Below are 72089 nucleotides of genomic sequence, written 5' to 3' on the forward strand. Positions count from 1 at the left end.
TGGCACTTTTTTTTTTTTTTTTTTTTTTTTTTTTTTTTTTTTTTTTTTTTTTTTTTGGATGAGCGGTATGGTATGGTATGATGCACATACCTACTAATATTATTATTACACCAGGCCTATTTCCTTATGTTCTGTCTGCCTCGTTGGCGAGTTGTTACAATCTTGAGCTATCAACAATTAATCGGACTGGTGGGTCTGGAAACGTTCTGAACCTGTGTATAAATTATGCCCACGGGGGTTCGCACGTTCTCCTGCCCCTTTGTCAACCCCTTTCATTAGCACGGCACGACAACAAGGAGAAAATTCCAGAACGATTCGCAAAAGGGTGGAATTAAAAAAATATTCCTCTCGTGCTGGGGTGATTTGTCGGCGTCAAGGGCGCCTATGTGAAATAAAACTCAATGTTATTCATTGAAAGGACATAAAAATGTTGACAAAACACCGTTCTTGTTAAAAAAATCAAATTTGACAACGTCCCCTCATCCCTACATAAAATGTACATATATAAAAGAAAGCAAACTTCTTATCACTTAAATCGTCTCGGAAAATTCCTATCAATCGTAAATTTATAAAAACTCCCCCTCGCCCAGTTGCAGATTATTCGACGCTTGTTAATTATTGATAAGCTGTACTGGGTCACGTAGAGGAAATGTTTCAGGGAAGAGAGAACCCCAAGACCCTGGAAATGGACGTTTATTATTCTCCTTGACTGCTTAAATAATATATCGGCTGACCATCTAAGCGAAAATTGTAAACATCTCAATTGTCTGAATAATAAAAACAATAAATAGGTTTTTAATAGTGACAAAAGTAAAATAAAATCATTCGTCAGGGGAAAAAATATCAAGGAAAGAGAAGAGAAACAAATATATTATTACTCCGAGACAAAAAATTGTAATCAAAATAAATGACATTTTTTGAAGAGAGTTTTTCAAACATATTTATTTTTAATTATGTTTTTCTCCTAAATTCCCTTAAATGTTTTTTTAATTAATTAACAATAATTAATTCCACCCTAGCTGTTTTTTTCAAGCTCAAACTGGATATCAAAATAATTTAAAATCTCAGTGGATATGTTTAAATTGACAAAAAACATTGTTTCCAAAACTGTTAAAAAATTTCATTCTTTATGATAAATACTCGTGTTTTGGACGAATTATGAAAATCAATTTGGTTTAAAAGCTCCGGCCCGTTTCCTCATGTGTGCAATAAAGCCTTCAGGATAAGATAAACCAGAGCACCGCATGTTTCCCTCACTAAGTTATGACAATAATTACCCTAAAACATGACTAGTAACAAAAAACGATCAATTACAAAACAAATTCTCAGTGAAAAATTTAAATTTGTCCATTCCGATATACGTATATCAAAATGGAAAGCGTATTTAAGAAAAAAAAATTAGAAATGATGATTAGGAAATGATATGATAGGGAGATAGAGAGATAGATAGATACAGAGAGAGAGAGAGAGAGAGAGAGAGAGAGAGAGAGAGTGAGAGAGAGGGAGAGAGAGAGACATACAGACCGACAAACAGATAGAGTAAGGAGGGAAGTATTACACAACAAATTAAAAACATATTTCAAAAAAAGAAAAAAACAGGCAGCAATGAAACGACAATAAATATGACTAAAATAGAAAGGCACGTTAATGTAAATAAATAACAGGAGAAATGCAAGAAGAATTGAATCGAAGAAAGAAAGAGATACATAGATAATACATACATGCATACATATATATATATATATATATATAGGGAGAGAGAGAGAGAGAGAGAGAGAGAGAGAGAGAGAGAGAGAGACACGGACAGACAGACAGACAGATTGAGAAAATAGAGAAGGGAAGTATTAAAATAGTTAACAAATTAATAAAAAAATATAAATAAAAAAGAGAGAGTAAAAAGTGACAATAGATATCAAAAATAGAAAGGTATGTATGTTAATAGACGTAAATAATAGGAGAAAAGCAAGAAAATGAAAAACAGAGAGATTGATAGATAGACAGGTAAATAAATAGATTGATAGATAAAAAGGGAGAGAGAGGAAGAGAAAGAAAGGGAAAGATATAATAGGTAGGTAGATAGAGAGAGAGAGAGAGAGAGAAAGATAAATTGATACGGAAAGAGAGAAAAAGGGATAAATTCTTCTCACTTTCTCTCTCTCTCTCTCTCTATTTATCTCTCTCAGTCTCTCATACTCTTCTACTCTCCTTCTCACTAGGGAAATATAATGAGAGAGAGGCAGAGAGAGAAAGGGAAAGAAAGAGGGAGAGAGTGAGAGAGAGATTAAGAGAAAAAGAGGAGCGAAGTATTATAAAATTTAAACAATTATTTTAAAAAATATAAATGAAAAAGAGGGGTAAAGAAGAGACAATAAGTATGAAAAATTGAAAGGTATGTTAATAGAGATAAATAATAGGAGAAATGTAAGAAAATGAAAAACAGTGAGGTTGATAGATAGATAAATAGATTGATAGATAGAAAAGAAGAGAGAGGAAGAAAAAGAGAGAGAAAGGGATAATAGATAGATAGATATAGAGAAAGGGATAATAGATNGTGAGAAAGGGATAATAGATAGAGAGAGAGAGAGAGAGAGAGAGAGAGAGAGAGAGAGAGAGAGAGAGAGAGAGAGGTAAATAGATAGGTAAAGAGAGAAAAAGGGTTTCTTTTCTTCTCACTTCTTCTCTCTCTCTCTCTCTCTCTCTCTCTCTATCTATCTATCTATCTATCTATCTATATATCTCTGTCAGTCTCTCAAGTTCTTCTGCTCCCCTGCTCACTAGGGATACATAATGAGAGATAGAGAAAGAGATTGTGAGAAAGAGAGAAGGGTCTTACCATCTTACTACAAATTAACAAATCAATGTACTAATAAATATGCCGATATTAAAAAAAGGAAGACAAATGAACAGAGAATAGTGAATATATGTGATATATATCAATGGCAACATCATAAAATTTAGTTCACATGATTTTTCTGTAAAAGAGAGTAAACAACCCAAGTTGATTTTCTACACAAACTTTGATGTGTTGTATGCATTACATAATGAATTCTTTACATTTTATGATTTGCAAATAAAATGTAATAACTCTGAGTGGGTAGAATTTGTAGAGGTTTTTCGTTGCTCTCGACCTATTTTTTTATACTTTTAACTATGTTTATTTATTGTGTTTAATCAAAAGTTTTCTAAAGTGTAATGAAGACAAACGTTTCATGGACAAAACTAATAAATTGATTTTGATTAATATATAGCGTGTTTTTTTGAATAAGGGCCAATTATTGACACGCCAGCCTCTTTTTTATTCGGTGACCTGAACTTGTCCATCACAACTGCTTATCTTTTCAATGTAAACGATGATAATTTGTAATAAATTAGTTGTAATTTTAAATAATTACTTTATTATTATTTAGAATTTAATTATAGTTGGAGAATTTTAATTGGTACATTCTAATAAACTAGAGAGTAATAAATTGGGTAGGGATAAAATTGCATTTTTTACTTTTGATTTTTAATTTATTAAGTCTAGTTTTGTCCTAAACTTAATCGAAAACGAATGCGAAATTTAGGCTAATAAATGATAAATACGATTAACTATTCTAAAAGGAACATTCGGTTTTGTCGATCAATACAATTATCCTTTTGTGACGTAATCAATTCTTCAACGTGACGTTGCAAAGGACCATGTTACTCACCCTCCTTCATATTTATACACGGATGACTACTCACGCGAACGAAATTATGTATCACATACATGACGACTGGCCTTTCAAAACAGCAAAGTTCGATTCGAATCGATTATCCTTTCGTGACGTTACGACACGCCCGTTTGACGTCAAGACAAAGCCTTGGGAATCTTTTTTAAACATTGGCGAATCTGTGGTATGTCGTGTACAGAGTTTATACTCAAATTATGCATACATTTAAGACCTTAAGGCCAAAGTTGGGCTTCAAGGGCTTTCAACAGAGAGGTCATTTCAACTCCCAACGCATGAAGTTTGTACAGCTAGATACACTCACAATCTCATTTATTTTTAAGTAGATTCTTTCATTTTTACATATTTTTTACTAAACTAGCTTCGTTAAATACTCAATATTCTAGGTTTAACACTACACTTTCACTCTAATAAATATATTCAATCTCAAAACGAGATATCTTTTAAGTGCCACATACAATAAAAACAGCCATGTTTTTCCAAAATTCGTAAGGCGCAGTATACCTCCTGCGAGACATGTTTTACCATAATTGCCATATCAGTTAGCATTCCTACACGCTCTTTGCGTAGAGCTAATGATATATCCTTCAATTACGTGGGAAGCAGCAAGCAACAGTTTCACATGTCGGGAAAATACGCTTTGGTCCGAAAAAAGAGTGTCAGCCTCGTACGACCAATTCTTACGACGGTCCTTTTCTTGATTCAGATCCTCCATTACCCATTATACATAATAGCTAATCTATTGAGTGTCACTAGAGTTTTTAATAATCCACCATATGCATTCACTCTAATAAATACATTCAGCCTTACTATAAAAACAAGAAACACGAAACTATATGTACGATATTTACTGTCTCCTACAAAAATCGGAAACTGGCATTCAAAAACTAGCTGTTGTGCTCAAGCACAATTTTCATAAAGGTGGCTGCTCGCTCTCTATATAGAACATAGAAAAATTCCGTGCAATTAAGTGGGACACAACGAAGCACCGATACTTTGCAAGGCGGACACATATTTCGTACATCGGGTTTGATCTAAAATAAAAGTACCATTCCTTGGCTCCTCGTAGAAGCGTATAGACAAGGCACTCGAAGCAAGAAGAGCTAATGCACTACAGTGATTACTGGGTCCTAGATCGAAACAGACCTGTTTTATTGTAAATAGTAGTATAGATATTACATTTTTATTTCCTTTTGTCTTTATGGAAAATAAATGAATTTATTAGCGTGAATGTGAGTGGGACGCTGCATAATTGCCGAGAGCAACAGGGGAGATCCTCGAGAGACTAAGGTCATGGTGATGCTGAGACTGTGTTATAAAATCCGGTAATGGGAATAGAGCGAGAATAAGATAGGAGAATGTATTTATTAGCGAAAATACCTTTTGCACAAACTAACATATTTGAAGGTCGATAAGGTACTCAATATTTCACCATCGTCCCACTCACATTCACGCTAATAAATTCATTTCTGCCCAATAAAGACGAAAGGAAACAAAAATGTAATATCTATATCTACAGATCGGTTTCGATAAATCTAGAACCCAGTAATCACTGTAGTTAGTAAGCACTTTTCGTTTCGAGTGAATCAAGTGTCTATAAGCATTCGCGCTAATAAATACATTTACTCTATACGCACTACAGTATACGCAAACTATATTTGTATCAACTAATGGGAAAATAAAGAAAAAATCGGAACAAGACACTCAAATGCCGTTAGCCGTGATCTAAGCATAATTCACATATCGGGTAGCATTCCTACACGCTCTCTATGTAGATCAGGAAATGTTACCATTCAATTCAATGGGTCACTTTGAGCAAGTTTTTCTACGTACGTCGTCTTTGATCCAAAAATAAGCGTCCGTGTGTCAACCTTGTATGACTTATTCTTAGTCGGATGAGTATGAAACCGCTTCATTGTTTACAAATGTTCACCAACCTAATTGAGGGTCGATGAGATACTCAATAATCCACTATCGGTTCAATAACATTCACTCTAAAAAATATATTCAATCGCAATGTACACAAAAGAAAAAAGACAAAACCGGATATCGATCAAATACCATATACAATAAAGCAGTCCTGTTTTTCCAGAAATCGCAACACCTTTTGCTAGAGCGAGAATAAGAGAGGAGAATGTATTTATTAGCGTTAATACCTTTTGCACAAACTAACCTATTTGAAGGTCAATAAGGTACTCAATATTTCACCATGGTCCCACTCACATTCACGCTATTACTTTCATTTCTTCCCAATAAAGTCGAAAGGAAACAAATATGTAATATCTATACCTACAATGTACAACAACAAACAGATCTGTTTTGATAAATCTAGGACTCAGTAATCACTATAGTGCACAAGCAGTTCTCGCTTCGATTGCCTACACGCTCTCTACGTGGAGCCAAGGAATGGCACATTTCAATTAAGAAGGACATATCGAGTAATCTTTCCGTATTCAATTATTTGTTAGTGTTTTTTTTTTGACATTTTAAAAAATATTATTAAATTTTCAATTTGCCGATTTTTTTAAAGGTGTTTATTGAAAAAGTGTAACCGCAAAAGCAGCTTTTCCATACCGCCGGCCCGGCTGGAAAGTTTTTCCGAGCCCGATGAAATTGGCGAAACTTTACGCGGCCCCGGAGCCAAACCGTGGACGGACCGTATTAAAGCAACAAGGGCGAACTGTGCCTCGTCTCTCTCCAGTTTCCACCTGGAAAATCGATTTTCCTTCCTTTTCAAACCCGACTTGAATCAAATAATGAAACACTCGTCGACGGCGAATTTTGCAATGGGCAATTTAAATGTGCCTCCACCCTGGGAGACGGATTATCGTCCGAAAATAAAAACAAGCCCGGGGCGTAATTATACCAACATAAAACTTGGAGTGGAGTTTTCTAAAAACAAAATTTAAAAAAGTATATAGTAGGCAATTTCATTTGTCGCCAAGAATCAGATAGATTACACGACATTTGAAAAATGGCAAAAAGGAGGGAAAATTCCAAAAGGTTTGGTCGAGATGGGTAGTGTCCGAGCGGATCGAAGTCACGATAGCTCAAGTGGTAGAGAAGCGGCGTATCTAGCCGAAGGTCGTGGGTTCGAATCCCGCTCGTGACACTGGCTTTTTTATCTCAACTAAAAAACCTTAATTAATTGAAAGATGTTAATTGGTCAAGCGGACCACGAAAACTAGTGAATTTAATAAAAATAGTTTTACTATTGCAATATATACTTTAAACGTAGGGAAAAACTTTTTTCACACTTTCACGGATTTATGAAGGAATTCCGTCGCATTTCCACGGAGGGGGTGGTGATCAAAAATGCATTAAAACCTCTAGAGGCAAACCGGAGATGAGTCGCATCGGAAAATTGCCCTAAAAGTTTGCCTATTACGCCTTATTTCCGGCTTATGATGAAATTTAGTATTAAGTGAGAACTTTAGGTGGAAAAAAATCTGAGTCACCTTTAAAATATGAAAGAAGACAGCGCAAAGCTCCTTTCGGTACCAATGGTTTATTTATCTAAAAAATAAAACAAAAATGAATTTTTTAACGTTTAAACGTTTCCAGTTTAACCATGAATCAATAAATTTATATATATTTTTTTTTTAGAATATAATTTTGAAATTTACCATTTACCTTCTCCGACCGTGTCATCAATATTTCCCTGTGAGCTTCCACCGGCAATTATGGACAATTCTTAACGACGCAACTTTGCCTCGGCTTCGAGTTCATAAAGTTCGTAGACATGACGTTCACAAATAGACGAGCATTTGAACCCCTCTCGCCTTGGATAATTTACGAGCAAAGTTATCGGATGATCTGTCAGGAAAATTTGTCCTAATTTCCCACTGAGAAAACTGACTAATCATTTCGACAATTATACACATAATCGACTGTTGATATGTAACGCTTACCTTGGCGTTTTTGCAAACCTAAAAGAAAAAAACCGAAGCAAATTTTAGTTGAAAGAAAAAATTTCGATAGTTATGATCTGACAAGTTGATGGGGTATAAAAATAAAATATTTTTCGGAAAGGTCATCAAAAAGCTGTTATGACCCCTGTGGTGACTTCTTTGAATCGATTTAGGCTATAATGTCACGGTGATTAGGGCACTGTTCAATAATTACAGAGCCATTTATCCAGTCGATTTGTTGAACAATATACGAAAAGGAATTCATACATTTTGTATAAACCCTCTTGAATTTATGTTTTGCTATGTTATTCACTGTGAAAAAAACCTTTATCGCAAATCAAACGATTTAAACAAGATAAACTTAAACAACAGGCGTCAGAGCTTTCTTGATGTTGCTTAAAGACGTAATTACAATCCCGTAGATTGGGTCCGCTACGCCTCGTTGGTGGCTAGGCTGTTAGTCCGGGTTTCCCTCGGCATACCTGGATCCGATGCGGTTTTGTTTTAAGTGCTTGTTCAGTAGGGTTATTGGCGTCCTGTTTAGCAATAAACCTTGTTCCAAGGGGTATCAGGTTGATCCCCTACTCACCTCCAAGTTACAAGTAGGCAAAATTGACATGTGCTTTAAATTCAAATTACCATAAAATACAATTAGTTAAAATTTAAAACAATTGGTGGGTGTAAAAATAATATTTCGTTAATTTTGTTAATGGCTGACTGTGAAATTATATCTCAGCTTTTGGTTTTAAATTTACATCGTAGTTCAAAGAAGTACAAATTGAATTTTAAAAAAACACAAAAACGAACTCAGATTAATTCAATTGTGAATTAATGTAATTAAAAGCCTTTTTCATTGAGGGACAGGCACTCTTGTTTTTATGAGAAAAGCCAAATTAATAATTTAAAATCAACTTTGTTTGTCAAATAAATTCAAACTTTCCTGGATTTAAAAATCGTAAAAATCTGTATTCAATTTTTAGTACTTTTTTTTCTGACTTTAATGATTCATTATTGTTTTTTAACTCTGGTTCGCAACAGCAGAGGTCGTATAAACCCTCAGGGTGCCGGTGTTTTTGAAAAAAAAAACCATTTATAATTTATTGAATGCAGGGCCGCTGGATTCGAACCCGGGACCTTTACCTCACGGCCACCGACGCCCTCTACTAAATCATTATTGTTAAACAATTTGGGTAAAATTGTAAAAAATGTATTATTTACAAAATACAATTATAAAAGTTTTCTATAATTGACACATGACAATTTCAATTGAAGTGAAAATGCGAGTCAGTTTCATTTGCAAATCATGTTAGAATTAAAAAGATCTTTGTGTCTGTGAAAAATTAATTATTAATTTTAATTAATTATTCTTTTTATGTAAGATTTTGGTTGAGATAAAAAAGTCATTGTCACGAGCGGGATTCGAACCCACGACCTTCGGCTAAATCGCTGCTCTACCACTTGAGCTATCGTGAGGTCGTGGGTTCGACTCCTGCTCGTGACATTGACTTTTTTATCTCAACCAAAACCTTACATAAAAAGTATAATTAATTGAAAGAAATAACTTGGTCAATTGACCACTAAAACAAATAGATTAACATTAATTATTATTATGGTGTTAAATACTTTTCGCTCCCAGAATAATTAATACAAGGCTAATTGATATGCTACAATTTTCTAACGAATAATTAAAATTGGTATAATTACACGTCGGTTTTTGTTTTATCAATGTTTTTTATTTAATTATTTTTAGTTACACTTTGTCTCACTGATATTAACATTGGGATAAGCGTAATTTTCTAGATAGTCTGAGACGTCACTACTTAAAGTGATAACATTTGCATTTCGTTTTCTCCGATGCCCCTGGATTTGAACAGGGTCCGAATCGTCCCAGGGCGAATTAATAATAGCGTTTATTTATGTGTAGAACGGTTTGGCCGGGTAATAAAACAACTCTGGGGAGCCCGCCGGGGGCAGGTCCAATTACCAAGAACACGTTCTGTCGCGCGCGGTACACTGTAAAACAAGATACTGTGTCTTTCCCGAAGAATATGGAAAACGCTGCGTGCATCGGGGAAAAGGGCGAAATGTAGAGTGGAGTTTGTTTATTAAATAAATCTTTATCATCAAAACCTAATTTAACAAAAATCATACACAAATTATCTCAGATGCTATGCCAAAGATTGTATACAAATATCCAATGACGATTATTAAACAACTTTTATTTATCGAAACACTGACAGTTTTTTTGTACAGTTTTTCATGGAACAACATTGATCACAGAGCATAATTGCATACGCAGGTTCGTAAAATTCGTGCATTCAACTATCTACCAATAAATTATATTTTTATCAATCTGTATATTTGATTGTATCTGTATGTTACTTGCTAAATCATTTGTTCAATCTATCCATCTTGTTGGATCTTATTTATTCAGGTTCTCTCACGCTCCCTCCTCGGTCTGTTTCTCTTTCTGTATCTTTTCCTTTTTCTTTCTCTCCCTCTTTCTCTCTGGTTTTACTCTCATATTTACTTACTCTTTCTACCTCACATTGTCTTTGTTTCTTCAAAATCTCTTATTTCATCTATCACCCCCTTTGTCTCTTCTTTCTATTTTTTATTTATTAATGTACATGACAATAAATCAAATATATATTTCTCTCTCTTTCTTTCTTTCTTTCTGGTTTTACTCTCATATTTCTTTCACTTACTCTTTCTCCCTCACACTGTCTTTCTTTATTTCTTGAATATCTCTTATTTCATTTATCATTCTTCTTATAATCATTCCATATTGATTATAAATAAAATTAGTCCTATATTAGCTGATATATTTAACAAGTTTATCTACAATGGTATATCTCGTTGACTGGTAAAAGTCCTACATTGTCCCTCTTTCTAAAACATATCTTACAGTTTGTTCTGATTTCCGGCCAAGTTATTTTATCTTGCCTTAAGCTAGTATTTAATCAAGTCTATCAATTTGCTGAAAGTAATAATATTATTCACACGTTTTAAGCCGGATGCTGGACGACCAGCAGCACTGAATTTTTTAAAATAAAATAGTTAAATGACATAAAAACTCGTATTGATGATAAGCAAATTACTATTTTAGTTTCCATTGCCTATAGTAGGGCTAAATATAACTTATGGCCTTGCAGTAATTTCTAATCTTTCTAGTGAAAATCTTCATAAGTAACATGTTACTATATGTTTATTACCTATATCTGTAATCTACGCTATCGTTCTAAAACTTATGACAAATACTATTGTATAATTCATCCATTTTTAAAAATTGGCGACTTATTAAAATACAAAATTTTGATTATTTTCCATGACTTAATAACAACACAAAAACCACTCTACCTACCGTATTATATTTACCCAATGTTATAAAATAATGTAAATCTAAAAATGTTTAAAAGAAACATTAAAAACCTTTTCTCTCATAAGATTTTCTTCAATCATAATCTGTATAATATTAATAATATTTAAAAATATATGCAGACAGAAAAAAATATAATAGTATTAGTGGAATTTTATATTTTGAATTATGTAAACTTTTGTATCTACGAATATTCGTTAAATTTAAGAAAGGTCCATGAGACCTAATATCGTGAGCTTTTATAAATATAATGTTCAATTCAGTTCACTTATGTCTCTCTCTCTCTCCCTCTCTTTCTCTTTCTCTTTCTCTTTCTCTTTCTCTCTCTCTCTCTCTCTCTCTCTCTCTCTCTCTCTCTCTCTCTGACTGTCTGTTTGTTTGTTTCTGTCTCTCTCTCTCGTTTTTTATCTTTCACTCTTCTCCCATACATCTTTCTTTGTCTCTCTCTCTTTCGCGCTCACCCTGTATCTCTCACTCATTCTCTCTTTCTTTTTTCTATTAAATCTCTCCCCCTTCTATTTCTCTCTTCCCTCGCTTTTTTTTCTGTTCACTCTCTATCGTATCTCTATCTTATTTTGTATTTTCAATAAGATAAAAAAATTGAATTATGTAAACTTTATTTGTATCTACGAATGCTCGTTAAATGTAAAGAACGGTTCATGATACCCAAATTTATAAAAAAATGAATGTTCAATTCGCTCTCTCTCTCTCTCTCTCTCTCTCTCTCTCTCTCTCTCTCTCTCTCTCCCTTTTTCTCTTTCTCATACTTCTTTCTTTGTCTCTCTCTCTCTCTTTCGCGCTCGCCCTGTATCTCTCACTCATTCTCTCTTTCTTTTTTCTATTAAATCTCTCCCCTTCTATTTCTCTCTTTCACTGATTTCTGATCACTCTCTGTTTCTTTCTTAATTTCTCTCCGTCTTTCTTAAATCTATCTTTATATTTTATTTTGTATTTTGAATAAGATAAAAAAATTGAATTATGTAAACTTTATTTGTATCTACGAATGCTCGTTAAATGTCAAGAACGGTCCATGATACCTAAATTTATAAAAAAATAAATGTTCAATTCGCTCTCTCTCTCTCTCTCTCTTTCTCTCTCTCTCCCTTTTTCTCTTTCTATCTTTCTCTCCTTCTCTCTTTCTCATACTTCTTTCTTTGTCACTTTCTCTCTCTCTCTTTCGCGCTCGCCCTGTATCTCTTACTCATTCTCTCTTTCCTTTTTATATTAAATCTCTCCCCTTCTATTTCTCTCTTTCCCTCGCTTTTTCCTTTCTGATCACTCTCTATTTCTTTCTTAATTTCTCTCCGTCTCTCTTAAATCTATCTTTTTAGCTCTACCACTCATTCTCCTTCATTTTGCTTTACTCTCTCTCTCTCTCTCTCTCTCTCTCTCTCTCTCTATCTATCTATCTATCTATCTATCTATCTATCTATCTATCTATCTATCTCTCTCTCTCTCTCTCTATCTATCTATCTATCTATCTATCTATCTATCTATCTATCTATCTATCTATCTATCTCTATCTCTATCTATCGATCTTCCTTTCGCTGTCTTATTCACGTACATTATCAAGCGAATTTTTTTGTTTTTCTTTTTATTGTCAACCCAGTAAGCGAAAAATGACTATGGATGAAAAAAATAAATAGGACGTCGTAATACACTGACGAACGAAGAGACTTGGCAATGAAAAAGGCCCGATACAAGTACACAGGAAACCTTTTAGGTCATTTAATAAGGTTTCTATTCAAGGCGGCCTCTTTTCAGACATTTTTCCTTCTCTTTTTTGACAAAACGGCATTTTTTCGCTTGCTTGCTTAAACCATCGAAGAAAGATGGATGGAAATAAAAAAAGATACTCTAGGTGATATATTAAGAGATAAAATAAAGAGGAAATCGCTAAACCTATTGGAAGAATTCAGGCAGATGTATTTCACTGTTTTATTCTATTTCAATTTGAAAAATGGTGCAATCCTTTAAAGAAAATTGTAAAATATATCTATTCAACTTTAATCTAAATCTAAAGCTCAAGGCTTTATTGAAATTTATTTTTTGGTTCTAAACATATTGCAATGGTATATTGGCTATTTGTTGATGGTCAAAGTTGATAGAAAGATGTAAATTGGTCATTGTGTTAAAATAGATGTTTCTTGAAAGCGCACTCACAAAGGGACAACTCGTTATTTTTAACCATATTTCTCACATTTGTGAACGTTGTTTGCGATTCGAATGAATTTTCACGAAATCCTGTACACCAGGAAGCGTGACATTAAAGTAAACACGTCTTGGAAAGGACAGAAAAAACGATAGTGTTGACGTGGCCGAGGCAAATTATTCTCGACTTGAATTATAAATATGATGAGGCATGACGTGATGATTGTGCAATAATTGTTCTCTTCGATCCAGTTTGGCTTAAAGATTTTTTTAAGTTGGGAGGGAGATTGAATAAGGATTTTAAAAGTGATTTCCTGCGACCTATAATATTGTTGAACCCTTATAAATTATAACCGATAAATGGAAAGTGCAGTTAGTTCTATAAGGCTAAGCACTTTCATTGTTACTTTGTCGCGCACTTATTTTTTTACTGAAGAGGCTGTAACTGTGCTAATGGTTCATATTCACAGACATGTGCCAATGTCTCTGGTTCCTCCTGACAGCATGTTTCTGTTTCTGTTTTGCCCATCTTCTTTATGCGGTACTTAAGAGGGCTGTGTATAGAAGCTTATAATTTTTCTCAAATCCTGCATGCTTAGCGAATTTTCCTTTAGATTCCTTCGCCTTTTGTTGCCTTATAACCACTTAGTTCCACCCAGGGCAGCCATAGCCCACTTAATGTGGAACTACGGCGACAATGGGTGGTACAGTTTGGACAATGCGGGGGTGTAGCCTGAAAAGGCGACACACATTCTTCGTTCACTGCTCTTTCTCAATCAAGCTGGATTCGTGTCGGTCTGCGGGTCGGCAGGGGACGGCGGGTGCTTTATCAGAGGCACGTGAGGGTTAGGGTACCAGATCCTTTCTGCATAGACGGGGGAGGGTGCGTAACCATCTTTACTACGGGGTAACAGGAATGGTAGCAGAAATGCGTAAGTAAGCGGTTGGAAGCGGGTAGTGAGTCGGCGTCTTTGACTCGAGTATGCTTTGCATTGTTGTGCGTATGACCGGCGTGGTACCCTTGGGGAAGCGAAGGATCGGACCACCTAGGCTAGACCTATGGCGTCCCTTGAATGCGTGGATCTATCCATGAGGTGTAGGCTGAGCTCGATAAGAGACTTTTACCGTTGACAGTGCTCATCTAGGGGGTGGGTAGCAATTCCACTTTAAACTAAAACCGCTGCCGGGGCGTTCCCGGAAGTTTCTACGCTAGGGGAGCCTCTATACTCAGAGAGATAGAGTGGCCTTTTCTATCTAGGGAGTACGCGAGGGGGGGAAGGGCTGATGTACTTCGGCCCGTTAGCCCCTCGCGTGCGGCGTACGACTCGACGCACAATCCGGGCCCGACCATTCGGAGTGGACAAGGGGAGAGCGTGGGTTACCGGCCCTTAGGGGCCGGGAAACCACTACACCAATGCTGCGGCGGTAACACCATTCCGTCGTATGCAGAAGTGCGTCAGCTCTCATCTTGAGAATCAAAACGTCCGATATGGCCGAAAAGACTAGGTGGGGACGTTAAAGATCCTCTTGTCTTGTTGACGATGAATAATCGGGGTAGCAGAAATGCTCCAATGTCTAGCACCGGCTACAATGGGAATGGACTCGTAGTGGTTAGTGGTGATGCTCTTGGCGGGAACTTAGATAAGAAGCTGTTCTTCTAACTGTGACCTCCGCCCAAGCACGTAAGTACGACCTTCGTTGAAACCCCGGCCTCACGGGAGACGAAGGATCGGACCATCGAAGCGTATAGCGTTGAGGACGCTCAGACTACGCTGACGGAGTCCCTCTAATGCGTGAACGTGGATGGGTACGGATAATGGTCGGTGGTGCCTACACGAATGGCGTCCTTTACCGAAAGCAGTCTTCACTAGGGGGTTGTTAGCAGTTCCACTTAACAAAACCGCGTCCGGAGCGGATCCGGAAATTCTTACGCTGGATGACCCCAATACCCTGGGAGATAGAATGGCCTTCTCTATCTAGGGAGTCGGTGAGAGACTAGGATGATGCATATCAGCCATCTTGGGTAGCGCTTTACGAGCGGCATACGGTCTGATGCTTAATGCAGACCCGACCACTCGGAATGGGCAAGTGGGGAGTGTAGTTCGTCTTGGACCTTCGGGCTGGGACAGCTTCTCCACCAACGCTTGCCACTGTAACACACATTCAGTCGTGAGAATCAAAACGTCCGGTAAGGCCATAAGCCAGGTACGGACGTTGAAGATCCTCATTGTCCTTTTAAGGACGATCGAGTATTTGGAAATGCACTACCTCATAACTGCGCTTTTGCCCAGTGTTTTAATTTTTCTTTCTCAGCTCATTTTTCCAGTTTTAACTTAAGCACAAACTCTCGTGCACCTAGTTGTGGTTCTCGTCCCATGGGTGAGAGGGCCCATTTGCTAGTTGGTCAGTGTGTTCATTTTCTTTTATACTTCCATGTCCCGGAGCTCACATAAGGTAATCTAAAGGGTTTTTCTAGAGCAATTAGGCAATTTCGGCTTTCCCAGACAAGTTTGGAGTAGAAAACGTACGCATTTCCTTAATTGACTGTCTGAGAATATTTAAATTTGTTCAATTTTCATATTTATCTTTATTAATTCCTAAGCGTAGTGTCGTATAGCATGGACCTCAGTCTGGAAAATTGTTGGGATTAAATAAAAGGTACATAGTTTGGCCGTTTTACCCCTGTCTACTCCGTTCTTTGATCTATATTTGCACCATATTAAATTCACTTCCTGAAACTTGGAGCAACCTTTCTTTCTAAGTTCTTTATTAACAAAACTTTTTATGTAAGGTTTTTGGTTGAAATGAAAAAGTTATTGCCACGGGAGGGATTCGAACCCAGACCTTCGCCTAAATACGCGGCTGCTCTACCACTTGAGCTATCGCGACTTCGATCTTCTCGGACACCAACTACCCATCTCCACCAGAACCTTTCGAACTTTCTCTCCTTTTTACCATTTTTCAAATGTTAAAGGTTATAAAAGAAAGTTTGAAAGGTTGACCTTCGTCTAGATACGCTCGACCACTTGAGCTATCGTGACTTCGATCCACTCAGACGAAGAATTCAAAAGGTAGGGTCGAGATGGGAAGTTGGTGTCCGAGTGGATCGAAGTCACGATAGCTCAAGTGGTCGAGCAGCGGCGTATGTAGCCGAAGGTCTGAGTTCGAATCCCTCCCGTGGCACTAACTGTTTCATTTCAAACAAAAACCTTGCATAAAAAGATTAATTAATTGAATGAAGTAATTTGGTCAATAGACCACTGAATATAATGGATTCTTTATTAACTATGAACGCTTGAAAGGGTCTGTTTTAGTTTAATTTTCCTCTAAATTTGTTATTGAACCGTTATAGGCATCTCATTTATTTTAATTCTTTCCAAAATTTTGTGATGGCTCCTGTTAGATGTGGTTTTATTTTCTTCTTTGACTTTGTTGGTATTCTCTAAAGACACTTTTTGTACATAATTATGTAAGGGTGAAAAGTCGATTTCGGTTTCCATTGCTGCAGGGCGGCAGGTTAGCATTATCACTGTTATATTAAGAGGTGGGTTATTCTAATTCTCCTGGTTCAGTGTTTTTTGCCACCGTACTAGAGTTTACAGTTACAGTTTTCCAGTCTGAAATCATAGCGATTGAGCAATGTGACAGAGAAATAAAAAGGCAGTAGTAAATTCCAGGAAGATAGCCATTTTCTCTGACAGCCAAGCAGCTCTCGAGCATGCGAGGCGAAGGCAAAGAGTGTTTGGAATTCATGGAGGCCCTGACGGAAGTCAACGACGCTAACGACCCGACCCTTTCATGGGACAGTCGGGGCATAGAGGCAACGAAAAGGTTGACATGTTGGCCAAAAAGAGAGCCAACGTGGACTCTATGGGACCAGAATTCTATTGAGGTCTAGCAGCCTGCCGCAAAAGAGGATACATCTTAAAATGGATCCTTAATGAGGTGAAAACCAGGTAGAACAATAACGCAGGTATGAGGCACGCGAAGAGATTCATGGAAGGACCATCCGCAAAACTTACAAAAGAATTACTGAAAGCAACCGCAACTAAGATTCGGGTTGGACTCCTGACGGAGCACTGCCACTTAAGAAAATACATGCACCGGATAGGAGAACAGACAGAAGATCCATTGAGCAGATACTGCCAAGAAGAGGAGGAGACCGCAGAACACATTTTATGTTTCTGTGAAGGTCTACGTAAGTGCACGTTCTTGCAACTAGAACAAGAAAAACCACAAGCAAGATCCTTCTCCAAGGAACCGCTTGCAAAGCTGATGAGGCTAGTTGATAGCTTGAAGCTGGCCAGTAAGTTTTAATTAACAGAGGAGCACAATAGATCTAATTAGGTCGAGGTACAATAGACCTAGTGGCCTCCTCTCTTATCCTTACCCCTATCCCTATGCTTGAGTTTCATATGCAACCAGGGGTTTAACCTTTGTCATTTTCATGTGACCTGGGGTTTAACCCCAGCATTGTTTTCCAAAGAAAAAATTAGACTGTGAAAGCATACCTAGACTAGATTGTGATAAAAGTATACTCATTTACTGCCTTTTCAGCCGCCTGACTGAGGGTACCCGTAATCTATGCACGTTTCATATTTTTCTTTATATACTCCTGTTTAATTTCACGGACCCAAATTGTAAAATTGTTTGAGAAGTTCGCCCTCTTTATCTATACCTACTCTTCATTAAATCTTCGATCCATATCTGTACCATATTACCTCCATTTTGGCTAAATGTTTAGAAATATTCTAATATATTTAGAAATACAGTTGAACACTTTTGATAATTTTGAACAAAACTTGCAAACTTTATTTAAATTTATTATTCATTCGATGTAATAGTGACACGTTAAAGGAAAGGTAAACTTATCCGTGGAAAATGCAAATATCCTACTACTTCTCAATCGATGGAACAGAAAAGCTTTTCCAGACTTTAAGACCATTTTATTCTACTGCATTGTAGATATCAAATTGAGAACATTTGACACTGCGGATGTAATTTTTTTCTTTACCTTACCGACTGCGTCAGCTGTCGAGCAACAGCAGGATCTCCTAAGCCAAGATTCTACTTGTATTAGAACTAACTCGTTTAATAAAATAGTATAATGTTTTAAAATTAAATTTTACAGTATGTTATATTGAGATTTTAATTATTATAAATGTCGTGATGTCTAGGATTATTTTTTGGTTAAAAACATAATTAGCTAAAAGGTACAATAATGATAATAGGTAACCTGGAAAGGAAGTTATTAAGAAAAACAAAGGATATAATTGAGTAATCAATTATTTATATTAAATTTATACTGTATTAAAATAGTAAAAGCAGAATCTAATTAAGAAATTGTTAGTATTTCCTATAAAAGTAGATTAATTAAGATTAAGATCGGTAGTTTTTTTAAGTTTATATTTACATTTTTATTATATACAGGGCATGAAATTATTAGGGAAATTTATAAAAAAACCGCTGCTATGAAGTTTTTCCAATTTATATCATAATAATTGTTTAATGAGTTTCGAACAGTAGCATTTCATTGTCAACATTTATGTTACTCTCCGAACATTCACATTAACTTTGACTAATTTTGCCGAAAGTTAAATTTAACTTGATATAAGTTTTGTACAATTGCGATTATGGTGATGTAATGAGCGGTAAAAACCACGATCAAGGAAAATTCTGATTTTTAACGCCCTTTGGCGACCACTTTGAAACATGCCATGATACGTTATTATATAATAAATTGGATTTTACCATCACCCTTTTTTTAATGTACATAGTTATTATAGAGGTGGATCGTATAAATTAATAAAAAATCAAGGATCAATGTACATGTATTGTAATGTATGTTCGTACGGGTGATTAATTTTTTTCACAAAAATCTGTTGAAAACATTAATATAAAACTTCAGAGCTACGATAGCTTGAACAAGTCACATTAGGATTTTAAAAAATAAAAATCCGTCTATTCAAAGAAGTGTCAAGTTAAATCTACTCAATTTTGAACTTGAAGTGTCGTTTGATTTATTTTTACTAAAAAAAAAAATTAAAATACTGAAGTTATTTAATAAAATATTCATGAATAACAAATTAGGTAAATTATTTGTTTATTACTTATTCTTAGTTTTTTTTAAATGGTATATATGAAGTTACGAACACTCTAGATCAATTGTATTGAAAAAAGCAAATTCAGTTGCTACTGCCACGCTTTCGGCCTATTTTAAGGCCATCAGGGCCTATATCAATTTCACATTATGTAAAAAGTTATTTGTACATTTATTAGGTGTCGTGGTCCGCATCACCAAATAAGTTCTTTTTAATTTATTAAAATTTTGGTTAAGATAAAAAAGTCAGTGTCACAAGCGGGATTCGAACTCAAGGCCTTCGGCTAAATACGCCGCTGCTCTACCACTTGAGCTATTCGATCCACTCGGACACTAACTTAAAGTATACTTCTCTACGTGGCCAGTTCATTTGTGGCCCAGAATTAGATAGATTACACGACATTTGAAAAATGGCAAAAAGGAGGGAAAATTCAAAAGGTGGGGTTGAGATGGGAAGTTAGTTATTACCAGCACCTCGGGTTTTTTATTGAGTTTTCTTGAGAATGAAAAGAATTGGCTCTCCCGTAGGAGGCCAGATCTTTCTGATGGAACTTCTGAGACTTGTTTTCTACTCGTTTGCCCCTCCAGACGTGGTGAAAAGGCTGTGTAATTGTTGCATAATTAAGCATTCAAACTTAGGCGTGATTCGGGTACTGGATATTCCGCTGATGGCCAGCCCTCACGCTAATAAATACAGTCGTAATAATTATAACCTTTCATACCATATGTACGGGTAAAAATTCGGGGTGCCAGTGGGTTTTAATAATTATTATAAAAGCTTAAGGATTATTATAGTTTCAATTCCTTTGATTAAACGAACAAAAGAGGCTTAGGTTGAACAAAAAGAAGGATTTGCCAACATCTTGCTTTTATCCTTTGCCCTTGGAGAATATTTTCGGTAATGCTCTTGAAAAGTGACAGTACCCTTCTTCGTTTGCGGCCGTGTGTCATTTATCGGCGGTTCTGCGGTGCCGGCGTCCTCGGTGTAGATGAAAGGCAGTGGCCCACTTTCCAGTCTTTGGGATGTGGCGACTGTAAGGGGTCCGGGAAGAATACAAAGTCCCTCCCATCGACTCGAGAACACATCCGGTCGGTTATTTACTTTCAAGAGGAGTCTCGCCGGGAATATCAACCGGATTTCGTCCGACCGACGATTTGTCTTTCGCCTTTTCTATCGGCGTTTCGACAAAACGTGCAGTCGGCAGTGGTGCTTTCCGGAGGAAATCCCTTATTGTTAGAGTCATATGGGAAAAACTGTCCACAATTGAATAAATTACCAGTTAGGAGCCCAACGTTACGGGGAAATATCGAAAAATATATTTCCCAAGACCTTTGATGATGTAATTCGCATTGCTGCTGAAATGCCGCCCCTGCCGAATCCGCAAACGTCGAAAAGTTTCTCCTCCCAATCTGGAAGTTACATAATTGGTTGGAAGTGGATTGGTTGTAAAGTTTTCATCGTTATTCTCATTTTACTTTAAATTTCGAATTAATTTATAGTGTCCATATTTGTATAATAAAAAACATTTTTACCTCCTCAATATGTAATGACATAAACAAACTGGCACACACTGTAATGAAACACAGACACAAAATAAGTTCGTAACGTATTTTGATGAGATATTCAATAACAATGTCAACTTACTACCATTTTACCATTTTCTATGTAATTCTGTAATTTTCTTCACGCAAAACGTATATCGTTTTTGCTCGATGAACTACTCGATGTGGGATCTGTAGACCTTGAGTGAAGTAAATTTTTTTCCATTAACAGATTTGCAGACCATTGAAATGTCAGGCGGTGTATGCTCAAGCAATTACCACGTTTGGAAAGCACATGGTGTAAACGGTAACCTGTTGGATAATCCCACGTTTTTGGACCATAGACATTAAAATTACCAGTTCTGTTGGAAGGATAAAGTTCCTACTCAACCATGAATGTCCTATTCTGACGCTACTTGAAGAAAATGGTGTAGTTTTATGAACAAATCCATGTAATAAATTGTTAGTTATATTTTATGAGCAAAACCATGTTATAACTTGTTAGTTAAATTCTATGAACAAAACCATGTAATAAATTGTTAGTTAAATGTCATGAACAAAACCATTTAATAAATTGTTAGTTAAATGTCATGAACAAAACCATTTAATAAATTGTTAGTTAAATTTTATGAACAAAGCCATGTAATAAATTGTTAATTAAATTTTATGAAAAAAACAACGTAATAAATTGTTAGTTAAATTTTTTGAGCAAATCCATATAATAAATGGTGAGTTAAATACATTCTATTAATAAATGGTGTTAAGTTGTTTTGATAAATTCTCTGCCAAACTATTAAAATTATTTTTTTAAATAAAACTCATGAATTTTTGAATTCGCTTAATTAGGTTTACATTAAAATAAGTATGTTGTAATTAATATAACGACAATAAAACAAATATCAGGATCTTTCGAGTTCTTTTGTCTTCAACTGCACTCGACGCTACTCGACAAAAATCTGTCTAATGGGGAACTTGGTCCTGATGAAACCCTTACTACTTTGGCTAAATGTAATAGCGATGTATTATTACAGGCCAAAGAAAATGTTTAGATACTGTTTTTTTAGTTAAGAAGCTCAGAAGACAAACTGGCCGCTTGTTGGGTTATTGGAGAGAAATTAAGATATTTCTGCTCGCAGCTTGGCTTGTTGTATTTGAATCTCGGCTTTTTCCTTGAGTTAGGTGAATTTTGTTTGCCTCCTGCTCTAACAAAGTCTGTTAGTTCTTGCCATTTTTAGACGATATTTTTCCAACACCCAAAGAATGCAGTCTTTCCAATCCAAAGTCCTCAGAACAATTGTCACCACTTGCCGACACCACCCTTAACAAAGACCTCAAACCACCCTTCGTTTGAACTGACACCACAACCCATTAAGACGATTTATGACCGATATGATTCACCCTTAAAACACTGTCAGACGGTACAGATATATGTAAGCAGTACTACTCCCTTTTTCAGAAAAATTGATAATGTAAAAGTCTTGAGCTTATTACCTAATTGACTTTTAGGTTAATAATTGGCACTTACAGGGGTGAATTGTTTTACCACTATCGTGACGATAGTGATGTCCCTGAATTGTAGTAATCTCGTGTGGTTCATATTATTTTAACCTTACATATATTGATAGAAGGACTCGTAGATAAGATAAAAGTTTTCATGGCTGTAATAAAATTACAGAAAGCAAGGCCATAAAGTTGATTTTCTTTGGGTAAAACTATCCTCTCATCCTTATTATTAGCTATTAGTTTAAAACAACTATTAATGTCATTAATATTCTTGACGAGTTATTAATTTCAGTTTGTTGAAATAATATTGTTGTTTTAGTTTAATTGCTGTTTGGTAGTTAGTTTTGCTTTTTAATGATGCCTTGTTGGTAACTTCCTCGGCACTCGTTCTCCCTACAAATGGAGACGCGTACACTAAATTAAAAGTGTGTCAATTAATTAAAAATTAAATTAATCAACTGTTTTAATTTTGTAACGCTCTCGCTGTTAAGAGGGTGTGTGTATGTGTAAAAAAGGGAAAAAAGAGGGTCCGAGTTATAATTACACACTCGGTGATTAACACGACACTAGTTCTGTTCTCTCTCTTCGTTTAAATTAACATCTCGTCCTCTTTATTACGAAATTGTTGATATTTTTAACAAAGTTCAAATTAGTGTTTTAGACAGATTTTAATTTAATAGAATAATAATTCAAACTCAGTGCTAAATCTCATTAATAAAGGGTCAGAAATTTCCAAAAGACCGACCTCAAAACCCCTACTTATTTAAGATTTTTACTATATAAATTTCTCCGAGGAATATCTACTACTCTAGGAAAGTGAATGTGACCACGTCTTTATGCTTGTATCGGGCAGTATGTTTATGTTAATTTACTGGAATGGTTGTAATTTATTAGCGTGAAAGTAAATGGTGGATTGATCTAGGGGAGTGTGTGACGTCCGAAAAAGTGAAAGTAAGTTATTAGTCAATTAAGGTTTTTAGTTGAGATGAAAAAAAGTTAATGGCACGAGAGGGATTCGAACCCACGACCTTCGGCTAGATAGATGGGATTGAGATGGGGAGTTGATGTCCGAGTGGATCGAGGTCACGATAGCTTAGGTGGTAGAGCAGCGGCGTAGCGAAGGTCGTGGGTTCGAATCCCTCTCGTGCCATTAACTTTTTTCATCTCAACTAAAAACCTTAATTGACATGTATTAATTGGTCAAGCGGACCACGAAAGTAATGAAATAAGTTATTAGGGTGAATGGAGTGGCTTCGACCAGGCTACAAGGAATATCGAGTATTCTGAGAAAGTACACAGATTTCTGTTTTGTATCAGATGGTGATGTACATGTATGCATTTTATGTTTTGTGTCTATTGGGCAGTTGACCACCTGAAGTACAAACGAGAGGGTACTATTTTAAGATAATGAAGTAGTATACATAAAAAATCAGAGAATCGGTATCGAAATGCTCAAATCATGTTTAAAACATAATACAAATGAAAGACCACAGAAAGAATAAGGTAAGGTATGGTGAGCAGGATGCTAGGAAGTGGGGTTTGTCTCCCCAGGCACCGCAGCCTTCTGGACATTAGTACATTCCTAGTTCCTTAGTTGCTATAGACTCTATCCGCCTCCTTAGAAGTATTAGGCTAATGACTTTCTCTGCTAGAATTTTATCCCCTAAGTTTTTTCCGTATGTTAGGTTGAATCTCCATTGAGCTGTGGCTTCTCTTTCGAAGATGATGGGTGGCTGTTTCCTCCTCCTCATTGCATAATTTGCAGATGGTATCATAGTTTTATATGCCCATGTTGTGTAGATGTTTTCTTAGATGCCAGTGACCGGTTAGTAGTCATATCACTCCTGTGAGTTTAGCCTTCCCCAGTTGTAGCATTGATTTTGCCAGTCTTGGTGAAGATTGTTCCGTCATAAGTTTACTATGTCTAGCACCGCTAGAGTTTATCCACTTCTACTTTTGTTTTGCTTGGATCCATTCTGCGATGATTCTATTCTATAATTGTTTTTGTTTTCCAAAGTATAGGTTCGGGGCCTATGTATGGTCTTGCAGATCCTCCTCTGGACAGACGGTCTTCTTTCTCATTACCCAAAATTCCTCTGTGCGCTGGCACCCAAGATATCATCTGTTGTGTTTCCCCAGGTTTTGGAGATTTTGGGTGCATTCACGGACTAATTTTAATGTGATTCTTTTACATGCTAATGCTTTAATGGCCGCTTGGCTATCAGATCGTATGAGGATTATTTGTCAGTGTAACTTCTTTTAAGATTTTCCAGGGCACAAGAATTGTTGGTATGTATTTCTGCTTGAAAGACCGTAGTGTACTGCCCAATGGGTTTGAGTGCTCATGTTTTGGGCTTGTGTAGAAAACGTCCGATCCGGTTCCATCGTTTGTTTTGGATCCATCTCTATACCATATCATTGTATCTGATATACACTCTCCTCTGTTCTTTCTTTCCTTTATGGTCCGTTGAGACTTTATAGGAAGTTGTGAAGAATCATTTCACGAGTTTCGTGGTCCGCTTGACCAATTAATATATTCCAATTAATTAAGGTTTTCAGTTGAGATAAAAAAGTCAATGGCACGAGCGGGATTCGAACCCACGATCTTCGGCTTGATACGCCGCTGCTCTACCACTTTGAGCTATCGTGACCTCGATCCACGCGGACATCAACTTCTCATCTCAACCACACTTTTTGAATTTTCCCTTCTTTTTGCCATTTTTCAAATGTCCGGGCATTTTTCGCCGAGAATCAAATTGATTACACGACATTTGAAAATTGGAAAAAAGGAGGGAAAATTCAAAAGGTGTGGTTGAGATGGGAAGTTGATGTCCGAGTGGATCGAGGTCACGATAGCTCAAAGTGGTAGAGCAGCGGCGTATCAAGCCGAAGATCGTGGGTTCGAATCCCTCTCGTGCCATACTTTTTTAACTGAACTGAAAACCTTAATTAGTTGTGAAGAATGTTTCCGGGATCATATAGTCAGTCCCCATTTTTAAGAAAGGGTGTCTGATTTTCTTAATTATAGTTGTATGCCCGAATTGTTTAGTTCCTACCCAATTTAATTGTTTTTGGCGCCTAGATGAGCTTTTCCTAGCCCAAGTAGCGAAGTAACAGAGTAAAAGAAGTGCACCACGCAAACTCAAATTAATAACCCATCGAGAATATTAATATCATTAACAATTCTTTGATGTAATAGCTAATAATTATGAAAGGATCGTTTTACCAAAAGTGAATCAACTTTACAGCCTTCCTGCTGGGTATTTTATTGCAGCCATGAAAACCTTTACCTTAGCTACGCGTCTTTTAATAAATATGTATACTATAATACATAAAATTATGTAAAAATAAATTCATATTTTTATGTGTGGTGTTCAGTGAGCGTTAGTGAAGATGTGACATTCTTGTGTGTCGTGTTGAGAATGCCCCACGGACACAAGAATGACATAATTACGCAGAAAACAAACACTTTGAGGCCGGAAGATGATCTCAATAATGATCGAAACGTTAGCACGATAAAAAAAATGTTTTTCTAAAACCTACGTCACACCATACTGCATCTCACGATCTGCGAATAATCATATTTTCATCTTCATGCATAGTTTTTCTTGATGGTTTTGTTTACATTTTGCCAATTAATTTTGAGTTGGAAACAGTTAAGTTGGATTATTTACGAATTGTTTTCATCGTGGGATTACAATTAGCTGGGACGAGCACCCCAGGGTTTAAAATGGTTGCAAATTTCACTGCCCGTTCATTAGCTTTAATATTTTACTTCCTACTTGGAGTTGGTTTTCTAAAAGTGTCAATTATCTACCAAAACTCGTTTCAATTCTTAATTGGTTGCCAACTTTTGACCTTTGTTACGACAATATTTGAACCTCTTGGGGTACTTATTATTGCAATAACACACACACACACACACACACACACACACACACAGAGAGAGAGAGAGAGAGAGAGAGAGAGAGAGAGAGAGAGAGAGAGAGAGAGAGAGATGACAAAAACTATATTGGTACAACAGTAAATGAATATTTATGGAGTTAGGATTTCATGAATTTTTGTTTGTTTGGTTGTGAGTTCGGTAACAATAACCGCTTTTTTTGCCAGTTCCAAAAATACACAAAATCAAAACATTTCAACTTAAAAAAAATTAAAACAGTAAAAAACAAAAACAAAGAGATCATGGTACAAAACGATTAGTTAAATTGTATTTGGATGGATGAAAATAACCAAAATATTTTACCAATTTGCGGAAACAGAACTGAAAAGAATAAAAAAACCCACTTAACTTGTGATCAAAGAAAAAGTCACGAATTCGTCGTATACTAAGAAATAAAGTGGTTATGGACTCAAAACATTTTGAGAAAACGGTAACGAAAATAGTAAATTTTTGGCCCTCCCATAAACTATAATAAAATCACTTTGAAAAATAGATAAAATCCAGTAGATTTTAAGATTTTAACGGTGAAACAGAAGTTAAAATTCCGCTTCAGTAGAAATGCATATGAAATTTATCGAGTGGAGTTAAACAAAAAAGAAAATTGTTCTAGTACAAACAATGAGAGATGGTACAAGGAAAAATAGAAATTCACATGAAAACATTTCTAAGAAGAAAATTTCTTTCAACATAAATCTATGCATTCTACCTATATAGATTATAAAATACAAGACAATAAAAAAAATAATATAAGACCAATCAGCTCAGCACTGAAAGCCAAATTTAAAAAAAAAATGGTAACGAAAATTATCGCGTGGAGTTAAACAAAAAAGAAAATTGTTGTACTCAAATAATATGGGATAGTACAAGGACAAATAGAAATTCACATGAAAACATTTCTAAGAAGAAAATTTCTTTCAACATAAATCTATACATTCTACCTATATAGATTATAAAATACAAGACAATAAAAAAATAATATAAGATCAATCAGCTCAGCACTGAAAGCCAAATTTTAAAAAAATGGTGAAAAAGAAATTAAAATTCATCTTCAGTAGAAATACATACGAAAATTATTGCGTGGAGTTAAACAAAAAAGAAAATTGTTGTTCTACAAATAATATGGGATAGTACAAGGACAAATAGAAATTCACATGAAAACATTTCTAAGAAAAAAATTACTTTCAACATAAATCTGTACATTCTACCTATATAGAATATAAAATACAAGACAATAAAAAAATAATAAAACCATCTGTTTTCGTGAAACGTTTTTATTAATATCGTCACGAGCATCGTTTCAACTTGAAAATTTGCATTTTCTCTATCATTGCTCGGTAATAAAAGTCTGCTGACGGTTCGCGTGATGCACGTGAAACCGGGTTTGAACCTGTGCGAATTTATCGAATCTGGACGAACGATGTACACCGTTGTACAACGTGTGATATCTTCAGACCCCTCGGGACAGAAATCTACATTTCCATTCTCATGTTCATCACTGCATGAACATTGTGCTTTGTGTGTTGTGTTTAGTGACCGTTAGTTAATGATTATTTGGAGATTTATTTGGATGCGGTCTGGTGTGTTTAAGTGTTTCTTGAAGGATTTTCGTTGTCTGTTTGATGAGAGAAGAGGTATGGTCTGATTTGATTGTTCTGTATGTGTTTGGGTCGATAACTTTTTTAAATTTTTCCTTGTACTCCTTTTTTCTTATTGCTAATGTTTGTTTTGTTTTATCAGCAGAAAGAATGAGTATGTCAGGAAGAGAATTTTTTTTGGTGTATATTTTTTGAGATATGTTGAGTTGATTTGTAGTGAGGTTGTGTTAATGCATTTTGATCGTGTTATGTCTTTTTCTTTTTCTGTTTTTGTTATTTTTGGATTGCATAGCCTACATCAGTAATTAATTTAGCTGTTGGGAAATCTGTTTTGTCGTAAGGAATGGGATCTTTGGAACTAAGTGATAGGAAGTTTTGGAATTCTGGAGGATGTTTGTTTTTGCTAGGTTTAGAAACCAATTGTTTATGTTATCAGGTGTATTGTTACGCCCTGACTGTTCGCCTCCCCGATTTTGGGACTTCCGGTCAAAATTTACGACGTTAGGGGGGGTCGAAAAAATTCCTTTTTTATTTTTGTAAGGAGTACCTCTAACGTGGCAGGGACCATTGCCGACCTAGGAGAGAAGGACGGAAGCCGAGCAGTTGGGTTGGACGCCTCCTGGATCGGCAACTGAGACGGCGGCAGACTGGTGGCGGCGGACGGCAGAAAGCAGGGGGAAGCAGGCAAGGCGAGCGAGCGGTGAGAGAGGAGACAAAAAACAGAATAACAGGGAAGAAACCCGGAGGAACGAGGGACATCCTTTTTCTTTTTGCAGTGTGGGAAACAGCCATTCTCCTCCTGGAACAGGACCCGCCTCCGGGCAGGAGCTAGGAGGACAGACGTCGACACGAGGCGCTCCGGAGAAGTCCAACGTGTGGAGACAGTTAGTTTTTTGTTTTTGTGTTTAAACCAATAGAAAGTTGTTGTTTTTTTGTTAAGTAATTCTTTTTTTTTTTTTGGAGAGGATACTCCAAGTATTGTGAATTTAATTTCGTTTGCGAGGCCTTCGCGTAATAATTTATTGTATATTCAATTGTAATTAATAGAATTTTGTTTCATTTTCTTTATTATTTATTTATTTGCAGTCTAGTTGTTTTGTGTCAATTTTTTTCCGACCCCTGGCGAACGAACAGTCGGATACTGACAAGGCAGCTCGTTCGCTTTAAAACTAGAAGGTCCGCGGTTCGAGTGCGTCTGAGGTCATTTTCAGTGCATGGATTTTTTTTTTACTTTTACTTTTTTTCTTTCTTAGGGATTCACTATTTTCCCTGAACCAAATAGTGTGGCGCCCGACTATAGTAATGGTTCCCCGAGAATCCCCTTCTCCATTGAGCGTCAGTCCGCGATTTACTACCAAAGGTAACAGTATGTTTGTTGATTAAGTTGTTAAGTTTTATGGTGTGTTTGATTTTAATTTGGTCAGTCCCCGAATCTCAAATCCCGTTGAAATGAAAAATTGCAAAAAGGAGGGAAAATTCGAAAGGCAGGTTGAGATGGGAAGTTGGTATCCGATTGGATCAAAGTCACGATATCTCAAGTGGTTAGAGCAGCGGCGTGTTGAGCCGAAAGTCGTGGGTTCGAATCCCGCTCGTCACAATAACTTTTTCATTTCAACGAAAACCTATAAACAGATTAATTAATTGAAAGAAGTAATTTGGTCAATCAGACCACTAAATATAATGGAACAAATGATAATTATATCCAGAAAAGGTTTCTCTTTTGACGAAGAACTGTTGAACAAACTTCATAACGGTGATTTTTTCGCGGCCGTTTATTACATGTGGAAATTTTGAATTTGAAAATTTATTTGCATTAGAGGTACAGTTAACAGAGAAAGAGAAAATAGAGAAAAAACAAGTTAACAAAAATAGGTATTTCTTGTGCCAACCTTCAATAATAACATTCTAGTGCAAAGGGTTGGATTTGGTTAGATTTACATTATATTAAGCAAAACAATATTTTTACGTCAGGTCATAATATGATAAGATAATAATTTATAGTTCACACTTCTACAAACTGATGATTGGCACAACAAATTTTTTTACCTATTTTAACAATATGAGAAGAACTTTTGATATTATAAATGACATCCTTTATTAAATAATTTTTATATTTATTAACGTTACTAAGATCATAAAAATTGAATTTAAATTGAAGTGGTTTTTAAACTAACAATGAAGACATGCTTGGCAACAAGTTCAGAATTAATTTTATGCAAGACAAGTTTTGATTTTTTAGATAAACGAGTAGGATGCACCTGCAAATTATAGCTATGTCTTTTAACTTTAAATAAATGCACCAAATACAAAAAGTTTTTTACATTAAAGACATCAGATTTTTTGAACAATTCTTCAGGACTAAATCTTGGATGCGCATTTAGTACAATTTTAATTATAATATTTTGGGCAACACAAACTTTATGTGATAGTTTTTTACTGGTATTGCCCCATACTATCAAACCATATTGAAGTAACGATTGACCTAGTGCAAAATATACAGTTTTTAGTGTGTGAGGATCAAGAATATTTCTCAATATTTCAAATTTATTAAATAATTTACGAATACGTTTGGTGAAAGTTTCTACACCATATGTATTCATAAATTATCTCTCCATTTTTCTTCCCCGGAGGAACAGTACTTTCAAGGTTTTCTACGTTTCCAATTGCCTTGGCGGTCAGCGTCGGTTAGATTTGCTAACTGAAAGATCCTCCGCAAGTTCTCGAACAGTTGTTCTGGGATTTTCTTCGACCAAAGATCGCAGAACATCATCATCTAGGGAAGAAAATATCCACGACCTTCTTTGCCTTCAAGGCTAAATTTTTCCTTTCGAAACATTGTAAACTATATTTTAACAGTGCTCTCTGCCATCGAACTTCATTAATGTTTTTGGCCGTTCTGGCACCGTACTCGTCCAACCAAATTCGCTAAAATCACGTGTAGTAAAGACTGAATTATTCCAAAGTAACGAAATGGTACTAAGAAAAACAAGTATTTTTATCTCGAAGAGGAATAAAACGTGTTGACATTCATACAAAAGAATAATCTATCGAACGTAAACAATTTATTATATAGGAATTTAATTGAAAGAAAACATGAAAACCTGCATTATTTTCCGAACAACCCAATAGTAATCATGAGTTCGAAAGAAATTCAAAAAGCGCAACGCATATGCATCCGTTTACTTCACCTAAAATATGATTGTACTATTTTTGTTAATAAAATGTTAAAAATTAATGATTTATAATTTTATTCCATGGCAATCTTTTTATACAGAATACTACAAACTAAAAATCCTTCATACTTGCTTGGTGATTTTATATTTCAATTCCAATTTCATCACATTAATAAAAGAAAAACAACTCATATAAATCATTTGCTAAAATAGAACAAAAACCCTTACTTATCCAGTTAAAAAAAAACTTCAAAAATCTTTACCTCAATAACAAAAAATATAAAACAAATAAAAACCATAAAATAAAACAAAGCAAAACTTAAAGAATACATATTAAGTAAATATATTTAAATACCATATTCTAAAATAACACTTATTCAATTTAGTATTTAGTTATTTAATACAAATTATATATGTACGTTTGGATTAACTTGTAAACATTACTAATGATTTTATTACTATTTTCTTTTATTTTTAATTTGAAAAATAATGTTCCTATTGTAAAAGCCTCCTAATCTAGTTTTTAAACTATTAAGAAATATCTATATCTAATTTTGTTTATATAACTTGCATTATTATAAAGCAATATAATTATTTATTTATTAACCTTTATGTAAGGTTTTGGTTGAATTGAAAAGTTAATGTCACAGTGTCACAAGCGGGATTCGAACCCAGGACTTTCGGCTCAATACGCCGCTGCTCTAACCACTTAATCAGTCACGTTAGCACAATTGGTTAGAACAGCAGCGTGTTGGGCCGAAGGTCGTGGGTTCGAATCCCACTAACTTTTTCATTTAAGCGAAAACCTTTCATAAAGATTAATTAATTGAAATAAGTTATTTGGTCAATCGGACCACGAAATATAATGGATTTAAAAAATATTTATTTTTAGAAGTACTTAGCTAAAGTCTATTTATTCTTGCGATGTTATTCAACAATATTATGCTGTGTCTAAAATCATAAATTTTACGTTTATTTTACTCTCATTTTAATAATTTAGAGTTGAATTTAACGATAATTTATTTTTATTTTTATTCTGATGCGACTGTAAACAAATATGTTTGTAATTATAGGTTAAGTATAAGAAAGGTCCCAGAGAATTAAGGTTTAGATGTACTTTTGTAATTTTTTAATCAATGTATTTCTCTTTCTCACACGCACATTTTTTTTTATTCTCGCTCACCCGCAACTCTCTTTCATTCAATATGTATTTAACTTGTCGTTTATTTATTTATCTGAAGTTTTTCTGTCTCATGATTATTCAGTCATGTACATTGGGTATATTTTAGACGTAATAAGACACAAGCGGAAATTCGTCAAATTTTCCTTTAAATAATTTAACATTCGTCCGTTAAAAATTCACGATGGTTACGGTAGTGGGCTAAATCAAACAATACTTTCGTAAATTGCTCGTGTAAATTTTTCTAAAACTTACACGGACACTGAAATTGTCGGTAATTTGAAAATACCTAGCTCAATAATTCCCCGAAGAATTCCTGCTAATTTTCATATTTGACCTGTTCCTTGTAACCCTGTGATGTCTAGATTCATCGGGCTAAAAGGAAAATCGATACACCCCTCAGGAAAAGATGCCTTTCCCCCGACCCTAGTTGAAATCGGGTTAAGTTCCGGTGTTAAAGTTCAGTTAAAATCCGCCCTTTGACCTGGTCGACCGGATGCCCCGAAGAGATGCAAATCTTCGCCCCGGTGCCAATTTTCTTTTGTGTCAATTTTTTTCTCAAAAAGAGTCCAAAAGAAGGCCCTCGCGATCCTTCATAATCGTCTGTAATTATAACCCAGGCGAAAGATGTCCTTTGGCCCATTTTCAATTTAGCACAGACGAGGAACAATCGATCACGGCTGAGATCCGACCTTCTTAATAAAAACTTTGCCCTATTCTATAAGGAATGCCATCCGACTGATAAACTTCTCGACATTTAATATCTTCTTTTCTATTTGTTCTAGGAAGCTTGCTCTTTGTACGTTATTAAAGATAATAAATATAACTTTTTAATAACAAAAGAATAAACACGACGTTGTAGAAAATTTTATTGAGGAACATACTATTTGTTTTACATTTACATGTTGTCATACATTATCAGAGTTGTTCAAATAATCTACATGTAAGCTACAACAATCCGTATTGTTACATTTATTAGGTTTCGTGGTCCGCTTGGACAAATAAATTCTTTTCAATTAGTTAATCTTTAATTAAGGTTTTGGTTGAGATAAAAAAGTCAGTGTCACAAGCGGGATTCGAACCCACGACCTTCGGCTAAATACACCGCTGCTCTACCAAAAGGGAGGGAAAATACAAAAGGTGGTGTTGAGATGGGAAGTTATTGTCCGATTGGATCGAATTCACGATAGCGCAAGTGGTAGAGCACCGCCGCATTTAGCCGAAGGTCGTGGGTTCAAATCCCGATCGTGACACTGACTGTTTTTTTTATCTCAGTCAAAACCTTAATTAATGATTAATTAATCGAAAATCCGTATTATATCAAATCGTCACTTCACAAATTTATAAATTTTCGGTTTAAGGTACCAATCGAATCGTATTTAAACAATTACAAGAGTAAGAAACATATTTAGTTTTCAATTAATTATGGTTTTTAGTTGAGATGAAAAAAAGCTAATGGCACGAGAGGGATTCGAACCCACGACCTTCGGCTCAATACGCCGCTGCTCTACCACTTGAGCTATCGTGACCTCGATCCACTCGGACATCAACTCCCCATCTCAACCCCACCTTTTGAGTTTTCCCTCCTTTTGCCATTTTTCAAATGTCGTGTAAGCGGTTTGGATTCTCGACGACAAATGAAATGGCGACGGAGAGCTTTAGTGAAGTGTACTTCATTTTAATTCATTAAATTCACTAATTTCGTGGTCCGCTTGAACAATTAATACTTTACAATTAATTAAGGTTTTTAGTTGAGATGAAAAGAAGCTAATGGCACGAGAGGGATTCGAACCCACGACCTTCGGCTAGATATGCCGCTGCTCTACCACATGAGCTGGGTTGAGATGGGGAGTTGATGTCCGAGTGGATCGAAGTCACGATAGCTCAGGTGGTAGAGCAGCGGCGTATCTAGCCGAAGGTCGTGGGTTCGAATCCCTCTCGTGCCATTAGCTTTTTTTAATCTCGACTAAAAACCTTAATTAATTGTAAAGTATTAATTGGTCAAGCGGACCACGAAATTAGTGAATTTAATAATTAGTTTTATTAGATTTTACATCTGTGTACAAACGTTAATTTTGTTTTGCAATATTATCCATTATAAAGCACCATTTCATCTGCAATGAATACCAGTCATAAAACCATACTCACTTTTTTTTTATGTTTGCTTTTTTATTGTGCATAATCCCAAGATGTGTTTTTGCTTGTACGGAACAGAAGGTAGTAATAATACTAGTTGATTTATTTGGCAACTGCCTTACGATTGAGCTTTTAAAATATAAACTTTACTTATTAACTTACTTATCATCGTGCAAATACTTTTTTTTATTCAGTTCATTTCTTTTTGTTTTTCACTCCTTCTCTCTCTCTCTCTCTCTCTTTCTTTGTTTAGTTCTATTTCTGTCTCTCTCTGATACGTACAAACACTCTCTCGCTTCTCTTTTTTTTTCTTCTCTACCTTCCTTTCTTTTCCACTCTCTCTCTCTCTCTCTCTCTACTCTCGCTCTTTCTCCGTCTTTTCTGTCTCTCCCTGAAACACTAGCACTCTTTATACAGCAACCGTCTGTGTATCTTTTGATCTATGTACTTATGAATTCACATAAATAATCTAATAATAGGTCTAATCCAATAATAGGTAGATTATTCTTCTTATTCTATTATCTGTTTATGTATCTGTTCCGGGCTATATAAGTACCTATAACGCTCTCGTTTTTCTCCTCCCACCAACCCTCAGTCTCACTCGCTCTCTCTCTCTCTCTCTCTCTCTCTCTCTCTCTCTTTCTTTCTCTTTCTACCTACTTTTCCATGTACGTAATTCCATATCTACGTCAGTACATAGATAAATACTTAGATCTATTCTAACTGTCTAATAAACTAGACTTTTCGTCCATCTCACTTTTTTTACAAACTCTTCAACCTTCCACTTAACCTCTTTCTATCTCTCTATGAACATATTTCTTTTTTCCAATTTTTTCTTTTTTACTATAACCTTTTTGTAAACATATTCTCACACCTTTTTTTCGTATTCCAGTTTATAATTTATTATATTTTCCTACCACTCTCTCACTTTTTCCCACTCTCTCCTTCTCTCTCTCTCTCTCTCTCTCTCTCTCTCTCTCTCTCTCTCTCTCTCTTTCTCTTTCTCTCTCTTTACTTTTCATCCTCACCCTTTTATTTTTGGCTAAATCGTATCAAATCTAACTAATTTTTATTTATTTTCTTAAATTATATACTTTTATACTTTTTACTCGTATGTAAGTATTTATCTATCTATGTAAGTATCTATCTATTTCTATATTATATACCTATTTTTCTATATACCTCTTACTTTCACCATAACATTATTCCTTTTGTTATTTACTTTTCCTCCTTTTCTACTTTTTATTGTATCTGTTTTTACCTTGTTATTGTACTCTATTACGATCTCCTTCGTTACACAATCTCTCTCTCGTTACCTTTTCATCCTTACCCTTTTATTTTTGACGCTAATCACTAAATCGTATCAAATCTAATAAATTTTTATTTATTTACACCTAATTTTATATACCTTTTTCTTAAAGTAAAACGAAGGATGAATCAAAGTAATAGTCAACCGTCTACTTCACGGTGCAATTTGCTTACAGAAAATCTTTAAAAATGAAATTAATGTGTTTTTTCCACAATGAAATTGCAAGGTGGTTAAATTTATGTTCTTCAGGAATTTTAGTAAAATTTTACCCGAAAATATTTTTTCAAAGATGGGAATATGTTTTTTTTAATGGAATGTGTAAGTCTTGTTAAAAAAATTGAGACAAAACAAAAAAGCAGAGTTCAAATGTCAATAATTCATTTTGTTTTTTGTGCGGGATAGACGAAGCGTCTCATACAGAAAATAAAACATTCCAGTAATTAAAGAGGCAGATCAGAAACAAAAAGATCCGGTTTATGTGGTTATTATAAAAAATAACTTCATAAATCCAGAGGCGAGATTAAAAAGTCAAGTGGCTTAAAGACAGATAAGCTTTGATATATGGAGGGACGCACACACGAGGCGGCTATTTAAAAAAAAAATTAACAGACCTTCCTCCAATTAACCCAGCGATGTCTCTCTTTCACCAAGTGTATTAGCTCCTTTTGTGTGCTTTTTAATTTTTTAAATAGAATTTTAACTTTATACTAAAAGTGACGGTCCACGTTTACTACGTTAAACGAGGACGCACGTAAATCCCATTGACACTGGTCCTCTGTCAAAGACTCCTCGCATGCTTAATTCACAAACGGATAATCGGTTTAATCGGATTAGCCGGTTCGCAACGAACAAAAGGGGATGGTACGAATCTGGTCTCGGACTTCTCTGGAAACACGCCGCCGACGACCGATTTCGGCCTCCGTCGCCCCTCGACATGGGATCCAGGCCAGCTGAAATCAAACACTTGGATGATAGTGAATAAATCGGTTCAATTTTGTGGAAGTTGTCCGTTTTAGCAGTCAACCTTTGACTCCTACACAAAACACCAAAAGTTCAATGATTGTTAGGAGGTTCAAGTAAATTGCTAAAATTAAATCATTTATCGAGACTAGTACATCTAAAACAAGAGCTGTTTGTTAATACTATTTGTTAAACATGTAAAGCATAAATAATCATTTCGAAGTCCTAATGAAAAAGTTCGAGGTTGGAACTGAGTGTTTTATTTTTAATTAGCCTCATCTATGTTATTTTTCTTTTTCATCTTTTTCTGGTTATCAGCTGGACAGATAGATCTACAATTCTCCTGTATATTCTTTAATAGGGGAAATCCATTTCTCTGTACTTTCATCCAGAAATTTAATTTTAATTTGATCTTTTTATCAAGTTTTGCCAAGATAGACTGAAAATTAGAAAAGAAATGTTGTTTCTTCCTATAATGTTATTAGTACGGGATGTATTTTAATAAATTTCCCATTCTAGATCACAATACAGTCATTCCACAATACAGCAAGGTTTCACCATTGTTGAGACCATTTCCTCAGCTTCAGAGAACAAAGAGTATTGTTTGAGCGCTTTCCTGGATGTGGCCCAGGCTTTAGAAAGGGTCTGGCACCTAGGGATCCTTTATAAACTTAAACACTTCCTACCCAACGTTTATTACCCCATCCTGGAATAATATTTAACTGACCGCTTCCTCAGAATGTGTTGCGGCTTGGAATACGCAGATACCAGACGAAAACAATTCGGGGTCTCACAAGGGAGCATTCTTTGACCTAACCTATTTACCATTTTTACTGCTGAATGTCTCATACATCCCGAAATCATCATTACTGCATATGCATATGGTACGATACAATATAACCTGTTCAAATCTCAGAAATTCATGAATCCCCTGATTTTATCAAGTACTGGTTCAAAAAGGACAAAGTTAGAAAAATATACCCGGTGTACATTTCCATTAACTTTAAAAATCGTTACAATTTAATTTTCTAAAAACTTTAAATTTTTTTATGTAAAGTATTGGTTGAGTTAAAAAAGTCAGTGTCACGAGCAGGATTTGAACCCACGACCTTCGGCTCACTACGCCGACGCTCTAATGTGCTTGAGCTATCGCGACTTCGATCCACTAACTCCCCATCTCAACCTACCTTTCGAATTTTCCCTCCTTTTTGCTTTTTCAACCAATACCTTGCATAAAAAGATTAATAAATTGGAACAAGTTATTTGGTCAATCCGAACACGAAATGTAATGGATTTAATAAGTAAAACAGGATTATACCCTAATCCTACTAGCCAAGCTCTAACCCCAATTATGTGCCTGGTTTGGCTGCTTTCTCATATATCTGTCCTCCTAGTAGTACTGACATAGAGTCAGGGTTGTGATTCGGAAAGAAAAAAAATCTGTTAGAAGACAGCTAATGTCGTTGCATGTTCTATATAAGCAATATTGCCATGCCAGCTACTACTACAAGTTCCTCATTAGTTTAAAACAGAAACTTGTACAGATGCTTGTAATTTGTATTGTTATTTAAATCTACAAATACTTAAGAGAATCCAACTTAAACTAAGACTTCAACAATTACAGCTTTAAGGAGTAACCAGTTTAACCGGTCAAAATGTAAGTTTTTATTGTGATCACTTAGATCATACAGAATGGAACTATGTTCTGTCAAACAGTCCAGTATCAGTCTGACATATTGTTCAAGCTCTTGCTACGACACTGATCTTACGATCCACAATGACCGCAACATTTCTTTTACCTGAGGTGTAACGATCCTGCTTGTAACAGTTCCAGACAAAGCTTTCAATCAATCCTAACTCAACTGCCAAAACTTTATTTGCACTTTCCCATACTTAAAACCCACCAGGTATCTATAAAAGATTATGGTATCTAGCGTGTCTTCACCAGAAAAAACGTACAGACATTTGCACTATAGATTAATTATTTATAAAAAAATCAGTATGAAAAATACTAATATTTTTTGGGCAAAACTCTACATAGATTGTGCTCGTTGAACGAGTTAATGATCAGTCAGAATGACCCATGATGATTAATTATTTATCAGCTGAAAATATAATTTAATTAAATATTAATCAAAAGGACGTTGTTATTTTAGGAAGGACTAGTTTTAACAACGTAGAATTACCAGTTAACGAACGGTCCTATTCCTTTAGACGACCTAATGGGTCGGCTGCGGCGGTTACCCCTACGTGAAAAATCCGCTGATGCCGTGGCCGCCCATTAGGTTTTTTTTTTTTTAACAAAGCCCGGCGACGTTTCTTGTTTCGAACTTACTCTTTAATCTTCTTACCTGACGTAAACGTCAACCGGATAAACGAGGAAACGGTCGGATAATCGAGGAAAACCGCCGGATAATCGTTCCGGTTCAATTATTCCTCATGGGGGAGGAAGCGGTCGTTATTGTGATTGGGGCTACTGCCTGCCACCCCCACCCCATCGGAGTTATAAAATTATCATATAAACAGACGTAAAATGGACGTCCCTTGATGGGTTCCGATATTTCAATTTGCCCGCTAACTATGAAACTATATGTTCACTTTAACGCCTCTTGGATGAACTTTCGATTTCACCATCTATCTTATGGACTATAACGATTCAATTAATTATTATGTCAGGTTTTGGTTGAAATAGAAAAGCTAGTGCCACGAGGGGGATTCGAACCCACGACCTTCAGCTCAATACGCCGCTGCTCTAACCACTTGACTTCGTGACTTCGATCCACTCGGACATCAACTCCGCACCTCAACCTACAACCTTTCGAATTTTCCCTCCTTTTTAACATTTTTCAAATGTCGTGTAATCAGGATTCGATTCTCGGGGACTTATGAAGTGGCCAAGGGTAGCTGTTAGTGAAGTTATATTTCATTTTGTTTATTAAATCTTTTAGGTTTCGTGGTCTGATTGACCAAATAAATTCTGTTCTGTTAAAAAATATTTAAGTAAGGTATTGGTTGATATAAAAAAAGTCAGTGACACAAGAAGGATTCGAACCCACGACCTCGGCTCAACACGCCGTTGCTCTAACCACCTGATCAGTCATGGTAGCTGAAGTGGTTTGAGCAGCGGCGTGTTAAGCCGAAGGTCGTGGGTTCGAATCCTTCTTGTGACATTAACTTTTTCATTTCAGCCAAGACCTTACATAAAGATTAATTAATTGAAAGTTATATTTTACAATCAATAATTGGTCTTTGATTAAGCAATCAACCCTGTATCTTTTGGGCATCTGCCTTAAGGAGGACACTAACGACACAACTGCATAACGTGGTAGGTCACCCTTGATTTATAGACCCTAGGGTCAGGACATCGGAGTGATGACCCTACGGGGTAAAATTCCAATTAAGCAATCGTAAAGAAAACGTTCTTAGATAAGGGCTAAAATCCGAAATCATTATGAACTGCTAAATTTTGCTGGAAGTAAATAAAACCTATTTCACGATTTTAACCCCTTGGTTTGTTTATAAAACGGTCCAATTTGAATAAAAAATCTCTTAAAATTTTACTCATTTAGCAAAAATGAACAGCTTGATTTATGTATTGGCTATTGAAAGTCTACAACTTTTACTTTTGCTGCAAAACCTACGGATTAGTGGAGGAAGAAATTACAGCTCAGATGAGGATTCTCAGTGAAGCTATAGACCCTGGACATCCAACGACCACCACTTCTGCCCTGGAAGTCCTACCTCCTACCATACCTACCATCCTAACTTCATCCAATGAGAAGCTAGAACAATATTGACTATATTTTGGCAAGGTTTAGACCAAGAAACAATTCTTCAACAATTATTGGCCATTTTTACAGCAAATCTTTCGACCTGGTTTTAGTTCATCTTCAGGTGTAATTAATGTAGGCTCTGAAAATAGCCTTAAGATCGAAAGCTTGGCAGTGACGAAAATAATTTTCTTTTTCACCCAGACCATAAAAAGAACTAGATTATGTGTGAGTAAAAATGTGATCGATATATCTAACAGTACAGAATCATACTTTGCAGACTAATGCAGGGTCAGGCTTCAATATACCTATATAAAAAAGCAGTAAAATTTCAGGAGGAATTTTAAACAGAAAAGTTTCTAAACAGATTGGCTGTTGACGCCACGACCTAAAAATTTAGATGTGATGAGAAATTTCATGGTAAAATAATTGATGAAGCAGATTGAACGAATTGATGACTGTCTGACGGAATATTGTATCTAAGAAAATAAACCAACGATTTGGAATCTTTTCCAGGCGGAAACTTTGGCCATTTAGAACTGTCCCAGCAATTTCATAAGGCTGGATATTATCAACAAAAAATTGACCATCTGCTCAGACACTCAGGCTCATCAGTAGTGAAGCGTCAAGGTTAGATATTGGGTACTTAAATTTAAATAATTTTTTCTTAAGAATAAATTTTTCTTTGTTTGGGTTCGTGGCTATGCAAGGAGGATAAATTTGCTAAGGAAATTTCGATCAGGACACCTACTGATCCTGAACGATTTTGTGGCATACCGAACAATACAAAACGTCAATCAGACAAAGGTTGAAAAATAAGCCCTCAGCTCAAAGGAATCGAACACAGAGAAATATAAATACTTTCATTAAAGGAACCTCTAAGAAACAGCAGAACTATAATACTTATGGAAAATTAAAATAAAGGTAGAAATCCTTGGCAGTATATTTTTCTTTTTATCTACGCAATTATTTCTGGACTAGTCTGAGAATCATTTTCAGATGCGATGAGCCATAAAAACGAGGCGAACCCGGAGAAAAGCGCGCATGTGCTTATCACAGGATGTGACATAAAACACACGAGTTTCATTTGTTAAAGCGCTCTCTTATTCAACATCCTTGGTATTAAAACAGAAAAAGAAAAAAAAATTTATTGAGCTTTATTTTAATGGACAATGCGTGTCATCGTTAACTTTAGAGAACAATCGCTTCCGAGCCGTCGGATAATGGCTTTTTATAAATGAATCTCGTCTATTTTTCCATCGGCGGGGTAATCTATCCTGACAACCCCTCTTCCATCCTCTTCATTTTTAAACAATTTTCAAATTTATAACCTTTTCGACGTTCACTGTTATTGACGCGTACGGTTTCCGATTGACGGCCCCGATTGTAAATGAAAGAGGTTTGTTTTGTTTATAAAACTCACTTTATTTTATGCAACTTTTTCCGTTTGATGAAGTTCAGAAAAGCTTTACGAATAAAACTTCTTTCGCTCTTGGAATCATTCAGATGTGGGCTTTTAAGTACCTATTTTACACAGGAGTGAAAAATTTGAACTTAAATATTCTACAAAAATATTCAGTGTGGTTAGTAATTTGTTTAATTTTTTGTGTAGGCTTAAAATAAAAACGATTTCTATAAAAACTTAAAATTTTGAAAACATTGACGAACTATTTTTATTCATGGATAACATTTTGTAAAACGACCAGAACGTCTCCCATAATGTATGAATTTACATTTTCAAAAAAGCTTTTCAGCCAAGTTGTTCATTGTTTTTTAATTCTTATTTTCTTCTAATTTTTTTGAAATGATAAAAATTCGACCTAATTATCGAGTTCAAATAAGGTGCATGAAAAGAGAAAATATAAAATAATAGAAGACATTCAAACTGATGGAGAAAACGGGTTTTTGAATCTCTCTGTACAAAACATGTGATTTTTAAAAATTTTTTAGTTATACAATCACTTTTCGTATGTAATGAAAAATTTGGGCATTATTATTAATTAAATACTACCCTTCGCTTACAACCTTGATTATCCCACGTTGAACATTTTTTTTTTATTATTCGGAGATCGTGAGATGCGGTCTGGTGTGATGTAGGTTTCAGAAAAACATTTTCTTTATCGTGCCAACGTTTCGATCTTTATTGAGATCATCTTCAGGGCTGTATTTGTCTTCGGTGTAATTGTGCCATTCTTGCGTGTCGTGTTTAGAGTGCCCGAACCCACGGAGAAAGGAGAGAAACTTCAAAAAATGGGGTTGAGATGGATGTCCGGGAGGATCGAAGTCACGATTGCTCAATTGGGAGAGCAACGGCGTGGTCGTGGGTTCGAATCCCGCTCGCGACACTGACTTTTTTATCTCAACCAAAAACCTTAATTAATTTTACGTTTAATCTTTTTATTTCTTCTATTATATGTAATGGTCCATTTGACCAAATTAATTCTTTCTAATAATTAATATTTTTATTTAAGATTTTGGTTGAAATGAAAAAGATTTTTAAAAAATGTACTTTTGGTAGTTTTTTCTCAGCTGCTATTTGTTTATTTTTAATAACCATCTGTCACCCTACAGCAATGTTTGTTAGGAAGACGAACATGATCACGAAGGATCAAATTGAAGTTGGGAAAGCTAAGCCATTCTTAAAATTTAGCAATTTATGTTTTAGTGGTCAATTGACCAAGTTACTTCTTTCAATTAATTATTATTTCTATGTAATGTCTTGGTTGGGATAAAAAAGCCATTGTGAGCGGGATTCGAACCCACGACCTTCGGCTCAATGCGCCGTTGCTCTCACCACTTGCGCTATCGTGATTTCGATCCACTCGGACACCAATTTCCCATCTCAACCTATAACTTTTTATTTACCAATTATATTTATCATTCCTATACGTTTACGTTTTGTATGTATAACAGCTAACAGTTGAGGTCAAAAGCTTCCAAAGATAACTTATTGTTTTGACAATTTAGCGTAGATTAAATTTTTTTTTTACCTTGATTTCGTTAAAAAATGCATTAGTAATTTTTTCGAAATATTTTTTAATTATCTTAGCTTCAAGACGGAGAGAGTTAAAAAACCTATTTTTGTGACATAATACTTTTTGCATTTCCTAGCGAACCATCCTGTGCATATTACAAATACTTAATTTTTATAGTATTAGATATGTTTATTTTCAAATGCAACGAGTTGCTCTTATGCATGTGCAATGCCAGGAAACCTCTATCGTTCTAAAGATGCATTCCTTTTAATGCAACATTTTCCAATTAAACTACTACCAGCTTTATCGCATAAAGGTCAAAAATTCGGCAATTGGTTTAGTTCCAATTTTGGATTTTATTATCCCTCGCACGTCTCGATTGAATAAAGTCCCGAAGTATAAAATTCTAACCGAGGCGCGTGAATAGATTAAAATCCCACATGATGGATCTGCGAGCCGGTTTAACATAACGAAGCAACGTATGGATGATTACTCCTCGTTTATTTTCACCCTGTCTTTCTGTTATTACGTTTGTCCATCACCATAATGTTCTATTTTCCACAATAATATTATCTAAACTTTAATCTTTTGTCTGTTATTACTTAATTATACATCTCTACCTCGCTCCCATTCATTCTCTCTCTCTCTCTCCCTCCCTCCCTCTCTCACTCTCTCTCTCTCTCTCTCTCTCTCTCTATCTATCTATCTATCTATCTATCTATCTATCTATCTATCTATCTATCTATCTATCTATCTATCTATTTATCTATCTATCTATCTATCTGTCTCTACATGTCTCTTTCTCTATCGATCTATCTCTCTTTTATCTATCTATCTATCCTTCTCTCTCACTCTCTTTCCCTCTCCCCCTACTCACTCTCTCTCGTTCTCTCACTTTATCTATCTACCTATCTCTTCTTACTTTTCTCCTATTATACGTTTTTATATTTCACGTTTATTGTCAATTTTTTCTTTTGTATTTTTCGAATTGATAATACTTCTCTCTCTCTCTCTCTCTCTCTCTCTATATATATATATATATATATATCTCTTATGNTATATACTATTTCTTCTTACATTTCTCCTATTATTGCTCTTTATTAACATACGTTTTTATATTTCACATTTATTGTCGCTTTTTTCTTTTGTATTTTTCAAATTGATAATACTTCTTTCCTCCTATTCCCCCTCCCTCTCTCACTCACACTCTCTATCACTTTCTCTCTCCTCTCTCTCTCTCTTTCTATTTATCTATCTATCTTTTGCTTTATCTTGCTCTTGCTCAGTAAATGTAAAAATGGTCTATGGGACCTGATTTTGCAAGCTTTAGAATGAAGAGAGCTTCAAAATATTCGACTCAATTTTTCTTGCAGTTTTCATAACATTCATTTGTATTAACGTACCTTTCTATTTTTCATATTCACTTTTGCTTTTTTCTTTCTCGTTTTTACGTGTTTTTAATTTATTGTTTAGTAATTTTTTCCTCTCTCTCTCCCGCTATTTCTCAATCTTTCTTTCCCTGTCTCTCTCTCCCTCGATCTCTGTCTTTCCCTTTACCTTTCTCTCTATTTCTCTGTTTTTCTTTTCTTTGTTCCTCATTCTTCCTTTCCTTCTTTCTTTGTGTCTACCTTTCTCTATAAATTTACCTCCAACTCTTTATGTACCTATCTATTTTAGTGTTTATCCTATTATTTTTCTTTATCGACATACTTTTCCATTTTCCATATTTACTGTCGCTTCTTTACACCTTTTGTTTTCTTTATCAACATACTTTTCCATTTTCCATATTTACTGTCGCTTCTTTACACCTTTTGTTGTCTTTTAATTTATATTAATTCCCTCTCTTATCCCTCTATCTTTGCTTTTTTTCTTCTTTTTGAGTCTACATATCTATGTCATTATCTATCCTACCTATCCGTTTTTGTATTTCTCCTATTATATTTCTAGAAACCCTTAAATGTTTCTTGTAATAACAACTTTATATCTGGTATTTTTGCTTTCTATTTCCTTACTTCTCTTCATTCTGTTGCCTTCAATTTTATTTTCTTTCTATCTCCATCTAGCTGTTTATCTATCTTCTTGTTTTACTCTTTTTTTTTTCAGTATTTTTTAAAATATTTACTATTAAATACTTATTAATATTTGATCGCTTCTTTTTCTAATGTCTGTATTTATTATATTATATTTATATATTACTAATTCTACACCTATACACTCACTTTCTCTCTATCTCAATCTATATGTGTTTCTTTTTAAACCAATTTTTCCTTAATGTGGGTGTTTCGATTTTGGCCAAATGGTTCGTAGGAATTTCTTGTTTTGAGTACCTTCTACATCAAGTTGATGTTTGGTAGACAGTCCATTTATTACGTTTTAGATAATGGTGTTCCTCACATGAAAATTGGTTATGTTAGGAATTTCTCCAGGGTTCCAATTCTCAGAAGAAAACATCAAAAACAGAGGCGAAAGTAATAAAAACCATCTTGTCGGCGGGAGCGTCCGCTAAGAAAAGTCAAAAAGAAACCAAGTCGTCCCAACGGTGGAGCTCTTTCCCCTGCCTAATTATCCTGCCGAGAAAATTTCAGATTCAACTCACTCTGGGGGTAAGTTTTTCTTTCATGGCACTATTTCTGGCACGGGGAGGTCCACCGACTTTCCATTACACGTTATGAAGTTCTGAAATACTGTAAAAAAGTATTCCTCACAGAATGCAATAGAAAAACTCTTTATATAAGCTGTGATTAACGTTTTTATCGCTACTTTCTGCGAAGAAAAGAAATAAATTTTTTTACTTTGAAAAATGAAAGGAACAATGGTGAATAAATCAATGATCAAAACCGTTCATAATATCGATAAACAAATCCCGTAAATGTTTTTTTTAAATAAAAAACGCCATATTAAAAATCATAAAAAATATTGATGTTTCTTTCTTACAAAAATCGAATAACAACCTTGCCAGCAATGTATATATGACTTTTTAAGTCCCTCGTTTCATATGTCATAAACTACTTGAAACACGATCGTTCTCCGGTAAATTGGAACAATTTGACAAATTGTGCTTATGGGGTTTTGCGTGTACAAAAGTTATGAAATGAAGGCTGTATTTTCCACTTTGATTATATGAAACGATTTTTAATATATTCAGGATATGAATCAAATCAAAATTTACGTAACCCTTTATATGCACACAAATAGATTGTCTTTCTAAACGCAACACTTTTCTTAAATTTTTTGTTAATTATTTGTTTATTCAATTACAAAATACGAATGTTAATAATAAATCAATTACGCTTTCGCTTTTATCAGTTTTTCGTGCGAATAAAATTCAATACACTTTTCTCTCTCACTCTCTCTTTCTCTCTTCTCACTCTTTCTCTCTTTCCCTCCCCATCTTTCTCTATCTCTCTTTCTCTTATGATTTTTATCATAACCCTTTTATTTTTCTTACTTACGTCACGTATGTTTTACGTTATTGTACTTCTTTTGCTGTTATTATTTTTCTTTTTTCTCGCTCTTTCTGTATCACCGTATCTTCGTCTTTTTATGCCTACTATATCTTTGGCTTTTTCTACTTTTTTATTCATTTTTTTTAATTCTCTCGCACTCATTCTGTTTCTCTCTCTGCTCTCGCTCTCTCTCTCTCCGCTCTTTCTTTTTCTTTTTTATATATTTCTCTCCCCATCACTCTTTCTCTCTCTCCCTCTCACCCTCTTTCACTGTCTTTCCTTCATGTTAAAATACGCGAATACATACAATTCTATACAAATGGAAAATAAACCTTTAGTGTCAAAATATGAAATATATCTAATATCGTAATATTTTTGTTTAAAATAAAAGTTAAATTCGATAGAGAATATTTCAAACGTACATGAAAACATAATTATACATCCCTCTCTCGCTTCCATTCTCTCTCTCTCTCCCGACAAACACTATCTCTCTCTATCTATCTATCCCTACCTCTCTCTCACATCTCTTTCTCTCTCCTTCTCTCCTTCTCCATCTGTCCGTCTATCTATCTATCCATCTATCTAGCTACCTATCTATCTATTATCTCTTCTTGCATTTCTCCTATCATTTATCTTTGTTGACACAATTTTTTATATTTCACGTTTATTGTCACTTTTTTACTCCTTTTTTTCTTTTGTATTTTTTAAATTGATAATAATTCCCTTCTCCCTTTTCCTCTCACTCTCTCTTTTTCTCTCTCTGTATCTCTCTCTGTTTCTCTGTCTCTCTCTATCCATCTATCTCTATCTATCTACCTATCTCTACCTCTCTCACACACTCTTTCTCTCTCCTTCTCTCTTTCTCCATCTGTCTGTCTATCTATCTATCCATCCATCTATCTACCTATCTATCTATTATGTCTTCTTGCATTTCTCCTATCATTTATCTTTGTTAACACAATTTTTTATATTTCACGTTTATTGTCGCTTTTTTTTAAATTAATAATACTCCCTTCTCCTTTTTCCTCTCTCTCTCTCTCTCTCTATATCTCTCTCTCTCTCTCTCTTTCTCTCTCTCTCTCTCTTTCTCTCTCTCTCTATCTATCTATCTGTTTATCTATCTATCTATCTATCTATCTATCAATCTATGTATCTATCTATTTATCTATCTATCTATGTGTCTCTACATGTCCCTTTCTCTATCGATCTATCTTTCTTTTATCTATCTATCTATCCTTCTCTCTCACTCTCTTTCCCTCTCCACCTACTCACTCTCTCTCTTTATCTATCTACCTATCTCTTCTTACTTTTCTCCTATTATACGTTTTTATATTTCACGTTCATTGTCGATTTTTTCTTTTGTATTTTTCGAACTGATAATACTTCTCTGTCTCTCTCTCTCTCTCTCTCTCTCTCTCTCTCTCTCTATATATATATATATANATATATATCAATCTATCTATGTATCTTTAGCTTTATCTTGCTTTTGCTCGGTAAATTTTGAGAGCGTTTATAAATAAATTCAATTCTTTTTACATTTCTCATATCATTTACTTCTATTAACATGCCTTTATATTTTTTTTCATATTCACCGTCGTTTTTGTACTCCCTCGTTTTTATATGTGTGTTTTATGTGTGTATAACATGAAAACAAACTTCACGACTCCACAACCACCACGACCACCCCTCCAACCCAAAAAATATAGATTTTATGTGCTAAAATCACTACACAATCCTAACAAGAGTGTTTATTAATTAAGCCCCATCCCGACGAGAGCTTGATTACTAAAATACCAACGAACTTTCATCAGGGCAACATCACTGATTATCAGAGAAGCTTTAAATTCACAATGTATTATCATTAAAAAAAATCATAGTCAATTTACGAATTATATTTGTTTAACAAGATCGATTGTTGAAACGAACACACACGGAGTTATGTTACAATAATATATTAATCTAGGTTTAAACAGATCAATATTGATAAACTATAGACAATATTAAATTCAGAATGGTACTCTGTATAGAAAATTATGCGAAAACAGCTTTGTTGAATTTCGTCGTTGTTCGTCCCACTGACATTTTGATGCTTTGTTAAAGATTAATATGCATCCGAGGGATCGCTTTATACCATTAACACTTCTATCAAATACGGTTCATTCAAATACGGCTTTGTTTCAAGCACTCAATAACTCAGAGGTCGTCGATCCAACGGAAAAACGTTCACACGATACACGAGATATTTCAGCATGAAAATTTACTTTTATATTTGAGAAAATATTTTTCCAAGAATTTTTAGACCTTCGCTACTTGAAGTCTATAGTATAACAAAAACCTCTCGCACGTTAACTTGAACCAACTTTATAAGATTTTTAAAATAGAATTGAAAGACGAGGAAAAGTCCTTCAAGAAAATTGAACTACAGCCACTTGAATAAGGGAAAATAACAATTTTGACTCGATATTCCTTCAACCCTTTTCCTCGAAACAAACCAGAACGTAAGGTAACAAAAAACCTCAAATTACAAGCATGGAAGCATTTTTTTTTTAAATTTTTTTTTCTGGGAAATATTTTAATGACCCCCGTTGTTCCAATTACAGGATGTGTAACAGGGTTGAGAAACAGTTTATTAAACGAGACGCGTTATTAAAGGGGTAAGCGATAATACCAGTGAGTTTCCAGGTTTCCCCTCGGCCGCCCTTATATTAATGCGTTCCACTGGGAATAAGGGGGGTTATCTGCTATTTCAAGCTGCAACGGACTCTTTTAATTAGATCACATTCGGTTAGCTGAATAACACAGAGAGAAAGGCTTAAGGGATGCAAGAAAATAAATTATATTGTACACATATACAAACACGACTTCCACCTCCCAGTTAGAAATAAAATCAAGTCAATAAAAATTTCCCGTGAGGATTAAAAGTTAACAACAAATATTTTAGTCTTTCGCTTGTGTAAACATAAACTATTTCAGCTCTCCTCTAAAAAAAGGAGTATAACAAGAATTCCTTTACATATTTATATTTTACGAGGTGATTTTTTGCAAACATAGTTGGAATATTTCCCATGAAAACAGGAATGATTCGGTTTACAGACTAACAGCTTTTAAATATAATGTATCAATTGTTGCCAATATTGTAAATGAAAAGTTTTACAAACAAACGAAACGTTAATTTTAATTTCAATTAATTAAGGCTTAGGTTGAGATAAAAATGTCAGTGTCACGAGCGGGATTCGAACCCAAGACCTTCGGCTCAATACGCCGCTGCTCTACAACCTGAGCTATCGTGACTTCGATCCACTCGGACACTAACCTCCCATCTCAATCGCACCTTTTGAATTTTTCCTCCTTTTTGCCAATTGTTGCTCCATTGTTTCTCTTTCTCCCGTCACAAAAATTCATTAGAAAAAGTTCAATTCTTTAATTCATCTTGTTCAAATTAAATATTCATGATATATCAAATTATTTTTCTTAAATGCAATTTACTATTCACTTATCTTCATTAGATTCTCGACTGTTTATTTTGCTTTTTTGTTTATTTATAAATTTAGATTTTAATTGTTATCTTTAATTTAGAATTTAAATAATAGAATCGATATACTCCATAATCAAAAGTTTTCTTCATACCTCACAATTTTCTCATATCAACCTACTCCAGAAAATAATCAATAACTTTCAATTAATTGAGGTTTTTAGTTGAGATAAAAAAAGTCAGTGTCACGAGCGGGATTCGAACTAACGACCTAGCCGTATCTAGCCGATGGTCGTAGGTTCGAATCCCGCTCATGACACTGACTTTTTTATCTCAACCAAAGCCTTAATTAATTGAAAAAAACAAAAAATTATTTGGCCAATAGAACTACGAAACCTAATAGAAAGAGTTAATTTTAATGTAAAAATTCCACCAACGAATTTTTTGCAAGGATTATAGCGAGATTATATTGGTTCAAATAATATTTTATTTATTACTAGCAGCCGTCTGAAATGTGGAAATTATCTCAATTAAGTAAAATCTAAATTAATAAACTTCTTCCCGTATAGAAAGATTACGCAAAATGTATTAGTCGAAAGAAACAACTGCAGAATGAATGGACAAATCGATAGAAAGGCTATGCAAAAATGGAAAGAATATAAAAGAAAAATTGTAGAAAGAAGAAGAGAGTAAATCAATGATGTAGAAATATAAAGAGAAAGTGAATAGAAAAAAAACGTCTGTATGTGTCTGTAAGAGAGAGTGAAAGAACGAACGGAACATGGAGTGAAAGAAAGAAACTTAGGGGGAATGAAGGATGTATAAGAAAGAAAAAACCCGGAAGAATGAAAGAGATAAACAAAATAGGATGTTATGATTTTAAAGAAAAATAATAGAAAAACAACATGAAATGGTGGATAGATAGAAAGAATGAGAACGAAAGAAGAAGATGAGGAAGATAAAAAAGAGAGAGACAACTGAAGAAAATGAGCGAGGGAGGGGCGTATAAAAAGCTAGTAACGCCAAGGAGCCAAAATATATAGAAAATAAAGCAGATATAGAGGAAAAGAACTTACCATGAATGCAAATAATAAAACAACAATAAGAAAAAATGTATATATATTTAGAAAGAGAGAGCGAAATAAAAGAAAGTTAGCTAGGGTGGGAAGTATGATAAAGTACAATTAATAAAAAGAAAAACGAGGAAGTAGCTAAGCGATGGTAAGTATGAAAAATTGAATGTGATTTTGATTAAAAATCTACTAGAAACACAAGAAGAGACAGTTAGCAAAATAGATAGATAAATATATAGTTGGAAAGAGATTGAGTACAGATAGAGTAAGAAAAAAATTGTAGAATGAGAGCGAGCATGTGAAGTACAAAAAAGTAAAATCCGACAAATGAAAAAGGAGGAGGTAACGAAGCGATACTAAATATGGAAAATAAAAGGTTACATTGATAGAAAAAAATAAAAGAAGAATTTGAAAGAAGATAGATAAAGTAAAGTTCGACAAAATGAAAGCGGAGGAAGTAACGAAGCGATTGTAAATATAGAAAATAGGAGGTTATATTGATAGAAAAAATAAAAGAAGAATTTGAAAGAAGATAGATAGATAGATAGATAGATAGATAGATAGATAGATAGAGAGAGAGAGAGAGAGAGAGAGAGAGATAGACAGACAGACAGAAATAGAGATGGAATGATAGAAAGATAGATAGGTAGGTAGAGAGGTAGAATAGAAAAAGGTACGGTTCTTTACAGATAGTGAGTTGGGGGTAAAATGATGGAAAGATAGATAAATCGATAGGTAGGTAGATATATGGAGAAAAAGTGAGAGAGGGAAAATAATTAATAAATTTACAAAATAACGTATTATATAAAAACGAAGAGTTAAATAGATAGACAGAGGGTGGGAGGTAACTAGAGAGAGAGAGGGAGAGAGAGAGAGAGAGAGAGAGAGAGAGAGAGAGAGAGAGAGAGAGAATGATAGACAGTAAAATGAAAGAGCTCGAGAGACAACCAGGCAAACGTAAACAAAGATATGTATACTTAGATCAACAAATCAACATCGAATCGATAAAAATATTTGGTAGATTAAATATTGTTAAGTACAAAATACATGATTATGTAATGTCAATGAAAACAGAAAAAATTATGAACAAATTGGCAGATTCTAATAAAATTTTGATATTCATAAATAGATATTGATGCAGTTCGACAGAGGTAGAGTAAGAGGAGTTGAAAGTGGCCAGGGAGGCAAAAAAGATAGAATAAATGGCAGAAAAAGAAGGAAAAGAGAAAAATGAGAAATAGAAAAATTTATAAAAAGAAACGGACGACTTCTGTTCAATCAATGTGATTTTGTTAAATGTATTTCTACATAATTAATTTTTTTTATTTTTATCTCTATCGTTTTCTTACATGCCCCTTTGTTTTCTTTTCTCCCTCCTTCAGTTCCTATCTTCTCTTTTAACCTCTCCCTTTTTCTGTCTGTGTTCAAGTTGAGTTTAGCAAAACAATCTATGTAAGACAAAGTTGTTAGACATATCATTTGATCTTTTTAAAGATCTGTCCATAGACGAAACAGCAGCTTTCAGTACGATTTAGTTAAATGATCATTGAAAAGGAAAACACCCTGGTCTTCAACAAAAAATTGTCTATCATTGCTTATTAACTGTGATATTTTTAATTTTTTTTAAAACAATTATTATATGTAAAATACATTTTAGTGATTTATTTCGGGTGGTACAGTTACTGACGATTGGGAGCAGGTGGAAACATGTCAAATAATTTCACTTTTGACATGTGTATTCAACTTTCCAATTCAAAAGTGATTGTAAAGCGACTACCACCCTCGCCGCGGGAATGTTTCGGTTAATAACGGCTGCTTATTACGAGGCTGTGCCTTAGGCGTTATTAAGTTCCGAGGCCGTCGAGCGAATTCCAACCGGTGATACAGGAAAGGTGAGTCAATAGAGTTGAAAGGGACAAAAGGGGGAACCGCGAGGGTGAGAATTGTGGCAATTCACAAGGCCAGTGCGCGCACGCCCTCACGAGTGTTAATATCCTCGCCTGCGTTGTCAAACAGGCACGCTTCCCTCAGACCTATTGGGAAAGAGAAGAGAGAGGAGTGCCGTATGGTTCATAACCGAGAATGTCATATAGAAACTAGATGGAAAATCTGCCGAAGGAAAATTCTTTATCGGCTCCTTCTGCGCTACAAACCCGGATTTATTTTATTTCCGTTTACAGCCATGAATCAATTTCAGCCCTGATTTTTTTACGAGAAAACCTTAATTTTAATCTCTTGGTTGAGATAAAAAAAATCAGTGTCACGAGCGAGATTCGAACCCACGACCACGCCGTTGCTCTCCCACTTGAGCAATCGTAACTTCGATCCTCCCGGACAGCAACTCTTCATCCTCACCTACAACCGTTCGAATTTTCCCTCTTTTTGCCAATTTCAATTTTTTTATCTACACCAAGACCTTACATAAAAAGAAAAATTAATTGAAAGAAGTAACTTGGTCAATTCACCACTAAAACAAATGTATTAACATTTAAGTAAGAGAAGTATCACTTCACTAACAGCTCCCCGTGGTCACTTCATAAGTCACTGAAAATCTAATCCTGAGATGATTACACGACATTTGAAAAATGGCAAAAAGGAGGCAAAATTCGAAAAGTCAAGTTGAGATGGGAAGTTGGTGTCCGAGTGGATCGAAGTCACGACATCTCAAGTGGTACAGCAGGTCCTGGGTTCGAATCCCGCTCATGACACTAGCTTTTTCATTTCGAGTTATTTTTATTTTTGTTAGGTGATTCTTTAATATATTATTCTTTATATTATTATTTTAATATAATTTAATAACAAGGTTTTAATGTAAAACTATAAATTTAGTGTTTATTTCATTTAGTTTTACTTAACCTTTTTACACATCATTTTTTTTATTTGATACTTTTTTTATTAATTGTTTTTCTCGATTCACTTTTTCAGTTTTTTCATTGATTACATTCTTGCTTCTTTATGTAAGTATGGTTTATTGTTGGTAGTGGCGTAGTAGCTGATGGTCTAGGGTTCGAATCCCGCTCGTAACACTAGCTATTTCATTTCAACCAAGACCTTACATAAAAAGATTAATTAATTAATACAAGATTTTAAATCAACCATTTTGGATATTGGAAGTGGAACTGTGGGGTTCCGCCATTCTATACCAATCCCTCCAAGTCGCAGAAGCAGGTAAAACAAAAAACAACATTGTTACATTGTTAAGGTTGCAGAAGGTAATAAAGCCCAGTGAATCCCTTTCGTGAAACTGACTTTTTTCCCTCAACCAAGACCTTACATAAAAAGATTAACTAATAGAAAGAAGTAACTTGGTCAATTGACCACTAAAACATAAATGGCTAAATTTTAAGGATGGTTTAGCTTTCCAAACTTTAATTTGATCCTCAGTCATCATGTTCGTCTGCCTAACCAACATTGATCAAACTTTGGCAGTTCGCCATCTTCAGCATGTCTATATGATTCTGTTAAATCAAGTCCCTTTTAAGTGTGTTAGTGTTTTAAGTTTTTAAGAGTTAAGGAGGTGCGTGTGCGTGTACGCGTATTATTTTTTATCGGTTCCTACAGTTGATATCTGGGTTTTTTATTGTTCCAGTCAGTCTTTGTGATCACAGTCCTTTTACATTTCAATTTGCGTTGTCTTGAACGGTTTACACGATACGAACTGTACGTAATTTGTGCTTGATTGCCCGTGTTTCCGAGATGTATTTCTCTTCAAAGTTTTGTCAAAATACTTCCGCGAATAGGAATAAAGTTGGGCTACATTAGTCCCTCTCATTGGGCTCTCTGTGTGAATATTTGCCCTAAAAGTTATACAATGTAGTTGTGTTTTGTCTTCTGTATTTGCGTAGTGTGTGACGCGTCTGTACCATCTTTGCTTTCATGGATTCAACCTTTATTTTGGAGTCATAAACAATTACAACATAGATGAACAAATGAGTGTAACGTGCAAATGAGCAGATTTGATACTCAGTCTAAGTATTTCCATCTTTAGACATAAATGTTTTTAAGTGTCATTTAAATTTTACAACTCGAAATCAATAAGTTATTTAAGACATATAAATTTAAAATATTGCCAGAGCAATTAATCTTCTTAGACAGAGGAAATAAAGCTCCTTATTAGCCCTCTTCATGTTTACCGATTTTGATACTCAATTCCAAAACGAACGTATATATAAAATCAGCAATTAGCGTAGAAAGTTACCTTATATTAATAAACATGTGGGTAAAATACAAAGGATAGGGACTGCACCTTGACCTGAATAGATCTATTGTGCTCCCCTGTTATTTATTAGTCACTCACCAGATTCAGGTTATTAACCAGCTTCCATAGATTTGCCAGCGGCTCCTTGGTGTAGGATCATGCTTGTGGTTTTCTTGTCCTAGTTGCAAGATCCTGCAACAACATAAACCTTCACAGGCACATAAAATGTGTTCTGCGGTCTCCTCTTCTTCCTGGAAGTATCTGCGCAGTGTGTCTTCTGTCTGTACTCCTATTCGGTGCATGAGATTTCTTAAGTGGTAGTTTCTGGAGTCCAAAAAGTATCCTGGTCCGGTTGCGGTTGTATTCCAATAATTCTTTTGTAAGTTTTGTTGATGGTCCTTCCATGAATCTCTTCGCATGCCTCATACCTGTGGCATTTTTCCACCATGTTTTGGACTCATTAAGGATCCATTTTAAGATGGATCCTCTTTTGTGGCAGCCTGCTCGGCCGCAATAGGTTTCTGGGCCAAGAGAGTCCATGTGGGCTCCCTTTTTGGCAAACATGTCAACCTTTTCGTTGCCTCTATGCTCCGAATGTTCAGGGACCCATGCCAGGGTCAGGTCGTTAGCGTCTCTGACTTCCGTCTGGGCCTCCATACAGTTCCAAACACTCTTTGCCTTCGCCTCGCTTGAGGCTAGCAACTGAGTGCTGCCTGGCTGTCAGACAAAATAGCTATCTTCCGAGAATGTAATCCTAGCTTTGTTATTTCATTAGCTCATTGCTCAATCGCTATGATTTCAGACTGGAAAACTGTAGCATACTTGCCTAGGTTTATCGTCAGTTCGGTCTTGGGGTTCATCCCAAAGACCCCAGCTCCCGTACCCTTGTCGGTTTTGGAGCCGCTAGTATACCAGTGGGAATTTGTCTTCAGTGGTGTTCCCATTCGTCCCGTTCTGGTATCAGTACGTTGTACGTCTTGGTGATGTATCGAGTAGTGGCATCAGTTGGCATACCTTGGAGTACAGGCATAACTAAAATAGCATCTGCCTGCATCTCCTCCCTCAGTTCCCATTATTTATTCACATGGCCTATCCTAGCAGATGGTTTTCCGTTTATCTTCGATCCACCGTTTTTCGAAGTTACGATAGGTCAAGTGGAAGAGCAGCGGCGTATTAAGCCGAAGGTTGCGGGTTCGAAACCCGTTCGTGACACAGACTTTTTATCTCAACCAATACCTTACATAAAGATGTTATTTGGTCAATCGGAACACTACATCTAATGGCTTTTTTTATATTTTCTCTAGTCATTTACTACTAGTTCTTTGGTCGGCATTTCTGGCAGCTGTTCATCAGCATAAGGGTTTCCCCAAGCGTAAACAGGGCTGTGTTTAATAAAGCATAAATGGATTAGAGTTTATGAATGGAAGGGGGAAAGGTTATATTGTTAATCTAATGTTATCACTTGCAAATAGACCTATTGTCTACACGTCAGCCCGGCACATCATCGCATCAGGTCACGTCTTATCACCAGTCTCGTATCAGTTACTAAGCATAAATTCTTCGAGCAAATTTTCACTTTTTTCATCGGCAAAGTTTCCTTTTTGTTATTTCCTCGCCCTTGGAAATATAATTTTCGCCTTTTAACCTTTCCAATCTAATTCGATACGTGCGGCATTGTCAGCCTAATGAATCGGTATCACGCGAATTTATTATTACCCCGGCGCAAGTGCAGATAAGGGGGAAGATGAGCCGAGGCAAAACGCAACTTCAATGTTAATTGAATGGCTTTCAGGAAGCTCAGCCGGTTCCTATTTCACCTTTGTACCACCTTTAAATGGATGATAGCCAGATTTGTGTAATGAACAAATTAATTGTCTCATTAATATTCAATATTTCTCCTCCTGAATCGATCTATCTACCGATATAAACGGCATGTTACTCAATCAGACAATTTCTATTATACAATCAACCCCATTAAAACACCAATAAAAGCTCTCGTACGTACAATGAAAAAGGAAATGTTTTCCAGTTAAAAATAGGAACGTATAACGAGATATTCTGACTAAACACCATCCGACCTTTTGAACTGTTTTCTATTTACTCGCGCAATTATTGAGTCCTAAGACAAGTTTAAGTTCTATTCAAGCTAGAGCCAACATAAAACAACATTATACATTGTTAACGCCGGAATTCGAACTCGTGGTCCGGCAATGCTTACCCCCGGTCCTCTCCGCCCACGCAGTCCGTTGTTGTTCGAACAGTTGCCATCAGCCGTTTTGCAAATCGTTGGCTTTCAAAAATTCAATTTTTTCTGACTTTTTTCTTATTTCTTGTAATCTAGTGCCATTGACCGGTTTTCTCTAATCATCTGTTTTCGTGATTCCTGCCGAATGACCTTGCAAGCAGCCGGAAATACTTTTCCCACTCAATCTCTATCACTGCCCACCTTCCCAGAACGCACGCACTCCTCCTGGCTACAAGAGGACATCAGGCTAACTGTAGCCTTGAGGCAAGCACTCTAAATCAGTAGATCGTTGGGCGAAACTCTGAAAAGGCTTTTGCCACAATTAACTGCCGGGTGAGAGATCAGATACACTTCGCCGACAGTACAATTCGAGTCTTATATGCGAGAATTACTGAACTACGGGCGCAAGCACTTTCCAAGCCTAACTGCTTGCAATTAAAGGCGGACTTGTAGTGGTACGTGATGAGGCTCCTGGATAGTTGCCCAGAGGGTACATCGTACACTCTGGACGGTGGTTAGTATTCTACTTAAACAAAAACCGATGCCGGCTCGTCTGTCGGAATACCTACGTAGGGGTGCGCCTCCACTCTGGGTTTCGATAGAGCTGCCTTCTCTATCGATCGGGAGTAGCTTCGGCCAAGCGGGGAAGAGCCTTTTTAAGGCTGTACGTAAAAATCTACGGTATTGCATACCCCGCCGTAGAAGGAAGCGGGTTGCCTCCCCTCTTGAGAAACGATCCCGTGCTTGCACGGGGGGACCGATATTTCTATAGGGCCAGGCGCAGTCTTAAAAGATCCTCATGTCTTGTTGAATGTCGAGCAAAATTGGGAAAGAATGTCTTTCTGATGGAAGACAGATGATTAGGTATGAATATTATGCCGTGTCCTCGTTCACTTCCCTTTCTCAATCCGGGTTCCTTCTCTCTTCCTTGGAACCTCTCCCAACCCTTGGAAACAAGTGGGGTATCCAGGCACAACGTAATGGTGTAGCCTTGGGAGAGGAGCAAACCTCTCCAAGCACAAGCTGGATTTCTGTCGGCTTCCGAGTCGGCAGCGGACGGCGGGTGCTTTATCAGAGGCACACGTGGGTTAGGGAACCAGATCCTGTTTGCATAGTCGGGGGAGGGTAGATAACCCCTGTTTCATTGGGAATGGATTCGTAGTGGTTCGTGGTGACGCCCCTGGCGAGAACTTAGAGAACAGGCTGTTCTTCTATCTGTGACTATCGCCCGAACACTTGCGTATGACCATCGTTATAAACGCGGCCTCATGGGATACGAAGGATCGGACCATTGAGGACGCTCAGACTACTCTGACGGAGTCCCTCGAACACGTGAGAAGTGGCAGTTAGGAATGGATAGTGGTCGGTTATATCTACTCGAAGTATGTAATGTTCACGAATGGCAAACTTTACCGAAGGCAGTCTCCTCTAGGGGGTGGTTAGCAATTCCACTCCAACAAAGGAATCGAAGGGTCAAAGAGTCGTCAAAAGAATCCAAGAGTCACACTGGGATTTGGGAGTTGAGGAATAGAAGGAATCAAAGGAATTGGTGAGTTAAAAATTCGTCAAAAGGATCGCAGAATAAAAAAACAGGCAGTTGAGGAATCGTTGGGAATCGTGAGACGTAATCCTTCCCCTCCAGTTTCCTGAACTGAACCGCAACTCACTTAAGGGAATCGATTGGATGGACGATTCTTTTAGAAAAGTCGATTCCTTGAATAGATTATCGATACCTATGCCCATACAGTTCTGAACATCAAGCGGAAGAACGAGGATAGGCTAATAAGCTTATTTTAAAGGCAAAAATAATATGGAAGACGCACAACAAGAATGGCAAATCGAAAGCAATGGTTTGAAAGGCCGTGCCGGTTACATGCTGAACAATTCCACTTGGACGGATTGTGTATTCAAGGCCGGACCTGATGGAGAAGAAAAGGGTAAATTTTTAATGTCCAAATTCTAGTGAAATTGCACATTTTGTTTTCTTAAATTGGAATTTAATGAAACCAGGAGAAAAAGTCTTATACTGGAAAGGACGTTATATCTAAATTCTTCTTATCTTTCACAAAACTGCATTTTTTATATATTTCACCATAAAGCCAATGTTCCTCAAACCATTCTCAATCTTGGCCACTACAGAGGTGTGGCCAGATGGGAAGTTAGTGTCCGAGTGGATCGAGGTCACGATAGCTCAAGTGTTAGTGCAGCGGCGTATCTAGCCGAAGATCGTGGGTTCGAATCCCGCTCGTGCCATTAACTTTTTAATCTGAACTATAAACCTTAATTAATTGTAATAAATTTTATGGTTCGTTTTGTTCAACGGGAAGATTCTCAATTTAAACTTGTTCACAATACCATTAACACAAATTCAGTAAATATTAGTCTCTCTGAGGTACCCGACACCTTAAACCAATTCCAACAAGCTAATATGTCTGGTCCTGATGGTACCCAATCAATTGTATTGAATAAATGTAAATTCGTTTTTGCAAAATCTCTTTACCCCTATACATCTCATTAAATACTGGCATCGTCCCACCCCAATGAAAATCCAGCTATGTTGTACCCCGTTTTAAAACCGGTGATAGAAATGATCTAACACAGACCAATTAATAAGCTCTCGATTATTCCTTAAACGTTAGAAAAAATAATTTATAATAAAAATAACCCAAACTATCATTAACAAAGAACAACATGGTTTTTCTAAACATAAATCTATTTTTTTATTTTTATTAAACTTAAATATATAACCTGTTTCCGGCCTCTGCCGGTTTTCGCATCCTCAGGTGAGGACCACCTTCCCACTATCTTCGTCCGCACCTTAGGTCCAGTCGTGAGTCCCGTAAAACTTGCCAGGTCAGTCGCATCTATTGGTGGCTTGCTCTCTATCTTGGAGTGATTCTCCGGGCACGTCGAGAGGACGTGAGAGAGCGTCTCGTTGCCGGCACCCGCACTTCCTGCATTCGGCCGGCGTATTCGAGTCCGCCCTTCTCAACGCCTTTCTGGTGCCCATTGAATTGGTCCTCATGCGGAGGTCATTGATAAACCGGGAGTCCAGACGGATCAAAGATCAGACAGCCATCGGTTGCCCACCGTGTCACCGGAAAAGCTCTTCACTCCGTGACCGGTCGCCCCCAGAGCCGCCCATCCGTCTAACTCCCCCCAATATATTCTTTTGGCCAGCGCACGCAATTCCCCGCAGGTGGTGGGCCACTCCCCCAGACCAAGGCGGGCCGCTGCCTTATTCAGGCGAGCAGCCACCTGGTTGGAGTCGTAGAGCCCCCTGATCCACGGGTCGGGACTGTCCACTAAGGCCAGCCCGGCCCGCAGATGCGCCACAGGGACCGCATGCGCCAGCCGAGGGAACCCCAGTCCGCCGTCTTTGCTGCTGGCATATATGAGGCCATTCGGAGTGGACTGAAGAAGATGAAAATTCTCCTTCGCCCAGTGCCGGATGACCCCATCGAGCCTACGCAGCGCGGTGATAGACGGAGTATCTATCACCAGACGGTAGAGCCTCCTCGGTATCATATACCGCTTGACCAGGTCCATCTTCTGCCGAGGCTTGAGACTCAGCCTCGAGACCCGGCCAAGCATTCCTTTTTTTAACTAATTTATTATCACTTCAACATGATATTCTTGATTCATTCCAGGGTAATCACCAAGATGATATGATATACAGGGTGTCTTTTTTTAGATGGCCCGGCTGATACCTCTTGTTACAATGACACCCTATCAAAAATTATACGTATTTAATATTTTATAGTTTAGTTTCAATTTTTTTATTTTATAAAAAAAATTATACAGGATACCTCAGGCACAGTTAAAATTCAAAATACGACCCTATACATCCTGACATAATTTTAAAGGATTTTTTACGCTGACATAGCCTACTTCTATTCATAGTACCTTGTATTACTTGACAATGACCTTTGTCTGCAATGTCGCTAAGTTCAATTGAGAATTGTCAGAGTTTATTACAACGTTTCCACATCCGCAATGGCGTTATGGAAGCATAATTCAACCTTTGGATCCATATTAATTATACTGCTCAAGTTTAAGCCTAGACGACAATGACCTTGTGACCCCTTGTCTTCTCTCAAATTCTAGTACCATTGACTGATTTTCTCTAAATAACTTTTTTCTTGACGAAGCTCTAGTTGCCCTTATGTAAGTATTTAAAGTTATGACTATAACATTTATATCAATACCCAGGAATATTTTATTTGTTTAAAAGTTCGGACAACGAAATGTACTGGCCTCCTAATTCCTCTAATATCTAGTGCCACCGTTGGCTGGTTTACGCAAACTTCTCATGGCGCTGTGCTGGCCATGGTCCGTGTGAAGTAATTAGGAAAATATATAAGCTTTTTACTAAGTCACTTAACTCGTTATCCAGTTTTTTTTTCAGCCTTACGATCCATCTTTATATTACTTTAGCGACTGGGAGTTTTGTGGCCCTGAAAAGGGCCGGTGTTTTGTAGAGAGAATCCGTGACGAAGTGAGTCCGAGACCGTTCGAATGGTGCCGGTGGTGATGCTGTGTGACTGAGTAACTGTTGGCTAAGGTCCGGGGAGCCGTGAGTCGGTTGACTCCACAGAGGCCGAAGGTACTGGAGTGCAGCAATTAGCCGAGGGGCAGCAGTTGGCGTTAATGGCCAAGTCGGCTGTTTATGGAAGGCAAGATCAGGCTAATGCTGCGAGTAGTCTTACTGTAATCGACGGTGTTCCATTAGTCGGGCTGACGAATCTGGTGTCCTTGATTATTAGTGATTGGCGCGGTTTCCTCGGGTTGACGAGTCTGGTTCCAGCGGGGCAGTGCTAGGGAAGAGCTCTTCTCTGATTGGCTGCAGATTGGAGGGCGAAAACATTCCATAAGTCGTAGTGGCATCTAGCGGTATCGTGGAAACTAACTAATGGCCACTACACTACAATTCAAGCCATAGCTTAGTTAATCTAAACTCAACATTACCCCATCATGATAACCCTCCACGACTTTAAAAAATTATAACTTGGATACCTTCTAAAACCTCAACCCTTCACAATTACCGTCAGTACTGCCTAATTGACTGTAGTGGCAGTGTTTCATACCCCTGCCTTTCTGCTTAGCCTAACTGACCATCCATAACGATCTAAATTTTTCTTAAATTTACTTTCAAGACTCGAGGTAAACGTAGCTGAACTGTGATGTTTAATCACGCCATGCAATATCAAACAAATCCTATTTTTCCTATCCAAAGTCATAAGATGAACCACCCACCTCTAATTGAACGACAATAACCTCATGATTTCCTCTCCTCTTAATCCCATTGATTACCTGTTGCCAGTGTTGTTAAGACCTTGGAAGTATTCCAGTACAGAAAATTTCCAGTTCTTTCAACGTTTCCCTAATATGAAAAAAAGAGATTTTCTATGCAAAAATATAAAAAATAAGGAAGAAAAGGGTACAGGAATAACCTTCACGATAATAAAAGGAATCTGGTTTCTCCCTTCTTCTATACCTTACTTACTGCCTTGTAAGTAAATTATTTCCGATCAACAACTAGAAAACCAGTTTGATTAAACATAATTTTATTTTAAAGGAATATTACTGTTAAATGAACGTACACGTTATGAGTTAATTGTCGGGAAGGATTCACGTCGTCTCGCCAACGTAAGGGGTGAACCCAGCTGACGAACCCCGGAGGGTCCTAAGCCCGAGCCATCCCCGAGGATCAGGATTATCGCCCTGGAGCACCTCCCCCCTCGCCCAGGGGCGTGCTTCACATCATGGAGACTTATTACAGGGCTGTAACCTGAATTTTTTCCGCGAGTCATCTGCCCCAAGGCGGCGATAAACCGGCACTTGTTTAAATTTTACACTTCCTCCTAGATCGACAATAACAATATCATTAAACTAGTTTGAAAATAACCGCCCTTTAGAAAAACGGTAGTTAAAAATTTGACAAAATTCTTTACTACTAATCTTATCATAATTAAACATTGGTGTCTGCTAAACTTTAATATTTTAATGAATGTTTCAGTGAGAATTATTAATGTGATGATGACGGCTTTATTTCATCATCCACAATTCAGTTTCGTGTACTTTTTTTACTCCTTAAAGAAAGAACGAGAGAGAGAGAGAGAGAGAGAGAGAGAGAGAGAGAGAGAGAGTTTCATCTGAACCAAAACCTTACATAAAAAGAATAATTGATTGAAAGAAGTAATTTGGTCAATTAGGCCATTAAACATAATGGGTTTTATTTATTAATCATTGGTCATGCAAGATGTCTCATGGTTCCCTTGAAGAATAAAGAGGCATAAAAAGGAAGAGATAAATAGATAGATGAAGGGAGAGAGAGTAAGTGAGTGAAAGACAGTAGAATAATGAATTCGAGAGACAACCAAGCAAATGTAAACTTAGATATGTACAATTACATAGACAGATCCTCATTTATATGTTTTTTGGGAAAATGTATATCACAAAAATGTTGTATAGAATCGTAAAAAATATTTGGTTAGATTAACTACTGATAAGTACAAAAACTCACTGTTTCAACCTTATCTATCGCATTATCCCATTTCCGTTCAAGTACATGTTTGTGTAAAGTCAATGAAAACAGAAAAATTTATGAAAAAAAATGGCAGATTCTAATAAGATGTTGGTGTATATAGATAGATAAATAGCTAGAGATAGATTAGAACTAATACAGTTAGAGTGAGATATATTAAAAGGGAGTAAAAGTGACCAGTAAAGTCAAAAAGTAGAAAATTATAAAAGTAAATTAGGAAAAGATAGAAAAGGAGAAATAGAAAAAAATCATAAAAAAACCGGTCACCTGGCTTTATCAATTTGAATTTTTATATATTTTGTATCTAATTAATTTTTTATCTATTTTTGTCTATATCTTTTTCTTACTTGCTCCTTTGTTTCCCTTTCCTTCTGTACCACCTATCTTTTTTCTTTCAATATCTTCCTCTTTCGTCTCTAATCTATCTCATTATCCCATTTCGGTTCATATACATGTTTGTGTAATGTCAATGAAAACAGAAAAAAAATGTATGACAAATTGGCAGATTAAATAAAGATAGATAGATAATAGAAACTGATACAGTTGGAGATAAATTAAGAGGGGGTGTAAATTACTAGTAAAGACAAAAAGTAGAAGAAATGGTTTAAAAATAAGGAAAAGATAGAACATGAGAAATTTAAAAAATCCTAAAAATAAACGGTAGCCTCCTGCTTTTATCAATTTGAATTTTTATGTATTTTCTATCTAATTCATTTTTTCTCTATTTTTATCTATATCTTTTTCTTACTTGCTTCTTTGTTTCCTTTTCTCCCTACTTCTGCATCCATCTATCTTTACTCTTTCATTTTTGCCCTCTTTCAATCTAATCTATTTTAATCTATCTCATTATCCCATTTCGGTTTAAATACATGTTTGTACAATATCAATGAAAACAAGAAAATTTTATGACAAATTGGCAGATTCTAATAAGATTTTGGTGAAGTTAGATAGATAAATAGATAGAGATAGTAGATAGATAGATGGAGATTGAGATAAATTAAGAGGCAGTGAAGGTGACCAGTAGAGTCAAAAAGTGGAAGAAATGGTTGAAAAATAAGGAAAAGATAGAACATGAGAAATAGAAAAAAATCGTAAAAAGAAATGAGCGCCTCCTGTTTTTATCAATTTGAATTTTTATGTATTTTCTACCTAATTATTTTTTCTCTATTTTTATCTATATCTTTTTCTTATTTGCACCTTTGTTTTCTTTTCTTCCTCCTTCTGTAGCATCTATCTCATTAGCCCATTTCGGTTCAAATACATGTTTTTGTAAAGTCAATGAAAATGTATGACAAATTGGCAGATTCCAATAAGATTTTGGTTAAAATAGATAGATAAAGATAGATAGTAGAAACTGATACAGATGGAGATAGATTAAGATGGGGTGAAAGTGACTAGTAAAGGCAAAAAGTAGAAGAAATTGTTTAAAACTAAGGAAAAGATAGAACATGAGAAATTTTAAAAAATCATAAAATAAACGGTAGCCTCCTGCATTTATCAATTTTAATTTTTATGTATTTTGTATTTAATGAATTTTTCTCTATTTTTATCTATATCTTTTTCTTACTTGCTCCTTTGTTTTCTTTTTTCCCTCCTTGTATACAACCTATTATTACTATTTCAATTTCTCCCTCTTTCATCTCTGATCTACTCTATCTTTCTCATTATACCATTTTGGTTCAAATACGTGTTTGTATAATGTCAATGAAAGCAGAAAAAATTTATGAAAAATTGGCAGATTCTAATAAGATTTTGGTGAAGATAGATAAATAAATAGATAGAGCTAGTAGATAGATAGATGGAGATTGATACAGCTAGAGTCAGATAAATTAAGACGGATTGAAGGTGACCAGTAAAATCAAAAAGTGGAAGAAATGGTTTAAAAATAAAGAAAAGTTAGAACAAGAGAAATAAAAAATCAAAAAATAAACGGTCGCCTCCTGTTTTTTATCTGTTTGAATTTTTATGCATTTTCTATCTAATTAATTTTTTCTCTATTTTTATCTATATCTTTTTCTTACTAGCTCCTTTCTTTTCTTTTTCCCCTCCTTCTGTACCACCTAAACTTTACTCTTTCAATCTCTCCCTCTTTCATCTCTAATCTACCTCGATCTTTCTCATTATACAATTTTGGTTCAAATACGTGTTTGTATAACGTCAATGAAAGCAGAAAAAATTTATGAAAAATTGGCAGATTCTAATAAGATTTTGGTGAAGATAGATAAATAAATAGATAGAGCTAGTAGATAGATAGATGGAGATTGATACAGCTAGAGTCAGATAAATTAAGACGGATTGAAGGTGACCAGTAAAATCAAAAAGTGGAAGAAATGGTTTAAAAATAAAGAAAAGTTAGAACATGAGAAATAAAAAATCAAAAAAATAAACGGTCGCCTCCTGTTTTTTATCTGTTTGAATTTTTATGCATTTTCTATCTAATTAATTTTTTCTCTATTTTTATCTATATCTTTTTCTTACTAGCTCCTTTCTTTTCTTTTTCCCCTCCTTCTGTACCACCTACCTTTACTCTTTCAATCTCTCCCTCTTTCATCTCTAATCTACCTCGATCTTTCTCATTATACAATTTTGGTTCAAATACGTGTTTGTATAATGTCAATGAAAGCAGAAAAAATTTATGAAAAATTGGCAGATTCTAATAATATTATGGTTTTTATATCTACACCACTATTAAGAACCAATATTTTGATATTTGGACATAATCATTTAAATATATAAAGATGTAATCGTTTGAATATCTCTCAACTAAAAAATAATTAAACAATCTTTTTGGGTCTACTATTGGTAGAGCAGCGGCGTATTTATTCGAAAGTCGTGGGTTCGAATCAGTCTTGTGACACTGACTTTTTTATGTCAACCAATAGCTTACATAAAGATTAATTATTTGAAATTTTTTGTTTAGGTTTGTTTAATTGAACATTAGCTTAACCCCTTCGTTAAAAATTTGATTTTTTGACAAGTAGAAATGGTCTTGTTGTGTTGAACTGTGTGTCAAATCGGTAAGAGGGAGCCACCAATTCCTTATACAATTCCTATTTGTATTTGTAAAATGAAGCGGACGAGAAGATCGGATAAATAATCAATTTACAACAAATTGAATATTTCCTCTATCCAAAAACGTTAAGAGTTCTGATTGCCGAGAGCCGGTATCTGTTTATATTTCACCGGCTTCGATCCTACTTGATTTACAATTTGAAGCCTCGTCGGAATTAACCTGAGCCATTGAGCCAGGCTTCGGCCAATAATACCTTCTCAAATGACTCTTCAAAACCTCATTACCAAGTTTCCTTTTTCTCTACCGGATCTCCTTGGAGAAAGTTTACAAAAGGGGGCAGACGTGAAAACGGTTTTGAAAATCTATTCATTGTCTAAACGGACATTGTTTATCGACAATGTAAATGTTTTCCACCAAAAGAGGGTTGCATCAATTTCCATCTTGAACCCAGTTGCCAATCTTATGTTGTAAATGTCACTCGTTTGTTTAAAAGTTTTCGGTGGGTTTTATAAAAGGTGTTTCATTATGTAGCTCCTCCTCTTTGAAAAAAAGATTTACAATCCTACCCCCTTCCCACCTGCGATAATTTAATCGACCCTCATTTTATATTTAGCACATGAACTCTTCGACCAAAAGCGAATGCTGTGCTATAAATATAGCTTGTACCTCCTTCTCATGTTACAGTATGCTACAAAAACCAAAAATTAACATACATAGTTTTACTTCATGGCCGATTTATTTTCTTATTTGTCATCTAGACGCAAAACTCGTTATCTATCAGTTATTCATTCAATTTTATCATATTTATTTTTATTTAAATTTGTATATTTCCCACATTTATAAATTTTTTCCCACACAGTTTTACTCTGAACTATTCAAAACACAATTATCTAAGGTTTAATTTTTTATTTATCCATACTTTTAACGTAATCTTACTTTATTCTGTTTTGTTTTTTCTGTATTTCCACCTACGTATTCATTTTATTTTTATTTTCATACAATCATCTAAATATACTTTCTGTTATTATTTTATTATATAATAATTTCTTTCTATATTTGCCCATATAGACGTTAAGATCTCCTCTTGTTAAAAGAAATTTAATAAATTTACTGTTTACTTTTATCACTCTCCATCTGATTATTTCTTAAATGCTTGTCAATATTGATTTGTACAATTACTGATTCATTCTATCGTCTATCATATTACCCATCAAGTCAACAATTTGTTTCTCTTTCTTTCTTTCCTTTTCTATGTTTATGTCTTTCAGTCGTTCTCTCTCTCTCTCAATTTTTCAGTCCGTACCTTCTTCTCTCTCTCTTTCTCTCCCTCTCTCTGTCTGTCTGCCTGACTCTCTCTTTTTCTCTCTCTCTCTCTCTCTCTCTCTCTCTCTCTCTCTCTCTCTCTCTCTGTTTCTTTCTTTCTCTATGTTTCTGCTTTTCAGTCGATCGCTCTCACAATTTTTTACTTTGTACTTTCCTCTCTCTCTCTCGCTCTTTCTCCCTCCTTCTCTTTCTTTCTTTCTCTATGTTTATGTCTTTCAGTCGCTCTCTTCCACAATCTTTTACTCTGTACCTTCCTCTCTCTTTCCCTCCTCTTTCTATTCTTTTTTCTTTTTTACTATTTATTTATGTAATTTATATATATTTATCTATCTCCTTCGTATTTATCTATTAATTCTTACTTCTTTGCTTTCTTGGGGGACGTTTTCCCATCGGCGACCAAATAGGTCTATTTTGGCCAGTTAGTCATCATTTTCTTCTTTTTTATACCTTCATGTCTCAAAACCCATCTCAAAGAAATAGTATTGCGTGTTTCTAGGGCAATTAGGCAATTTTCTCCGACCAATTTGTAGCGAAAATCATACCTATTTTGAACATTTTATGCCTGATATTCTGATTTTTTTTCTTTATGACTTCCTGTGCGCCGAGTTGGATTGCTTGGACATCAGATAAACAAGACAATGTGAATCAGTTCAAGGATTTTGTTTAGGTGTAATTTACCCTTTATACCTCACCTACTGACTGTTCCATCTTTGATTCATCAGTATTATATTTAGGTCTTACCTGAAAGTTGAGCCTTTCTTCTAAAGCTTATGTCTATTATTTCATTCTTTGTTCTCTGCCTGTTGAACTGTTTAATGTTTTCTGAGCTATTTCATAGCTTGAAAACTTTTCTTTTTAAGTCAATTATGTAATATTTGTCCTAAATAAAAGGACTAAAACAAAAAGTGAAACTTTGGTTTCCTAGAGTGAGTAGGTATTTTTCCGAGTTATTTCGTTCATTTCACTGTTCATCTTGCGTCCGGAAACGTTCGGGATACTACAAAATGTTTTTCTTTTCCAGGCAGTCCTTCACCCTTCCTAGTCTGAACGTATCAATTGGAATTCGGTGGATTCTGTTCCTAGACAAATATCCTGCCGGGTACGACCGCAGACAAATGCCTGGAACAACTCCCGGCGCCTGCCAATTGCAATTACAATTTACATCGGCAGACCATTTTGATTAATCCGAATCCTTGGAGCTTTCGATTTTGGTCCGTACGTGCGCTTTTAACTAAAATCCACCACGGTAGCGGTTTAAGTTTTATTGCAACTGTGAGAAAAGCGAGTAGAATCGGACAATTAAATCCGCGGTCCTAAATTTTACGCAGCTCTTAACGAATTTAACTACAAATAGAATTCTTTTAACTTTTAGTTTTACTTTAAAAAAGGTTGCAACCGAGTTAACGGTCAGAGAGCTTTCACGCCCTCGTAAACCCTCAAATTAAAGTTATAGAGAGAATCCTTAAGAAAGCAAATCGCCTTTTATTTTTACTATATGATTTCAGTCCCTAATTTTACGAATGGAAATAAAATAAACGGATAAAACCTGTGTGAACCGATTTGATTTAATTCAGTTTTGCTCTAATATATTTATGCAATAAAAAGCCGAATTAAACATCAAATATTTACATACTGGTTCATATCGGACTTTGGAGTTCAAAACCGACCCTCTGATGATGGGAAAAAGTTACAATTCAGCCGATAAATTAATATTTTAGACAAAAGTCATTTAAAGCTGCGTTGATGAACTGTCGTCAGAAACTGTTTTTTTAAGTGATTGTAAGCTCTTTTTTTTTTTTTTTTAAATCACGTGGCTATCTGATAATGGAATAATGGCCGGTCGACATCGGCTGTTTATCAATGAGCTCTTTGAAGGTATTAAGAGTGCTTTTTTCATTCCTTTTTTAAATTGGAATCGTAGAAAAACATGTTTTTTAAGGCACTTATCGCGCCGTTACGCCGTGGGTAGATTGTGAAACCGTTAATTGTGGGTCGACTCCTATCGCTTGTGATCCCATACGTCTTCTCATTACTTATTCTTTTTATCTAAAGTCTTGATTGTGATGAACCGTCGGCTAGTGACAATAACTTTTTCAACTCAACCGAGACCTAAGATAAAAAGAATAATTGATCGGCATAATTAATATGGTCAATTATGAGTCAGTAGGTATTTTTCCGAGTTATTTCGTTCATTTCACTGTTCATCTTGCGTCCGGAAACGTTTGCGATACTGCAAAATGGTTTTTGTTTTTTCAAACATGGATAATGGGCAGGGGGACCGCGGTAGCCGAGTGGTTAGCATGAGAGACTCTCTCGCCGCGGTCGTGGGTTCGATTCCCACCGTCGCCTCTGGCCCTTTTTTCCCGATAAGCCCCAATTTGAACAGCATATATAAGAATTCGTCATGGCTAATATGCAAAGATCATAAGGCAAAAAAAACAAAAACATGGATAATGGTGTAAAGAAGTAATTACTTCGCTAACAGCTCACCGTGGCCACTTCATAAGTCGCTGAGGATCGAATCCTGGTAACACAACATTTGAAAAACAAAACACAACAAAAAAAAAGATGGGAAATTCGTAAGATTGTAGGTTGAGAAGGGGAGTTGTCCGAGTGGATCGAAGTCACGATAGCTCAAGTGGTGGAGCGGCGGCTTATTTAGCCAAATGTCGTGGGTTCGAATCCCGCTCGTGACAATGACTTTTTTATCTCAACTAAAAACCTTAATTAATTGAAATATATTACAAATTCAAAAAGGTTGTTTTTTTGTTGCTACATCATGTATTGACTGATTTATAAAGATTAAAAGTAAAAAAGGAGTCAAAGGGAGGAAAAACCAGCTCGTGTTTGATACACCGCCCGGTAATGATACAACTTTTGTGATATTTCATATATCTTTAACCCCGTAGGGATTTGATTGATTTTTCGACAAGATGGAACTTTGGCAATTGCAACTCCGATACGTTTTCCTCCCCGGTCCTAAATACGTTATTAAAGGGAAATTAAACAACTGATTAAAAGTTTTATGGCACCGTTGCAACTCGCCGGCCGTAAATACGTCTTAAACGCCATTGGCTTTTTAAAACGGTGTCCATTACCGAACTTTGTAAGCCGGGGACTGCCCGAAGCAATAAAACACTATGCAAATGCGGTTGTTTGCCCCCTCAAGTCCAATTTTCAAATTTGCCCTGCCACTAATCCCGTTTTAACTCTGACACATTGGGTTTACATTGAATTTTAGTCTTATTTGATCCTTGTGATACAATTTATGGGAAGGGAAATAAATAACGAAAATTTGCAATTCTGTTTGCTCGTTGAGTTCAACAAAAATGCGTTCAAATGTTTCAAAAAAATCTCCCTAAAAATAATCTAATACAAGTTGTTTAATTTTGCTACGTTAATTGGAAAATAAATATTTTAAAAAAATGTGCTAAA

Source organism: Cimex lectularius, unplaced genomic scaffold (assembly GCF_000648675.2).
Source record: "Cimex lectularius strain Harlan isolate CLEC.00 unplaced genomic scaffold, Clec_2.1 scaffold369, whole genome shotgun sequence".
Taxonomy (NCBI): domain Eukaryota; kingdom Metazoa; phylum Arthropoda; class Insecta; order Hemiptera; family Cimicidae; genus Cimex; species Cimex lectularius.